Source organism: Mytilus galloprovincialis, chromosome 1, assembly GCF_965363235.1.
Source record: "Mytilus galloprovincialis chromosome 1, xbMytGall1.hap1.1, whole genome shotgun sequence".
Lineage (NCBI taxonomy): Eukaryota > Metazoa > Mollusca > Bivalvia > Mytilida > Mytilidae > Mytilus > Mytilus galloprovincialis.
In genome coordinates this window covers 52,784,990-52,857,078 of record NC_134838.1, presented here as the reverse complement: position 1 = coordinate 52,857,078, position 72,089 = coordinate 52,784,990, and the positions used below count along the sequence as shown (strand labels likewise).

The 72,089-nt window shown below is 32.7% G+C and overlaps 1 protein-coding gene and 2 long non-coding RNA genes across 4 annotated transcripts; 2 read left to right on the top strand and 1 right to left on the bottom strand.

Annotated features, from left to right (window-relative positions):
- Window positions 1–16,847: 16,847 nt before the first annotated feature.
- LOC143077977 (uncharacterized) lies at window positions 16,848–51,343 on the top strand. 2 transcript variants are annotated; one of them, XM_076253021.1, is made up of 7 exons: window positions 16,848–17,223; window positions 30,053–30,163; window positions 30,838–30,963; window positions 32,760–32,885; window positions 40,450–40,605; window positions 47,591–47,737; window positions 49,470–51,343. In XM_076253021.1, exons 1-7 carry the CDS (start codon window positions 16,893–16,895, stop codon window positions 49,856–49,858), a joined length of 1,386 nt encoding a protein of 461 aa, XP_076109136.1. In that variant the 5' UTR covers window positions 16,848–16,892; the 3' UTR covers window positions 49,859–51,343. The 2 variants fall into 2 exon arrangements, with proteins under 2 accessions (XP_076109136.1, XP_076109141.1); XM_076253026.1 differs by lacking the exon at window positions 30,053–30,163.
- Window positions 51,344–63,513: 12,170 nt separating this feature from the next.
- On the bottom strand, window positions 63,514–65,439 carry LOC143078036 (uncharacterized). The gene is made up of 3 exons (XR_012979014.1): window positions 65,154–65,439; window positions 64,486–64,551; window positions 63,514–64,195 (listed from the first exon to the last, which is right to left on the bottom strand). It is a non-coding gene; the product is annotated as an uncharacterized LOC143078036 (long non-coding RNA).
- Window positions 65,440–69,065: 3,626 nt separating this feature from the next.
- LOC143078027 (uncharacterized) lies at window positions 69,066–70,212 on the top strand. Its single transcript, XR_012979008.1, has 2 exons — window positions 69,066–69,223; window positions 69,456–70,212. It is a non-coding gene; the product is annotated as an uncharacterized LOC143078027 (long non-coding RNA).
- The last annotated feature ends 1,877 nt before the right edge of the window (window positions 70,213–72,089 follow it).

Here is a 72,089-nt window from a genome sequence, read left to right as displayed (position 1 = left end):
TGTATTGTAATTCACCAATATTAATTTTTCTCTAATTAATCAATTCATGAAAATCACTTACATTGTCAGATATTTAATTTTACAGTATATGCACCCTCGGATAATCATGCATTAGATAGACATGGAGTGGAGAAGGTTTTACTGGTCGAAAACACAGTTGGAAGAAACATAAACAGGCGTCGTGGTGATGGATCTCTTTCTGTACTGGATGTTATTGATGCAAATAGACGAGCAGGATCAAGAGGAGTTGGAACATCTCATGGAATAGGCAATGAATTTATAACGCACGGGTCATCTTCCGGTAGAAGATTGTCTGGGGATTCTGTTGGCGGCAGGACATCTGTATCTGGAATCATTAGAGGTTCTTCAATTGGTTTGTCCCGTGCTTTATCTGACGATGATGATCATTTCACCTCTGGTAGCCGAATTGGTTCATCTGGTCTAGCTAGAAATGTGGCCAGAAATTCTCATTTGGAAACTATTGGTATTGGCAGTGGAGTATCTGGTCATTCAGGTGCAGATATTCTTGACGCAATCAGTTCTGGACGAGGTGGGCGTGGGATACTAGACACTGTTTCTTCCAGACGTCGTGGATCAGCTCGTACTTCAGGTTTGGGGCTCGTTTCTCAGTCAGTGGTAGGAGGAAAAAATGATTGCAAAAACGATTGTTTTAGTGATGCAGATTGTCCAACAAACAGATACTGTGCCACTGTTAATTGTCATAGTATTTGTAGAAGAAGACAGTCTAAAGGATACTACCATGAAAAGCGTATTACCGAAATCCATACTATGAACAATATTTGATATCTTTTTTAAAATAAAATATTTTCTGATGGTATAGATTTTCCGTTATTTCTTCAAAAATATTGATAAGTCATTCGTCAAACCAAACTGATCAGAAAAAATATAACAACATGCAAACATAAAAACGGATATGAATAAAGATAATAAAATCATACAGCAATTGGAAACATGATTGGTGGTTTGTTTAAGTTACAGTAACCCGTAACTCACAAAAACATAACATAACGATAAAAAAAAAACTTTTTTCGGCAAAACAAAGACAATTCATTCTGAAATAACTACAAAAATTCTTCAATTTTTTATGCTGGCCACGTGCTGATAACTAGACAAAAAGGAAAACTAACGATTTTCCTTTACAAAAACAGATTAAGCGAAAGATATTTGCATAGAAGTTTAAAATAGATTATCAAAAGAGGTATACACGAAACCTGAATTAATAACATAAAAAATATGAAAATATATTTTAATCGTGATAACTGATTACCTCGGGAAATAATATGTTTATTTGTTAATTTTTATATGTATACATTCATATTTTCGGTCCTTTGTATAAAACGGTATATGAACTATTTTTAGCTTATGTGGTATGGGTTTCAATCATTGTTGAAGGTGATTCTGTGACCTATAGTTTTAAAATTCAACATTGTTTCGTGTGTGATGGATAATTGTCTTATTAGCAATCAATCCACATCTAATTTATATTTTCAATAGACAGGTAATAGGCTTCTAGATGCACTCTTCGAGGTCTAATGTTTGATAACTACCTTACCTGACCCGAACACTTTTTTGGTTGAAATTTCATTGTATCCATTATTGTATTTGTAAGAAAACATACATATAGTTTTTTGTTTCATGAAAATAAAATAACGCATCACAACTATTATTTTATCATGAAACATACGCTACCTTTTTTATTTTATTTCACTGTAGAACATATTTGAAACTGCAGTCTTGAAAACAAAAATTGATCAATATCTATAAATATGGCTTAGATTTTTTTTTTTTTTTATCATTGATTATAAGAAAAACTCGTCCATTAAAGGATTTAAGGATATACAAAAATGTTTTGTTTAATTGGGGTTTAGTCAAAGAACAACAAAACAATTTTTAAACAAGCTGAAAGAAATATATATATATCATGTAGATGTTATAGACACAGTTTCATCCAGACGAAGTGGATCAGCACGTTCTTCCGGTTCAGGATTCGTTTCTCAGTCAATGGTAGAAGCAAAAACTGATTGTAAAAACGACTGCTTTAGTGATGGCGATTGTCCAACGAACAAATACTGTGCTTCTGTTAATTGTCACATGATTTGTAGAAGGACACCGTCTAAAGGATACAAACCATGAATAGCATATTACAGACTTCACACTTACAGAATGCTTTTTTATAAATAAAATGTTGAATACAGTTTGTTTTCTTTATTTTATTCAGTTGTACTTCTCATCATTGAAACTTTATTAAAAAATGAAAAATAGAAAAGAAATAGCGTTTACTTTAAGGAAACAGCTACCAATTAGCACAAAAAAAAATGAAAAATATCCTCTAAACGTTTTGAGTGCAAACTTATTGATGTGTTTGATTTTTTTTTAAGTAATGACGACAAATTACAGACAAAATATAGAAAAAACATCCTGTGCATCCACATATGTTTCATTTTTTGTTTGTTTTTACATTTAGCTTGACAAAAATTGTTCTATTTTACATTAAAACACTTTAAAAAAAAATATCAAAAAATATCTATATTGATAATTAGTTGAACTTGTATAACGCAGGGTATTGTAATAAACCGTTAGAAAATATGTGGTTATTGAGTCCATTCCTTAAACTTTAAACAGATTTGAACAAGGAATTATCAAAGTTATGAACATTTTAAGACTATTTTTAGTTGTTGCATGTCGAATTATATAAAGCAATAATGAAAAATCATCGCACCTTCAAAAGTTCCTCATCAGTAACATGAGTAATGATTGCACTTAAAGTGATAATTCATCTCATCTATTGTTAAAATAAATCTCATCCATACAACAATATTAAGGATTCAGTTGCTTTAATTACACTTTTTGGGACTTTAATCCTGTTATTATACATTAGAAAGTCATATTCCAATGAAATTGTGTAAAACCATACATTGAAATCAATTATTTTGTATTTTCAAAAAGTAAACAAACGAAGTTTTCCCCGTCACCCTTTATTCTACAATAGAAATACTCGCATACGACAGTGAAAATGACCAATTGGATTCTCACTTTATATAAATTGATTTATAACTTGTATAATATTAATCACATTTAAACGGTTGGGGAGCTTATCTTGAAGGTCTTTCAGTGTCAGGAGTGTGGACTCCAGATTTTTTGAAGGAACACATCAACATAATAGAAATGAAGGCAGTTCTTCTTGCACTGTCTCATTTTCAGTCCCTACTGCAGAACAAATCTCTGGTTCTAGCAACGGACAACACGACTGTGGTGGATTATTTGCGAAACCAAGGGGCGACTCATTGTTACGAGCTGTATCTTTTAGCAAGAGAAATCCTCCTTCTTTGCAATTACCTTCATCTACAGATTGTAGTTCGTCATGTCCCAGGGAAACTCAATGTGTTAGCATATGTTCTGTCAAGAACACTTACCCCAGTCAATACAGAGTGGGAACTTCTCCAATCAGTATTTCAGGCAATAACACTTCAGTTTGGGTCTCCTCATGTAGACCTGTTTGCAACAAGTCTCAATTACAAAGTTCAAGTGTTCATGTCTCCTGTACCAGATCCGAAAGCTTACGCAGTAGACTGCATGAGTGTTCCTTGGGACGAGATGTTCGCTTACGCCTTCCCACCGTTCAGACTTCTGTCACAAGTTCTTCGGAAGATCTCAGCATAGCATGGGTTGTTCTATCTTATTGCTCCAGCTTGGTCCAAACAAGCCTGGTTTCCAGATCTTCTTCATCTGTCTTATGCTCGTCCACTGGTTCTACCAGTACGACACAATCTTCTGTCCCAGTTAAAGGGCGATACTTCATCCCAATCCAGAGAAGCTACATCTGTTCGCGTGGCTTCTCTCAGTGATAGCTTCAAGGAGCGAGGTTTTTCTGAATGCACAGCCAGACATCTCTCCAGAGCAGTTAGAGATTCCACTAACATAGTCTATGATGCCAAGTGGACTACCTTCAGTAGTTGGTGTAGTGAGAAGGAAATTGATCCTTCCCTGTACAACAACTAGCAGACTTTCCGATCCACCTTTTTGAAGAGAAAGGATTATCTCCCTTTACTATTAAAGGCTTTAGATCAGCTATTTCTAGGACGATTCAACTGTCGGGAGGTCCAGACTTTGGTAATAATGAATTCATTCCTCATTTAGTTAAGAATTTCACTCTTGAACGCCCTAGACAGAGTTTTAATCCCGTCTTTGAATTTGAGTCTTATTTTATCAGCTTTAAAAACCCATCCTCTTGAACCTGCTGAAAAGGTCGAAATCAAGTTTTTATCGTATAAGTGTTGTTTCCTTCTTGCCTTGGCCTCTGGTAGACGAAGAAGTTAAATTCATGCTTTTTCCACTGCTGATTACTGCCTTCGTTTTAATAGGGATAAGTCTTCTTTTACCCTATTAACGGATCCAGCTTGTTTAGCCAAAAATCAAATTCCGGGTAGAAGTTCAGAACCGATATTTATTCCAGCCCTTCCTGATGATTCAAGTTCTAAAGTACTCTGTCCTATCCGAGTCTTACTTTTATATCTTCGGAGAACTCAAAGTCTCTGCACTTCCTCAAATTCCAGGTTTTTTATTCCTATTAACAAAGGAAAACAAGATGTGTCTGCTAAAACCATTTCAACTTGGATCTGTAAAACTATTCAATTAGCTTACAGTTTTTCTAATGAAAAACTTCTGAATAGTATGCATGTTAAAGCTCATGATGTTGGAGCTATTTCTACCTCCTGGGCCCTGTTTAATAATGCTTCTTTAGAGGAAGTCTTATCTGCAGGTTTCTGGAGAACTGAAAATTCTTTCATTTCTCACTATCTGCAGTCTTTAGCTACTCAAGCTCAGAGGTTGTACTCCTTAGGACCTTTAGTTTCCGCATAAAGAGTTGTTTTTCCTCCTGCATCTTCTGGTTCAGGGGATTCAGCTTTGTGTTAGATTCTATATTTTACTCAGAATTTTTTATGGTAACGTATTTATTGACATAAAATTGTACATTTTTAAAGTAAAATGAGATTTTATTAAATAAATACTTACCATCATAAATTAAAGGTCTCCCCAACCTCCCCTTCACCCCCTGGTTTTTTCCTATGGCTTCTTGCTTAAGTTAGGAAATCAAATGGATGATATAAAGGCATGGTTATACGGGCACTGCTTGGTCATCCCTCTTCTCATTGGATGATATTTTTATTTGGGGTTTTCCGCCTGTCAGACTTGCGCAGATGGATGTACATAGAATTTATGATGGTAAGTATTTATTTAATAAAATCTCATTTTACTTTAAAAATGTACAAATTGCACGAGCTTATATAAGCGGGAAGAATTGTAACGGTAAATATGTGTGTAATTATGTGTCATTCGACGCTTGCATTTCGAACAGTTCAGTCTGGTCATTTGACCCCACTCACACACCCACTTTTTATTTTGTCAATATTGTAAATTGATGTATTCATGCTTATGATTGATGTGGATGTTTTTTAAGATTATACATGCTTGAAAAAATTGTTAACAAAGATATTTCTTTTGTAGATTGTGTATAATTGGAAAATGATATGTTGAAGCAGCGGCTACGGGCGTGCAGACAAATATTCATATATTGTAAATAAAATGAATAAACATGCTTAACTGTACTGTCCAGGCGAGCTGATATCCCAAAAATAATTGGTGAAACAAAATTCACAATCATATTTTTATTAATCGTTTATGATTTATTGATTGTTGGTTGCAGTGGCAAATATTTCATGCATTAATCGTTTATGTATGTAAATAAAAATATCGTTTAAAGCCTTCAACAGTATGCAAAATCACATTCTAGTTGATCATACAAATGTACACCTCTAGAGACGGCACCAAACACACATACCGAGACAATACAGTACAAATCAATGAAGGGCAATAAAACTTTGGATAACACACATGTATATAGCGAAAAGTGAATTCAAAGGATACTGCTAACTTTTTTTTCTTCTCCTTAAGAAGTTCTTGTTTGAAGTTAGCCTCGTATGTATAAAGGAAACAAGTCGACAAGAACGATTTATCCCTCCCTAAGACATGATACTTTGGCCATTCTTTTTTATGAAACAGAGCAGGACCAACTCATTCAATTTGTATTTTTTTTTTGGAATGGGGAATACTTGTGCAAAGTGTAGAAAATTAAATGTTTTAATTCAATTGCAAGATGAAAGAGTCTTAGATTGAATGTACTCTAAACATGCAGAAACTAATTGATCACTTGCAAAAACAGTCAGGACATCAGAAAAAAGGTTATTCACTTATTGCCAGATGTTGATTTTACGTTTGTACCAGTTTATTCTGAAGGTTCATGGTCTTTAATAACAATGACTTTACACAAACACATAAAACGGGCTTCTCTTAACAATAAATATCTTTAAATAAATCATATGAACATCACTTGTGATGTAGATAATTGTTTGATTAAAACCATGCAGCTAATTATATATATATATATCATTCATGTTCGAGACGAGAACAAATTAACAATAAATCTAGTACTGTAGAGTGGACCTGCTGTGATGATAGGCGGGGAATTCATTCATACCTTAAATAAAAATGAAGTAAACTTTTTTATTTGAAGATTTCCAATATTTGGTTGATAGAACAGAAAAACAAAGGATATATATAGTATCCATCCATGACACAAAAAGAGTTTGGTAAATTTGAAATACAGATATAATTATGATTATTTTGAATAACCTCGCATCATATTAATATAAAATCACATTCAGATTTATCTTGTTTGTTCACATTAATTAATTCTTCTTTATTATAGCAGCTCCACCAATGCATTCCTCGGGAATGTGTCCAATCGATCCTCCACCATATAGACCGTATGACGACCCTAATGGAACCCAACACGACCAGTCATCGAATCTGTTCAGCAGACAGTGGGTTTCTTCAGGTTCAATGTCTTCTGGATTTGAAAGACATCCTGCTCCTGTAATACCGTGTATATTGTTGCCTAATATTGAAAGACACCACAGGACATTCGATCCACCGCCTTACTCAGGCTGAAAATTAAACTAGCAGATTTATTATCATTCAATTGATAAACTAATAATAATATGATCTTTGCTAAATGGATGTTAATGAAAACTTATTTTATTGCACTACGGATGCAAAACCCCTATATGGCATGTATATAGATTTTAATAGAAACAGAACAAGAAAGTTGACTTTTTATTGTACAAAAAGTAATTCTTTATCAATTCAATTAACCTTCACCCCCCCCTCAAATTATGCCAAGGAGACCCCCCCAGCTGAAAAAAAAGTTACATGTTGAAGTGTACATGGGTCTGCTAATGTTATAGAAGTTTCTTATAATTTGAAACAGATTTCTATTTTTCACATTTTTGCTGTTTCCATGGCAATGGCAGCCATTTTTTTAATTCCAAAGTCAGGTGCACAACTACACATGGTGGTTAACATTATGTTATAGTTCCAACACAATTGGTCCATTTAATTCCAAGAACTAATCTGAACAAAAAGTGTGGAATAAGAATATTAAAAAAAAATTCGTACAATAACAATATGTCACCCGACCTCCGTCAGGGTGACATAATAATTCTCCACTGCAGATGGAAAAAAAACTTATCATAGTCGTGTACAAATTAATTAAAAGTGCTGATTTGAACTAGGTTTTTCACGACCTAACAAACTTCCAATTTTCAATTGAATTAAGTCTTGGAAGAATGCTCAGATATAGTTTTACAATTCAAATCAAATTGTGTATTTGCTTTCGATTAATCTTGCGAAACTTGAAGATCATGCCACAACCGATTAAAAGAAATTATAAACATTAAAAAAAAACTCACTTTTTTAACAACTGTTCAAGTTGAAACAAAACCGTTTTTTAAAATAGTCATATTTATTTTGATTCTGTATCCAATTTTACTCGCGACCTACCAACATTTCTTGTAGTTGTAATACATGTAGAAAGGGTCCCTTTATTTAATTACGAAAATCTGGGATCATATTATAGTGAAACGGTCAAGTAGGATGCTCATTTTTTCTCTCTTCTAATTTGAAGGATTTTGTTGAAGCTCGTTGCTCCGGATTTTTCCGATGTGTCTTCATCGTGAGAACTTCATCAAGTGTGTAATTTTAAAAAAAAGACAACAACTGTTACATTTCATTATACAAAATAGGATATCAAAAGGTAAGCTTTGTCTGACGGAGTTACAAGTAAATAAAGCGCAATGACATAATCTATAAATTAGTGTACTATGACCGGACAATTTGGACAGTGCAATGAAATTAGTTTTTAAACAACATTTTAATATTTCAATTGTTAAATGTATATTTAGGCTTTGAATTCATTTTATTATTCTAGACTTTGTCGTAAATTTAGGCATAAGTGTTTTACACGGATTACATGTATATGTCATAATCTTGGACAAAGGTCTTAAATGCATTTACTCTATTTATTTCATTATTTATTTTCTGTGACAGTTTGGACTATAATTTACAAGGAAGAGATCCGTTTGCGCCAAAAATGCGTCCTTTTGCGCCACAACTTTTTTTCTCCAATGCTACGTTTGCGGCACATGTTTTAAAATAACATGGTATCATTTGCGCCAAAAATAAAACATACGATTGCGCCAATTAGAAGAAAAATGACTTTCCTAATCCTTTATTCGGATTAGAACCGGCAGTTTACATGGCAAATGTTTCCTTTTCTGGAACATATCTTCTTCTTACTGCTGGTACATTGGTACTTCCCAATTAAATGTATGTAGTAGCTTGTAACTTCACTTCATTGTCCAAAAACACAAACATTGAAGGATGATAAATGCATAAAACAGTTCATATTAATTCCTAATAATAATAAAGCCCATACGCATGGTGGGAACAAAGCACTAAGTCATCAACATATGTGGCTAAATCATAATCAGCAAAAGCTTCTATTTTCTTCTCTATTGGCATATCTTTACTTATATTCAGCAAAGCAATAAGTTTTATTCTCTCTCTGTACATTGACTGTCTAATGCTTTTTAAGTCATTACTCTACAAATGCTCATCTTCATGGTGAAATGTCTCCAAACATATGATACTTTTTAAGACAAAAATAAGACTAAATATACATTAATCATTGATCTTTATACATGTAACAGATATGTGTACAGGTAAATTGGCGCAAATGAGTTCCGAATATTGGCGCAATTGATACATTTGGAAAACAAAATTTGGCGCAAATGATACCCCCGAAAAATAGTAATTGGCCCAAAAGGACTTCTGCCTGCTTATATATATTGTTATTGTTTGTATCTCCCTATAAGCACAAGTAATTAAAAGGATTAAGCAGATTAACAGATGACAAATTAGAAACAACAATAGATTAAAAGAGTAATTAGTGTCCGACACGTATTTGTAAATGGCAGAAGTCCTTTTGCGCCAATTACTATTTTGATGATTTGAATCTTCCCTTCTTTATCCTTTACCGAAAGCACTGGCTATTTGTCGAAATGTACCCATTGTAATAATCAGAAAATAATTAAGAACTACCGTTTTTAATTCTTAATTGTAGTATTATTTGTATGCATCATTATCTGAAAGTAAACCCTCCCCCAAACCCCTTTATACTGGTAACTTATTGACTCTTACTGTCCATTTTTATGAGACTTGGACTTGGTTATTATCGATATATAAAGGACTTTAAATTCCTTACCACAATTAGAATACTAACTACATTCCTTCTACTAAACAATCACATCGTCTGACTTTATAGAAATCTACATAGTTTTTCACCATTTGTTAACAGTTACATTATTTATGTTAAAGTTTTGACACAATATTTTAATACTTCATTAGAAAAAAGAAGTGGAAAGAGTTGAACAATTTAAATTAAAAAAAAAAAAACAACAACAAACAAATAGTAAGAAAAAAAATAAACAAGAGAATATTAAAAACAGGGTTTAAAGAATCTTCAGGAACGCCCACAGGAGAATATCCTATTAACTAATTGTCAATGAACATTTAACATTTCTTTCCTTTTCTTTTTATTATTATTTTGTCCATTATAAAAAAAAAAAACCGCCCGCAGGAGAATTTCCTACAACAGGACACATACTTCTTTACATATTTATCATAGCAGCAATGGTATCATCAACTGGTAACCTGCAGTAAAAGGTAGTCGAGAACAGCGTTTACTTGTGCGTCTTTTCTGTAGTCGTCGTAATTAATTAAATCTTTTCGAAGATTCGTTTTCTTATTAACTGGAGAGATTTAAAATGATGTTAGATAAAAAGGAAGTTTAAACTCTTAAAAGCGTTTCCTTTCAAACATGTGATGTGCAGGATTTCACCACTTGTTTGGTACCTGACACAGATATAAATATAGAAGAGATATGAATTTGTGAATTATACTTATCTTTGAAATATAAATCCCTATTGCACGTGGTACTTACATGGAGAAATTTCCGTTAAATCGGTTAATAGATGCAGTATTTAAACGTATATCAGAGTTATGTTGCCCAACATGCAAGACACGAAAAATGTTAAAAGGAGCACCATGCTTTACAGAATACAAGCAATCGTATATTTTCTGATGGTTAAATATATATCATGTGAAGACACCAATAGTTGCAAGGGTGAAATGTGTAGAAAGTCGTTAGCAATACCACTACTGGACAATTTAAACGCACCTCTTTTTGCAAAATTGGATATAACTCAGTTTAACAAGCAGCTTCAAAAGTACATAACAGAACAGATCAAGCAAGGAGTAGAACAGGCAAAAAACGAAATAGGGGGCGAAATGAAAGACCTCGTCGACACATTCCAAGATGCTAATGTAAACGGTAAATTGAAGAGATTTTTTAATTCAATGTCTAGAAATGGTTGCGAGGCACTATTAACTAATTGCTAATGAATATTCAACATTAATTTTCTTTAATTTTGTTTTGATTATTATTTTGTCAATTCTAAACAAGTCTGTCGTTTTACTTAAAATCGTTGAAGAAAAATATTGACAAAAAATCTTGTAGATACATTCATATTTTTTAAACAAGGTTTCTTTATAATCAGTATCATTATTATCTATGATTCTTAAATATGAACAGTTCACCTGTTTACATTGTTGTCAAACCTTTGAGCCTCAGCAAATACACATATTACCTCAACAAATACAAACGTAGTGAGTTCTACATGGGTATCAATACTGAGAACTGACACACCGTATTGTAATGTTCCCCGCTTGCTTACAATTCATAGTAGTAACCTCTATAGGTTGCACTTTGTAAATGCAGCTGTTTCACAAACCACGCCTCTTTTGAGGAGATATGTAATATTCATAGATATTTTGTTTTGTTTAAATATTTGGTTCCCAAATATGATCTCTATGTTTCATCTCATAGAGACATAACTTGTCACCAGTATAAATAAACATGAATAACGGCCAATTTAAATTCTGAGGAAGACCCAAAGTGAAGGGAAAGATAGTACAGAAGTTTAGTATAAGTTTGTACGACATTGCCCCCAGCAGAGGGGTGTTGCTAAACGGCGGAAACGGAAACCGGAACGGAAACGGAAAAACTGAAAAAGAAAGAATTAACATTTTGTTGTTGTTGTTTTTTTATCTACATACAGTCAGGAATCTACTTCGTCAAAATTATCTCCCCATTACGCCAGTTCATTTTCTCAATCGTAGAAATGGAACCCATTGTAGGGATGACGCGCTTCCAATTTTGCTCTTGAAAACCGATAAATTTATCCACATAGCACCATTACCATCCTTATATGTCAGTTGTATTTTAAAAGACAAATGTATCTATTAGCTAATGAGCACTAGTTAATTATCTTGTCTGCATTGATTCAACTTAAAACTATTGTCTGATCGGTTGTCAGGTGGAATTTTCGAAAATTCTTAAACATTTAAAAAAAAATCCAATTAAATATTTCGTGGAAGGGCAGACTAAAACTTTTCAGTGCTTGAAGATTATAAACCCTAGTTATCACACACAAAAAATAATATTTTTTCGAAGATATGCATTTTCATCATCCAACTTAAAAGACTGTCGTCAAGTACTTTTAGTAAAAATATAGCTATTCGAACACACCTACTCTGTTTTTGTGATTCATTAGATAGGTATTTCACTTGATCCATATATTTCTTCTTTTCGTACTGTGATTTTTTTTATGTTATAAAGTCAACCTAGAGCTTTGATATATAAAAATGATAGAATCTGAAGCGAGATGGTATATCAAATACTCTTGATTTGTACGTTTTAAAGACAAAATACACACCTCCAACACGCCCTAACATAAAAAGGTGCTTTCGATTTTCTCTTTTCGATACAATTGTTACCCATTTTTTGGATTTTTTTCTTGAGTCACATAATGGAAGGGCAGACACGAAAATTACTGAACTAATAGATTGATATGTTCTCCGTCCGTGGTAATTTTTTTTTAAATCGGAGGTTATGCATTTTCTACATCCAACTTGACAGATACCCGTGTCGTCGACTTGATATCTAAATGTTCTGCATTACTATGTAATAGATAAATTAAAAACGTATGCAAATGGTGTTTTTAAATTTTAATTGAGAAGAAAATTGTCGTTTTATTTGTTTCTATTAACTTTTAAAAATTTGGTTACTATAGTAAACATTACAGTAAGCATTTATCGCCTTCTCTAACAAAGAGCTTCGATTCTTTTATTCTATTTCAACTTGGTTTCCGCCTGCATAGGCCTATGTTGTCTTTTTTTCTTATAATATAATATATGTTTACAAAGAAAGATAAATTATAGATGAATGCATTTAAAATAAAATATTTTAAAGCATAAAGTATTAAAATAATTAGCAAGAGATGATGAGACTATGTTTTTTGGGGTTTTTTTTTAAATATTTGATAATGTCATGCGTACATCGTTTGTAACCGGAGAGCATGTATCTACTCTACAAATTTATATCGTCACCACCGGGATTCGAACCCCGGTCGCCTGCGTGACAGTCAGTGCGTTAACCCACTGAGCCAAAGAATCGATTCCCTTGCTCAGTTGATCAAGACTGGCTTTATATGTTCTACCTGTACTAAGGAGGGGAAGCAACCCCGCTACACGTTCATGCAATTCAATATTGTATGTTCGACTGTTCTTATTTGAAACAAGAACTATCTTTAAAAAAGATATCCGACGTATTTAAATTTGAGTATATGTTTAAAACTATCATTTCGATAACCTTCAGAAGCACAATGACTTAATGATGCAGGACCTCTTTAAATAAATCTCCATCTGAATGTAACTACAAGAAGGCGATTGCAGTGCACTGAAAACCTGCATAGTTTGACACAATTTGTCCTTGGTGGCAACGCCCGTTCACTACCTTCATCTTGTGAACAACAATGCTCTAACTATCTAAAAATCAATGAATTACCAACAAAAGAACGTTACAAATTGTTTTGTGAATATTCCGATTATATTCAAATAAGTGATTTATCATTTAAATAACGTTTTCTCTGTTTGTGTTCAGTATTCTCGGTCTTCGTATCTTTCTGTTTACATTCACCAAAACCCCGCGGAAATCTCACATGCGTAGGTGCGTTCTAAAAGTCATGTACGTTCGTACAACAAAGTTTACATTAAAAATTATTTAATTGTCCCGAATAAACAGCTGCTGTCATGGATGCAAAGAGCTATTGGAGAAACAATTATTTTAATAAAAATATAAATCTTTGTAAGATCTAGTTCAAATATTTATAGTTTTTCACTTGCTTTCCATCACGATATAATTAACGAGACGTTTTTTCAAACACAACCAAATCACCCACCATGACAGCATTTTGTCCAATCACAGAAAGGATTTTCGAGCATGCGTATTCTGTTGCCATAGTTAATATAGGACAATGCTGTTGATTAAAAAATACTCCATTCCAGGACCTTTTGTTTTCCAAATATTTAATATTACCAATAATTGATAAGTTCCAGTTCGACGGGTTCAACTTGGCCAGAAAGATTTGAAAGCAGAGAAAATTGTGTATCTTATAATCGGCATGACTTTATCAGATGACAGTACTAATACTAAGATAAGGCTTGCGCATAGTTATATACTTTAATTCAGTCACGGACCCGCGATATCACGGGTGTGTTCTAGTATTTATTAAATCTGTGTGTTTGTACAATTTAAAGTATAACGGAGGACATTTCTGAAACTCATATATGCAACAAACCTACCTTTTATTTTAGCAACATTTAAACATCCTTATATTTAATGTAGTAAGTCGAGTACACCCTATCAAGCTAAAACATGTTTCATAAGTTTTCAGGATAATATATTTGTGTTATTTAGAAAAAATGCCACCTTATAATGTGTCGTAAATAACTTTGAAATCACCACTAGAATACAGTGAAATAAAGACTGATCATACAGTTTCAAAATATACAAGCGAGACTGATCGTACAGTGAGAAATTCAAACAAGTGTTATTTTCTTATTTCTGGCTTCAAAGATATGGTTGAAACTTTTACCACCACTTGAAATATACTTCATTTAGTTAATTAAGTCTGGTATTTACGTTATTCGTACACTAAGAGGGTAAACAGATTGTTTTTAGGTCCACCGACTGATTTTCCTTAGTGATGCACTTGAAAATCTTTTGATTAAGGCAAATCTACGAATAATGAATGCGCTGAATTTAATTCTAAACCGTTTGAGAATATCGATGTCGGCTGAATTAATCATTAAGCAATGTACAGATGATCAACTGACCGTTTAATTTAGTATATCCATCAAATTTAAATTGTGATCCAAAAAGTTCTCGCTTCGAAAATCGCGACTTCCGGAAAGCGTACAGAATAGTATCTACACTGTGTAATTACTCTTTTAATCTATTGTTGTTTCTAATTTGTCATCTGTTAATCTGCTTAATCCTTTAATTACTTGTGCTTATATGTATTGTTATTGTTTGTATGTTACATTACATTTAGTTGGCAGAAGTCCTTTTGCGCCAATTACTATTTTTCGGGGGTATCATTTGCGCCAAATTTTGTTTTCCAAATGTATCAATTGCGCCAATATTATTATTATATACCTATACACATATCTGTTATAAAGATCAATGATTAATATATATTTAGTATTATTTTTGTCTTAAAAAGTATCATATGTTTGGAGACATTTCACCATGAAGATGAGCATTTGTAGAGTAATGACTTAAAAAGCATTAGACAGTCAATGTACAGGGAGAGAATAAAACTTATTGCTTTGCTGAATATAAGTAAAGATATGCCAATAGAGAAGAAAATAGAAGCTTTTGCTGATTATGATTTAGCCACATATGTTGATGACTTAGTGCTTTGTTCCCACCATGCGTATGGGCTTTATTATTATTAGGAATTATTATGAACTGTTTTATGCATTTATCATCCTTCAATGTTTGTGTTTTTGGACAATGAGTGAAGTTACAAGCTACTACATACATTTAATTGGGAAGTACCAATGTATCAGCAGTAAGAAGAAGATATGTTCCAGAAAAGGAAACATTTGCCATGTAAACTGCCGGTTCTAATCCGAATAAAGGAGTAGGAAAGTCATTTTTCTTCTAATTGGCGCAATCGTATGTTTTATTTTTGGCGCAAATGATACCATGTAATTTTAAAACATGTGGCGCAAACGTAGCATTGGAGAAAAAAAGTTGTGGCGCAAAAGGACGCATTTTTGGCGCAAACGGATCTCTCCAATTTAGTTTGGAGTTTGTTGTTCGGTCTTTCCGGACTGCTGAAATAAAAGTTTAAGGAGCGAAATCTTCCTTCTTGATTTACATTTAGCTGGAACGCCATTTCACCCGGCTATAGTATATAATAGTACAATCAAAATGTATGATGATTTGAATCTTCCCTTCTTTATCCTTTACCGAAAGCACTGGCTATTTGTCGAAATGTACCCATTGTAATAATCAGGAAATAAGTAAGAACTAGCGTTTTTAATTCTTAACTGTAGTATTATTTGTATGCATCATTATCTGAAAGTAAACCCTCCCCCAAACCCCTCTACTACTGGTAACTTATTGACTCTTACTGTCCATTTTTATGAGACTTGGACTTGGTTATTATCGATATATAAAGGACTTTAAATTCCTGACCACAATTAGAATACTAACTACATTCCTTCTACTAAACAATCACATCGTCTGACTTTATAGAAATCTACATAGTTTTTCACCATTTGTTAACAGTTACATTATTTATGTTAAAGTTTTGACACAATATTTTAATACTTCATTAGAAAAAAGAAGTGGAAAGAGTTGAACAATTTAAATTAAAAAAAAAAAAAAACAACAACAAACAAATAGTAAGAAAAAAAATAAACAAGAGAATATTAAAAACAGGGTTTAAAGAATCTTCAGGAACGCCCACAGGAGAATATCCTATTAACTAATTGTCAATGAACATTTAACATTTCTTTCCTTTTCTTTTTATTATTATTTTGTCCATTATAAAAAAAAAAAAAAAAAAACGCCCGCAGGAGAATTTCCTACAACAGGACACATACTTCTTTACATATTTATCATAGCAGCAATGGTATCATCAACTGGTAACCTGCAGTAAAAAGTAGTCGAGAACAGCGTTTACTTGTGCGTCTTTTCTGTAGTCGTCGTAATTAATTAAATCTTTTCGAAGATTCGTTTTCTTATTAACTGGAGAGATTTAAAATGATGTTAGATAAAAAGGAAGGTTAAACTCTTAAAAGCGTTTCCTTTCAAACATGTGATGTACAGGATTTCACCACTTGTTTGGTACCTGACACAGATATAAATATAGAAGAGATATGAATTTGTGAATTATACTTATCTTTGAAATATAAATCCCTATTGCACGTGGTACTTACATGGAGAAATTTCCGTTAAATCGGTTAATAGATGCAGTATTTAAACGTATATCAGAGTTATGTTGCCCAACATGCAAGACACGAAAAATGTTAAAAGGAGCACCATGCTTTACAGAATACAAGCAATCGTATATTTTCTGATGGTTAAATATATATCATGTGAAGACACCAATAGTTGCAAGGGTGAAATGTGTAGAAAGTCGTTAGCAATACCACTACTGGACAATTTAAACGCACCTCTTTTTGCAAAATTGGATATAACTCAGTTTAACAAGCAGCTTCAAAAGTACATAACAGAACAGATCAAGCAAGGAGTAGAACAGGCAAAAAACGAAATAGGGGGCGAAATGAAAGACCTCGTCGACACATTCCAAGATGCTAATGTAAACGGTAAATTGAAGAGATTTTTTAATTCAATGTCTAGAAATGGTTGCGAGGCACTATTAACTAATTGCTAATGAATATTCAACATTAATTTTCTTTAATTTTGTTTTGATTATTATTTTGTCAATTCTAAACAAGTCTGTCGTTTTACTTAAAATCGTTGAAGAAAAATATTGACAAAAAATCTTGTAGATACATTCATATTTTTTAAACAAGGTTTCTTTATAATCAGTATCATTATTATCTATGATTCTTAAATATGAACAGTTCACCTGTTTACATTGTTGTCAAACCTTTGAGCCTCAGCAAATACACATATTACCTCAACAAATACAAACGTAGTGAGTTCTACATGGGTATCAATACTGAGAACTGACACACCGTATTGTAATGTTCTCCGCTTGCTTACAATTCATAGTAGTAACCTCTATAGGTTGCACTTTGTAAATGCAGCTGTTTCACAAACCACGCCTCTTTTGAGGAGATATGTAATATTCATAGATATTTTGTTTTGTTTAAATATTTGGTTCCCAAATATGATCTGAGTCTATGTTTCATCTCATAGAGACATAACTTGTCACCAGTATAAATAAACATGAATAACGGCCAATTTAAATTCTGAGGAAGACCCAAAGTGAAGGGAAAGATAGTACAGAAGTTTAGTATAAGTTTGTACGACATTGCCCCCAGCAGAGGGGTGTTGCTAAACGGCGGAAACGGAAACCGGAACGGAAACGGAAAAACTGAAAAAGAAAGAATTAACATTTTGTTGTTGTTGTTTTTTTATCTACATACAGTCAGGAATCTACTTCGTCAAAATTATCTCCCCATTACGCCAGTTCATTTTCTCAATCGTAGAAATGGAACCCATTGTAGGGATGACGCGCTTCCAATTTTGCTCTTGAAAACCGATAAATTTATCCACATAGCACCATTACCATCCTTATATGTCAGTTGTATTTTAAAAGACAAATGTATCTATTAGCTAATGAGCACTAGTTAATTATCTTGTCTGCATTGATTCAACTTAAAACTATTGTCTGATCGGTTGTCAGGTGGAATTTTCGAAAATTCTTAAACATTTAAAAAATATCCAATTAAATATTTCGTGGAAGGACAGACTAAAACTTTTCAGTGCTTGAAGATTATAAACCCTAGTTATCACACACAAAAAATAATATTTTTTCGAAGATATGCATTTTCATCATCCAACTTAAAAGACTGTCGTCAAGTACTTTTAGTAAAAATATAGCTATTCGAACACACCTACTCTGTTTTTGTGCTTCATTAGATAGGTATTTCACTTGATCCATATATTTCTTCTTTTCGTACTGTGATTTTTTTTATGTTATAAAGTCAACCTAGAGCTTTGATATGTAAAAATGATAGAATCTGAAGCGAGATGGTATATCAAATACTCTTGATTTGTACGTTTTAAAGACAAAATACACACCTCCAACACGCCCTTACATAAAAAGGTGCTTTCGATTTTCTCTTTTCGATACAATTGTTACCCATTTTTTGGATTTTTTTCTTGAGTCACATAATGGAAGGGCAGACACGAAAATTACTGAACTAATAGATTGATATGTTCTCCGTCCGTGGTAATTTTTTTTTAAATCGGAGGTTATGCATTTTCTACATCCAACTTGACAGATACCCGTGTCGTCGACTTGATATCTAAATGTTCTGCATTACTATGTAATAGATAAATTAAAAACGTATGCAAATGGTGTTTTTAAATTTTAATTGAGAAGAAAATTGTCGTTTTATTTGTTTCTATTAACTTTTAAAAATTTGGTTACTATAGTAAACATTACAGTAAGCATTTATCGCCTTCTCTAACAAAGAGCTTCGATTCTTTTATTCTATTTCAACTTGGTTTCCGCCTGCATAGGCCTATGTTGTCTTTTTTTCTTATAATATAATATATGTTTACAAAGAAAGATAAATTATAGATGAATGCATTTAAAATAAAATATTTTAAAGCATAAAGTATTAAAATAATTAGCAAGAGATGATGAGACTATGTTTTTTGGGGTTTTTTTTTTAAATATTTGATAATGTCATGCGTACATCGTTTGTAACCGGAGAGCATGTATCTACTCTACAAATTTATATCGTCACCACCGGGATTCGAACCCCGGTCGCCTGCGTGACAGTCAGTGCGTTAACCCACTGAGCCAAAGAATCGATTCCCTTGCTCAGTTGATCAAGACTGGCTTTATATGTTCTACCTGTACTAAGGAGGGAAGCAACCCCGCTACACGTTCATGCAATTCAATATTGTATGTTCGACTGTTCTTATTTGAAACAAGAACTATCTTTAAAAAAGATATCCGACGTATTTAAATTTGAGTATATGTTTAAAACTATCATTTCGATAACCTTCAGAAGCACAATGACTTAATGATGCAGGACCTCTTTAAATAAATCTCCATCTGAATGTAACTACAAGAAGGCGATTGCAGTGCACTGAAAACCTGCATAGTTTGACACAATTTGTCCTTGGTGGCAACGCCCGTTCACTACCTTCATCTTGTGAACAACAATGCTCTAACTATCTAAAAATCAATGAATTACCAACAAAAGAACGTTACAAATTGTTTTGTGAATATTCCGATTATATTCAAATAAGTGATTTATCATTTAAATAACGTTTTCTCTGTTTGTGTTCAGTATTCTCGGTCTTCGTATCTTTCTGTTTACATTCACCAAAACCCCGCGGAAATCTCACATGCGTAGGTGCGTTCTAAAAGTCATGTACGTTCGTACAACAAAGTTTACATTAAAAATTATTTAATTGTCCCGAATAAACAGCTGCTGTCATGGATGCAAAGAGCTATTGGAGAAACAATTATTTTAATAAAAATATAAATCTTTGTAAGATCTAGTTCAAATATTTATAGTTTTTCACTTGCTTTCCATCACGATATAATTAACGAGACGTTTTTTCAAACACAACCAAATCACCCACCATGACAGCATTTTGTCCAATCACAGAAAGGATTTTCGAGCATGCGTATTCTGTTGCCATAGTTAAGCGTCCTTAGGTTCAAAGGGCACAAACCGAAACTATACCGACTACGTCGGAAAAAAGTAGGATAAGCGTCAATAAGATAGTAACTCAACAACAACAAACAAATCTACATACAGTCTAAAAAGATGGACATTGGCCTCGATTCTATAGATAGATTGTGAAGTGAACAAATTTTGGAAAAAGATTTTAATCGTTTTTTCTTTGTTTCTTTTTATGCCCCACCTACGATAGTAGAGGGGCATTATGTTTTCTGGTCTGTGCGTCCGTTCGTCCGTCCGTCCGTTCGTCCGTCCGTCCGTTCGTCCGTCCGTCCGTTCGTCCGTCCGTCCGTTCGTCCGTCCGTCCGTTCGTCCGTCCGTCCGTCTGTCCGTTCGTCCGTCTGTCCCGCTCCAGGTTAAAGTTTTTGGTCAAGGTAGTTTTTGATGAAGTTGAAGTCCAATCGACTTCAAACTTAGTACACATGTTCCCTATGATATGGTCTTTCTAATTTTAATGCCAAATTAAAGTTTTTACCCCAATTTCACGGTCCACTGAACATGGAAAATGATAGTGCGAGTGGGACATTCGTGTACTGAGGACACATTCTTGTTTTCAATTGCCTTAACTCAGAATGATTAATGTGGTGTATCTTGTTGCGTTGTTCTGCATTGGTGATTTTCGTTGTATCTTTTCTTGTATGATGCCAATGGAAAGAAAACATACAAGAAACCTAATGGGACAATGGTGTATGGACAACAACCGGTAAGCCGAAACCTGGGAAGTAGAATAGAAATTTGAATACACTTTATTTTAATGTAAAAATTGAGAAAATCACTCACTATACAAAGCCTTTCTTGCTCGATTACAATACAGAAGTACGGGTTTGTATTTTTTAACGGCGGAAACGCATAACACTCCTGAAATTTGAAATCAATAATAACGAATTGATGTGAAAAAGGGACGGAAAATTAGAATCCTACATGGATATACGATTTGCACAGTACTCTTATCTAGTTAGTTGTAGTCATGTCCTAGGGTTTTCAAACTCAAATTTTGCACACAGCTTTAAATGCATGCCGCTAATAATTCTCTGAAAATTCAATCCCTCAGGTTCTTCAATCCCTCTCAAGTAGCCATGAATTTTATTTCATAAGATTACAATTGAAAATCGTGTCACTCGTTCAGTATGCTGTTTTACTATATAATAGTTGAAAAACTTAAAAAGATAGATGAAAGATACTAAAGGGACATTCAAACTCACAAGTCGAAAATAAACTGACAACGCCATGATTAAAAAAAGACAAAAAAGACAGAAAGACTATAGACAAACAGACAAACAATACTTAGTCTACCCAAAACACAACATAAAAACTAAAGGCTGATCAACACGAATCCCACCAAAATTGGGGGCGATCTCAGTGGCTCCGGAAAGATGAACAGATCCAGCTTCACATGTGACGCCTGTCAACATAGACATGGATTTATATTCATTCACACTAGAGGAAAGTTGAAATTTGAAATTTACTTTTATTTATATTGGTAGTTTTTAAAGATTTGAATGCTATGTCAAGATAACTGAAAACCCATTCTTCTCTGGGTTTTTTTTTTACGGAAATAATACTTTAATTAACACTACGCATCTGAACGTTTGGATGTTTCTACTGGCCAAACGCCCGGTAATATTCAAGATATCACTGATATTATTTACTTAAGGTGGTATGGGAGTCTAAAATAAAAATGATAGACTGTGTTTATACTTTGCCAAAACGTAGTATCTATTGATACTAGAACACACCCGCGGGGAAATAGAGCGTATGTAAACTGTAAAAAAAAAATATACTGACTGAAGAATTTCAGGAGAGGTATCAAAAGTCAAAGGTACTTAGGGACTGGGCACACTTTTTTTGCCTTCCACCTATTTTGCAAATACCCCGATTTTTATACCTTCTGTTTTTGTAACAAAAACAGTTATTCATAGTAAATAAATGTATGTAAGTATACAGAAATATATCCGCAGTGACCGCCGTTGATATTAATCCATAAGCGGATCCCAAAGGGGGGGGGGGGGGCTGGGACCCTGCCCCCCATTTCGTTGAAAAAAAATTGTTGATTATATGGGGAATCACTGAAGCATGAGAGGAACGCCCCCCCCCCCCCCCCCCCCCCCCGTTTAGGTCAGTCAGCGCCCCCTCCCTCATGTTCTGGATCCGCCACTGTAAACTAATTGATAGTAAATAGCAAATATTATTCATTTTCGTTTTCCTCCCTAAACAACCCAAACTGAAACACGTTAAGCAAGGATGATACATGCTAGAACTCAAAATGATAGCACAAAGCAAATTTATATACTTTATTCATAGTCTTTGTATGTTCAAAGTACAGAAAAACACAAACCGGAAGACTAATCTGACTTAAAGTTTTGTCCAATGACGGGAAAATATCCGGACGCATTCTTTTTCGTTTTTATCCCAAAATAACCCAAACTGAATGATCATAAGAATGGATGACAAATGCGACTATACATGTTACCTATAGGACACAGAGGCATGATGATTTAATTTATTGTGGAAGGAGGAGAAGCGACACCCAAAATGAGGTCTTCTCGTTTAATAGTATAGAAGATAGTATAGATATGTTCAAAAATATAATAAAAAAGATAGGTCACCGCGCATTTTCTCAAGCTACAGGTTGTGACAAAATGACACTTTTTGTATGGATTATACAGGAAAAAACACCATTTTGTGATTAGAAACTAAACAAAATGATAGAATTGTAAAATAAATTAGGAAAAGGTAGCTTCCAGACAATGCTTTGAGAATATCAAAAGAAAAGATAGGGTCACCGTACGTTTTTTCCGGCTAAAATACAAAATAGGAAAAATCCATATAGATTCCTTCAGATAATTCACTTTTTTAGAGTTATCTCCCCTTAAAATGTCATTTTAATAAAACATTTAAAAACAAACAAAAATAATCTACACTTGTAAAACTATTATTATCTATAAGTTATATTCTTATAAATCTGTTCTTTTAAATGATTTTCACATTAAATATCTGCATTCCTGCATAAAATTTTGCTAACTTGATAGAAAATATTGACCTTAGGTTCTCTGTTTTTTACAATCCAAGATGGCGAAAAACACCCATACCACCTTAAAACACCGGACTCAGAACAGTTCCTTGAGAATCCACAGACGCAACGTCCTGTTGGACCTGTTTGATGTTGTCTAATTTACCACGACTCTTTGCTTGCGGAAGTTGCTTGCGGAGGCATAAGAATGAATAAATCCAACATTACGTTTTATCTGGTTTCCTGTAACTGTTTAATTTCAGTTTATATGGCGATTTTTCAAAACATAATATTGATATGTCTGTAACGTGTCCTTATCGATGTTTTGGCGCAATCATTAATGACGCCACATAATTGCAACTGGGATATTTAAGAAAAGCATTAATAATCTATCTGATTATGCATTATGTTGGATCATACTTTATGATCATCTTTCAGGTAATGCATGTTTGAGATAATTAGCGCAAATGCACAAATATCTGCTCAGGTATTACGCCGGTATTCATGACTGGTTTATGCCAATTATCTTGAAACCCGTATTTAAAAGATTGCTAAAACCTTTCAAAACAAAAATGATCAACAAGATAAGATCTACATACACGTCAAAGTTTCGTTATAGTAAGAAGACTTTTTCAAGTAATGATTGCCCTTAAATGTCGACTTTTTTAATCATCTCTTGTGTTTTGGGTTAAAAAGTAAAGATAGAGTGATTTTTTACATGGTTTATTCAACTTTCAAGTCTATAATGTTGGAGAGTTCCCATGATTGATAAGATGCATACAGACCTAGATGAAATGTCAACATATTTGTTGTGTGATTTTGTTAATTCAGTCGTTATTGATTTTCGTAGTTCTTTCCATTTCCCCCTTATATTCCGTCCATAGAAATATTTCTTTCCGTTTCTCTTTCCGTTCCGTTTTCCGTTTCCGCCGTTTAGCAACACCCGATTTGGTACCGGCATTTTCAAATGTAGAAAAAGACAGGAAAATATATGAAAAAAATCAAATCTAATCAAAAGGTAAAATCCCTATCAACTCACCAATGCACGATTGGGTTCATTCAACCTATGCCAACATTTTGATATTTAGGTATGAAATTGTGTGAAAAAATGTTGGCATAGGTTGAATAATTTGTTATAGATTAAGTGTTATAAAAACATAAATTAATTAGAGACTAATCAATCTACAACCAGTTTAAACCTGGCATTGAAGTATACTCAAGATACAATTTCTTTTACAAGTACTGGTGAAAATGTTGATAATTGTGTGTTTTGAGAATCTCTTTTTCATAAATTAATTAGTTTTAAAATAATGTAATGAAATAATGGGGGAAAAGAGATTTTATAATTTTAATTAAAGGAACAATCATCTAGTCATATCAAATATCTATCAATGTCATTCTCATTAATAATATAAATATATATGATCAAAATATTACATTTTATGTAAAATAGATTTCTTCAATGAAATACAATGGCATACAACACCTTGAAACTCGTGTGTATCCACATAAATACTTTTTTTTTTATAATTTTTTTTTATTCATCATGCATTAACAGACATTTACAAAAATTATCTATAGTGGCACATAATAAAGCAAGCAAGAAAAATAAGCATAATCAAGCAAATAAGAATAAACAAAAATAATATTAATTAAACAGTCAATTGTTCATGAACAATTGAAAGGTCTTTCCTTTTTTTCTTTTATTGATAGCCTTCTTAATTTAAAAATATATGGTTGCTAAGGACTTTTATGTTCATATCAAATGGCTGTTATGGACAAAAATCATTCCTAAGGATAAAAATATTACTTCCAGTATTAAAAATGTCATATGTACTACTCATAGTCTTTCAAGTTAAACAAATAAGTGATTGCTAAGGACTTATATGTCGTTGTTAGGGACAAAAATGTAATTTCCAGTATTAAAAATTTCATATTTATATTATTCATAGCCTTCTAAGTTCAAAAATTTATGGTTGCTAAGGTGTTTTATGTCGCTGCTAGGGATCTTGACCTCTGACCTTGACCTAATTTTATAGATTTTATTATGCTGAACATTATTTGCAATTCAAAGAATTTTTCTATCTCTAACCTCTTTTGAGTTATAAGCGAAAAATCATCATTTCGGACCCGAAAAATAGTTTTCGTGCCCTTGGTCCATAATTATAGTTGGTCCAATAATTTTGAACACAACATAACAAATGTAGATCTGGACAAGACACACATTTTCTCTGTTATATTTTATCAGCCATCTTTTACGGTTATTGAGTAAATTCGATAACAAGCTAAGGTCAAAATCTAGGTCATGACCTTGACCTTTGACCTTAGGTCAAATTTTTTTAGTCAAATCTAGGTCATGACCTTGACCTTTGACCTTAGGTCAATTTTTTTAGTCACGTAAATTGATGGTCATTGGTGAAGATCCTAGGTGGCTACAACTTACGGTTTCTGAGTTTTAGTGGCCAACCGACATCGGTTAATTTTCGAAGGGGCATAACCCTACCACTGAGTCGTTGAATCTTTTCGATCCATATGTAACGAAGAACCAGTGTCTGTCTGTTCCTGAACAAATTCCACCCTTTGTTTTTTTTCTTCTACCTATTACGGTTACGGAGTTGGAATGATAACAAGGTTTTCGGTGTTAGGGGAGATAACCCCTATAAAGGAAATGTTACGGGGTCGTGCCCTCACCACAAGAAAGCTTTCGGTCAACTGATACTAGATACCTAATATCATTTTAACATGTCGCGTACTTTTTTTGGGAAATGTCGTTAAAGTTTGGCGGAAAGAATAATAATAATAAATATAAATCAATTGCTTTTAAAAAGCAATTGTAAACGGTCTTTCACCCCTTTGAAACATGATTGTTTGTTATGTGTGTGTGTGTGTTTGTGTTTGTTTGTTGTTTGCTTGTTTATTTCTGTAAGGGATCTATATTATTCTGGGGAAGTTTCATGTTAAGTTCGGAAAGTTTTTATTTTATTTCAGGTCCAGCGCGCGACTCTCGCGCCAGATTGAGGAGACATCACGTGACGCGGGTTTATAATAACGAAAACTTAGTATATTTATTCCTTTTCAGGTGGGGACGTTAAACAGACTACATGTATAGAGACGGAATGTACACAATGTATTTCGTTTGTCATTGTAGGAAATTGACATTTTTGATCAAAGTTCACCAGCAGTGCATGATTTGGTTTTAATTGATCCGGTGTAACTTTAAAATACGTTTAATGATTATTTTCTTATAGTGTACATTTTTCAGCACCAGTTTGTAACACGGATGAGTATTTCAATCTAGGAGCGGACATTTTATTGTAGGATTTCACTGAGATTTACGGACCTAGCAAGCGATTTTTACGGCATTGCCATTTCATTTCTCTAGGAAAAATCTTGAGAGATATCTGCACCACGTTGTTTTATGAACTTTTAGTACATGTATGCCCTGCTGACTGCAAATTTTGGGGTCGATTGGACTTGTAGTTTCAGAGTACATGTGGATTTTTTTCCAGAAGAGATGTAAAGAACAATATTAAAATTCAATTCTTCTTGAATAATTGAGAGTTTATTCCTTTCAATATTGTTGTAAATAAACTGTCATACATATTGATTAATTGATTGATTGATTGATTGATTGATTGATTGATTGTTTGGTTGGTTGGTTGGTTGGTTGGTAGGTTGGTTGGTTTATTACTTATTTATTACTTAAACACTTGGGATAGGGTCTTTTGGAACAAGAGAAAAAAAAACAAATGAGACCTTGGACCCCGTAATAAACACACGAGACGGCAACATGATTGATTAGTTGGTTGGTTGGTTGGTTGATCAATTAAACACGTGGGATAGGGTCTCTTGAAACAGGCGAAAAAGAAACAAATGTTATCTAGGACCCCGTATTAAACACACGAGACGGAAACATGCATGCACTGATTGATTGATTGATTGATTGATTGATTGATTGATTGATTGATTGATTGATTATTTGATTGATTGATTGACAGCGAAAAAGAAACAAGATCTTGGACCCTACATTAAACACATGAGACGGAAACATGCATGCATGCATGCATGCATGCACCGATTGATTGATTGATTGATTGATTGATTGATTGGTTGGTTGGTTGGTTGGTTGGTTGGTTAGTTGGTTGGTTGGCATTCAAACACACAAAACTCTTGAAGTAGTGCCAAAATCACATAATCGTCCCTTTGTACATGACCTTGACCTTGTGAACTTTGTCAAGGTCATTGCTCCACAATGTCATTGCAAAAGACCCTATGGGTCAAGGACATTTTGTTTAAGAGTTTTGCCTAATAATGGCTTTATATAAATCATTATCCTATAAATAAAAAGTGTCCGTGTAACATAGTACATGTTCAAATATGCAGCAAATCTTTAAGAAAATCATTCAACTTATGTCATCAATTTTGGACGGAAAGCTGCGATTTGATCATATAGTGACACGTGTTTAATCCCGATCAACACTATCAGAGACCTATAAAAACATGAACATTTAAACAAAAATCCAAAATATATGCCTATATATATCTAATAACAAGACAAAATCCATTTTTTCCATAACATTTCATTCACTATTGAGATACAAATGTAGCAAATTCATTCTTTTGATACATTTATATTGTTATTGAATTCATATATATTGAATTCATTTATTTGACGGCAAACGTACGATTTTAACGACCTTTTTTATTTGGCGGCAAACGTACGATTTTAACGACCTTTTTTAAGGGGGAATGGGGGGTGGAATGGCACATCCTGCATTTTTCCAACAAAAAATTTTAATTTATTTTAACACACCCCCCCCCCCCCCCCCCCCACCCTTTACCGTTTTCCCAATATAAAAATCAAATGGTAGCTTGCTTACCTCTAAAATCTATTTTTATATACATTACTTACTTGCAAAGTTGCTTTTTAAAAAGTCTCAAATGTTTACAACATCCACCTTTTACTTGAAATGGTTCTTTTTGTAAAATGATAAGATTCTTGAATTTAAAAAAAAAGATCTCGGCTGAAGGGAAGTGAACAAAAAATGTGCTTAAACTGTAACTTACATTAACTGGTATATGGTATTTAAGTTTCTAATATGTTTAGTTTCGCTACCTCTTCTAAATGCAAAATGTACTACTTCTTTCTTGAAACGTCTTACAAGTCAGATACAAAACAAAGGTAACAAAAAACAGGCCGGAAACAACCTGCCGTATAGTTTTTCTGCACTTGTTGTCAGGTCTGTTTCTTTGTTACTTTTGTATTGTATCTAATAATTAAACTCTAAGAAGATCGGGGCATATACATGTTGAAAATATGCAGCACAGCCCTATGTTTTGACCTTTGAAAAACATAATAGTGCATATGAGCTATCCACTCTAGGATATTAATTTTCTTTTATGAAAATTTATAGTAAAAGTTGTACAGTTTTAGTCTTAAAAGGAGTTCTTATGGAAATGCATTGTCTATATTTACAAAATTCCAACCTCTAGATTGAATTTTTTGTCAACCTAACATATAACATTTTCATCCGAGTGATGAGCTTTAGTAGTTTTCCTTTTATTGTTACAATTTAAGTTTAAGGACTATTTTGTGGGTTATTATTGGACTACCAGCATTATAGTATGTAGTGTTGTAAACCTCTGAAAAACATGATACTTAATGTTACCCTCCCCACCGATTTCAACAGTTTGTTTTTATGTTGCGTGTAAGCACCATTTGTAGCCCGTTGCTCTCACAGTTCATTGTTGTATAAATCAGACCGTTGTCTTTTTATGCCCCACCTACGATAGTAGAGGGGCATTATGTTTTCTGGTCTGTGCCTCCGTTCGTCCGTCCGTCCGTTCGTTCGTTTGCCCCACTTCAGGTGAAAGTTTTTAGTCAAGGTAGTTTTTGATGAAGCTGAAGTCCAATCAACTTGAAACTTAGTACTCTTGTTGCTTATGATATGATATTTCTAATTTTAAAGCCAAATTAGACTTTTGACCCCAATTTCACGGTCCACTGAAAATAGAAAATGAAAGTGGGAGTTTCAGGTTAAAGTTTTTGATCAAGGTAGTTTTTGATGAAGCTGAAGTCCAATCAGCTTGAAACGTAGTACACTTGTTGCTCATGATATGATCTTTCTAATTTTAAAGCCAAATTAGACTTTTGACCCCAATTTCACGGTCCACTGAAAATAGAAAATGAAAGTGGGAGTTTCAGGTTAAAGTTTTTGATCAAGGTAGTTTTTGATGAAGCTGAAGTCCAATCAGCTTGAAACGTAGTACACTTGTTGCTCATGATATGATCTTTCTAATTTTAAAGCCAAATTAGACTTTTGACCCCAATTTCACGGTTCACTGAACATAGAAAATGAAAGTGGGAGTTTCAGGTTAAAGTTTTTGGTCAAGGTAGTTTTTGATGAAGTTAAAGACCAAACAAATAGAAACTTAGTACACATGTTCCCTATATGGTATGATCTTTCTAATTGTAATGCCAAATTAGATTTTTTACCCGATTGCACGGTCCATTGAACATGGAAAATGATAGTGCGAGTGGGGCGTCCGTGTACTAAGGACGCATTCTTGTTTTATATATTTTTTTCATATTTTTGTCATTATGGAAACTTTTAGGGTAAATAAATGGTATGGGTATTGCTCAATTAGTGGTAAGAGCTAATCATTCATTAGAGTTACATTTAACAAGATACTTATATAGTATTTCATGTGTTTTTGTTAAGTTTGAAAGAATTGTTTGTTTATTAGAAAGTTCAGTAACACAGAACAGAATTGATCAGCTCAGCAAATATATGAACAGGATAAGCATTCAACAAAAGCAGCTGGAGAAACGTGCAGTTAAGGAAAATGAAAGATCAGGTAGAAAAATATAATATATTTTCAGCAGAATATCTAAAAGAAACCAACAATAGAATTAAAAGAAAAAATGGAATTGGACAGTTTTCAATTATGCAGGCCAATGAAATATGCAAAATGTAAACTTATTAGATTGTCTACCTAGGTCCTTTTTTAAAACTTTTTTTTTTGCTATTCATATCAACGAAAATGTCGGAATTTGTACATCACGAAGTTAGATGGATAGTACATATCCTTCTTGTTTCTATGTAATTTAACTGCATCTTTTTATAAATCTTGTACATGCTATTTTATCTGAAAACACAAATCCGTCGTGTGTTTTAGAGTTTCTTTGACATTAAACTGCGTTTTATTGTCTTCAACTTGACGTACTGTTAATTTATAAGTACGTTTTAATGGTTTCAAATGTATCTGGTGACTTCTGTTATTCTCCCAAATATCTAATAAAACCACATAATTGATGTACCTTACATCCAAAATAATCCATTCCAGCTGTGAATGTGAAAAGAGAAATTAACGTTTTGAAAACGGTATGAACATCAATCCCCTGTTAAAGGAAGACTGAATGTAAAAAGTGAAGGAAACCAAATAAAAAACTAATGATCCAGCTGGTAAAAACTTAGTTAGTAATCGGACATTTGTTTTTGTAGAGTAATCGGTCATATCTATTTCCATAGGTAATTTCACTTCAAAACTTGCCAATGGGATAAAACAGATAGAAAGACATCAACAAAAAATTCTTACAGACGTGGAACAGTTGAAACTTTATAAGGAATCAGTAATATCTGCAGAGGAAGAAAAAGGTGAAATAGTTTTCATATTATTTAAATGCTGAATTAGTACATACTTTCCCAGTACATTTCATGACGAAGAAACGCGAAGGCCTATTTACTTAAACAGCAACTCGTCGACAAATGGAAAGGCAATAAAATAAGGGTTCACTGTTTAAAATAAGCTACATGTATAAAATTATCTCCACAAGCTTTCTTTATCAATAAACCGGATCGGGTTTCAACAAAAGTAAATTGAGGATTGAGCAGTTGAGGAAAATGTAATATAAGGTAGAAAAATATATTTTATTTTTGGTAGAATACCCCTGCCCCCCCCCCCCAAAAAAAAAACCCCCAACTTTACAGGAATTTTATTTTATTGAAAGAATTGGTGCGTTTTTCAATTCCACAGGCCAATAAAATAGACAAAAAGGGAACCAAATACATTTGTTCATCATATTGTGTACCTATTGAAAATGATATAAATTCAGTCCTGTCTTAAGGATGATTCAAGATAACCACACTTTTAAAAGACTGTTATATATTAACAGTATATATATAACGGAACTTAAAAAGTAGAAACCAGTGACGGGTCAGTGACCCTTTTTAATATATATTTAGTTGAAAATTTGGCGGGAAATGATTTTTTTTTAGTTTGTTATACATTCAACATTTTTCTTACAAAATTTTTGAAAAATTAACTAGAATTTATAAGATTTTCAAAAATAGATTATTAAACTTTTTATATATGTAATAAATTTATGAAAAAAAAGTACTGGTTGGTGGGCAAAAAATTGGAACTACATAGATACAACTAGAGGATCCAAATATCTTACAAAAAATTGAAAACAAGAGTAGCTAACATCCTTAACAATTTTCTCATTTAGAACGACAAAAATGTCGGAATATGTACATCAACAAGGGAAGTGGACATACATATCCCTTCTAGTTGCTGTGTAATTTTACTGCATCAAATAGATATACATAACCTTTCTAGTTGCTGTATAATTTTAACTGCATCTCTTAAAAAAACCTGTACGTCATATGTTTACACAAAAACAGAATATCTTGTGTTTCGGGTTTTTATCCGACATTCATTTGCTTTTAATTGTCTATGAATTGACTAAATGTAAATGAACAAGTCCAAAGTACAAACTAACAATAAGTTTTCACGGTGTCTAATATGTCTGGTGACTTCTGATATTTTCCCGCATATATTTTACAAAAGCACATGTAACTTACTCGAAAATAATTATTATACATTCCTGCTGTGAATGTACCTCAATAGTGGAATTCAACAAAGAAAACTTTATAAAAATCAGTCCCTTATTAAGGATATGTAGTTAGGTGAAATAAAAAAATCTAGAATTCAGAATTGACAGAAGGGCATTAGTTAAGGAACAAAATAAACTAAAAATATAAAAAAAAGATTATGGAACTCCTTTTTTGAGATATTTGATTTTTTTAAAATAAATTTAGCATTGGCATTATTTGGGTCTCAAATCGTAAAAAAAAATCTAGAATCTGCTTAAATTTTGGTAATGACCTTTTTATGACCTATGAAAATCTTCTGTGAATGTCTTCTATGAAAAGAAAAGTTGGTGATATGGGGAAAAATATTTGACCCTGTATCTTAGACAACATATCAATGTATCTTAGTCCGAACATTTGACAAAAAGACCTAAACCTGGCCTGATTACATCCTTAAAGGAAGATGGAATGTACAAAATTGAAGGGAAATAAATAAAAATGATAACGATTCAGTATTTCAAAATTATATTTAGTAATCGGACATTTTTTTAAGAGTAATCTGTCACTTTTTCTCATAGGTAATTATACGTCTGAACTTACCAATGGGTTGAAACAGATAGAAAGTCGACAAACAGAAATCCTTACAGACGTGGATCAGTTGAAACGTTATAAAGAATCAGTAATATCTGTAGAGGAAGAAAGAGGTGAAATAGTTTCATATCAATAAAATGTTTAAGTGCGAACTTCATACATTTCATGATGAAAACAGTGATTGCTCAATAACTAACGCAGCAATTGCACGACAAATGGAAAGGCAATTAAATAATTTGTTAATGTTTTTGATGACTTAGATAAGCTGTACAGACTGATCTGCACGTCAATTGCCTCTCCAAACGTACAAAATGAAGCTCTGTATCTGATTAGCCCCCACTCGATCTTGCACGACATAACACATTTGCATTCTTAGTTTCCACTCTATAGACATAAACATTGTGTAAATAAATAGCATCAATCGGAATAGACCGCAAGGGTTAATGGTCTACTGTCTCTTAATCATAATCGCAATGAACACAATCTTTATAATAAAGAATGGGATAATATTCCTTAAATCTTACCAAATGAGTCATGTAATTAAACATTTACGTGAACAGATGTAAAAATCTTTTTCGTTAAACTCGTTAACCTCATCAAAAGACAGTCTTCTAATTAAGTTTAACATGCGTGAGTTTCGTCAAACCAAATAGTTGAGCCAAATCTTCTTCAGGCTATATATGCATATGTGTAGAAAATCCTTAGTGTTTCAAATGCTTATAAAGTTTCACTATTACTTAATTTACCGAAATTGACCTTTATCAATGATATTTCAATGAAGTCAATGTGCTGCCTATTAGACTGGTGTTACACTCGGAACGAAAGGTTAATAGTACCATCGACCCAAGGGTTGTAAAAACTTATCGAAGATGTGCCATACTGCTTATAAGTATTTCCTTGATAATGGGTTGTCGCTTACAAGGAAAATGATATTAGGAAAATTTAAGTTGTAGTTGTTTCTTGAAACGTTTTACAAGAAATCATAATCTGGTTTACCGTGATTTAATTTCACTAGACCATGGATATGATTGTTAAAATCAGAATCCTTTCCTTGTTTATGCCATTTACTTTGAATCAACATTCCAGTAGCGTATATTGAGTATATATGTCTCAGTCACCACTTCGGTTTTATCAGGTATATCTATTATATAGTCATTTTATAAAATTTACTGTTTGCAAAGGTATGAATTATTTTTAATAATAAGGATGTTCTTATCACAGGCAGAAAACCCTAGCCATATTGGACACATCTTTTTGGAACTTTTGGTCCTCAGTGCTCTTCAACTTATTTGTTTTGGCTTTCGAACTTTTTTCATCTGGGCGTTGCTGGTTGGTCTTGTGTGGACGAGTCACGCGTCTGGCGTATTAAATTTTAAACCTGGTACCTTTTGTTAGCTATTATTCGTGTGTTTCTCTGTCCTATACGTTCTCCCATTTATTTGTTTTGTAGTCCTGTCATGTAATGTTGTCATTTTAATGTTACATTTAACATTGCCATAAAAGCGGGAGGTTTGGCATGCCACAAAACCAGGTTCAACCCACCATTTTTTCTTAAAATGTCCTGTACTAAGTCAGGAAAATGGCCATTGTTATGTTATAGTTCGTTGCTGTGTGTGTTACATTTTAATGTTGTGTTTCTGTTGTGTCGTAGTTCTCCTCTTATATTTGATGCGTTTCCCTCAGTTTTAGTTTGTAACCCGGATTTGTTTTTTTCTCTATCGATTTATGAATTTCGAACAGCGGTATACTACTGTTGCCTTTATTTATACGATATTCCAGGTTTCATATCAAGAATTATTTGATACAGGGTTGCTGTTTACAAAGAAGCTATAACAATAAGGGTTCCAAATTGTAAAGTTAAAGTAATCCCAAGCTATCATGATTTGGTTGACTGTTAAACAATATCTGTGTCAAAGATGACCACGGATAAGTTCAATTTGTCCTATAAATAACCAGAAGTCGTTTAGGTTTTCCTCGCTTATGACATTACCGAATGAGACTTAGTATGAGAAACACGACAGGCGCCACACGTAAAACAAATGAGTTATGCGGTTTCTTGGAACCGTTGGTTTTGCTCAATCTTTTTTCGTATGCAATGTTTTTTTCTTTTGATCATGGTGTTGACTGTTTTATTGAATTTATGGTTTTGGATTTCCCCCTTTTGTGTCTTCTCTCTTTTATATGGCATCGCCGATAGCGACTTATAATGTGTATTCTTCTAGAATATTTGCGTTCATCACCGGTTTAGGAAACATTTATTGCTGATTTTTGATGAATAAAAAAGAGAGGTATGGCTTTAACAACAAGTAGACAGCAACCAATTGCAAATAAATCATAAAACAAAAGCTATCTAAAGGTCGTTGAAAAGTATATATACAATATGTAGAGTATAATGGCCTTACAATCGCCCCTTAAATTAAAAGTTGTACAGAATTGTATCAGAATTTGTGAAAGATCTTGCATCAGCATCGAATTCTCGAAATGATTTGCAATAAATAGAGGACCACTCGGTCATTCTGTACAAAGTTTCCAGCTTTTTTCCAGTCAAGTGAACAAGAAGCGGTAATTAATTTAATGACATCTCGATCTTATGAATCCGTCTTTTTTAATTGGTTCAGTAAACTAACAAAAGAAACATAGAAAACATACACTATGAATAATTTCCAGTAATGGTATATAACAACGTTTTATTAGATAAAGAGAAAAATTGAACACAAACCAATAATAAATAGTATGTACATTTGTCTCAACGAATGGTCGCAGTAGGTAAACGCCAGCTGAACGTACTTCACTTTTATAATAAGCTTGCATATATAAAGTCATTTCGTCATCAGCATCATCAACTTGCTGCTTGTATAGTTTGTGTATAAAAAGTATAGGAAGACAATGGGCACTGCCAATTGTACACACCTTTACAGAATGCAATAGTTGAAATTTGATCTTGCCTTAAACTATAAATTAGTATTTTGATGTTCATTCTTACAAATACCAGCCGCAAAGATTGATCGAACAGTAACAGTATGATTATAACTTTGCTCAATAAGTCTATCAACAATTATTAAGAGGTGTTTTGTAGATTGTAAAGTCCTGTTTAGCTGACTTTTGTTTTTAGTTTTTACCTATTGCCTTGAAAACTACAATAGATAGAGAAAAACTCTAAAGAGCAAAAATAATCAGCAAGACCAGATGTAAAAATATGCCATCAAAATCGTCAATCGACTCGTTATTGATGGTTTGTCATTTAGTGATGATTTTAACAAATTATTTATTGTTTTGCTTTATATCTTAAAAAGTATATCAAAACCTCACAAGGCTTGATCTGAAAATACGTCATATGGCCGAAATCAACCCCATATTCGAGTTATTGCTCTTCCATGACGATTTTTTACTAAAAACAAATTAATAGCTTTTGTCTTTTATCTTGAAACCTATAATAGAAAGCATAAAAAGCAATATGAATCAGCAAGACAATATCTGCAGATAGTTGAACATAGATGAAATGTCAGTTGTTCTCTTAGAGGAGACGTAACCCTATAAGGGTCCATTATTGATGACGCACCTAGACCAGGATAGCGACACAGAATCTGTAGAAACTCTCAATGGTGTCGTTGTCTTTCTCACACACGTGTTTTATTTACACCCAAGGGGTATCTTTTTACTTTTTGACTATAATGACTTATGGTATCCAAACATAACCAATTAGAGTCCTTTCCTATTCAGGATTATTTTAATCTTAATTTCGGTATGTCACGAGGTAACACGTGCTAAGGGGACGCATAACATAACAGTTGATATATTCCATATTACTAGATGGTCCAAAATTGGGAAAGCATTATTTTTTATGTGTACGTAAAAATAGCATTTTAAAAATATTTATTATCACTGCCCAAATACATATAAAAACCATAAACTTTATAAATAATATAACAACTTGAATTTGAATTTTATTAATGGAGTTGATAAAAATTAATAATAGCTGATAGCCAATGAAAAAAAATAAACAATTGGTTCCATTTGCATGATAGTATGTGTAATACAAACAAAACAATTACATTATGTACGTCACTAGTGGTTGTTCATTGGAAATACATACATTGAAATACATATATTGCTATGTGTTTCTTGATTCTACATTGGCTAGAGGTATAGGGGGATGATTCAGATCTCATAAAACATGTTTAACCCCGCCGCATTTTGCGCCTGTCCCAAGTCAGGAGCCTCTGGCCTTTGTTTGTCTTGTATGCTTTTTAATTTTAGTTCATTTATATGTTTTGGAGCTTAGTGTGATGTCCATTTTCACTGAACCAGCACACAATTTTATTTAGGGGCCAGCCGAGGACCACCTCCGGCTGCGAGATGTTCTCGCTGCGTTGAAGACCCATTGGTGGCCTTCGGCTGTTGTCTGCTCTTTGGTCGGGTTGTTGTCTCTTTGACATATTCCCCATTTCCATTCTCAATTTTATTGATTTGCATAGATAATTTATTAATTATTATAAATAGTACAAGTCATATATCAAATTTTTTAAGTCTAAAAATTTGTCTTGCCCACGCATTGACAAATGCCTGAAATTAAAATCAAAGAACAGTTAGTAGTTTATTTGGTATAAAAGACGAAACACAGTTTTTTCAGTTCAAAACAACGTAGTGTTTATGAAGATATATATATTTTTTTATTTATCCAAATATAAACTCTAATGTATTCTTCTCAACAACATACGTTGTTGTAAATAGAAGTTTTGTACATACATATAATGTAATTATACTTATAAGACAAATGTCATATCACCAAAATAAGGTCTTTGTTCAATTCTTGGACTATTTTGGATCACTGAAGAAAAAGTATGGCCACTATTCGATGATATCTCATTAAAATTGATATTTTTACCCCATATAACTTAAAGCAGTTATCTCCTAATTAATAACAGTACCGGTGCCTATACATACTACCACTTGTCATTATGAGGATGAACGAAATTCCGAAGCCTGTAATTGATTGACATATTTTCTAGGTTTAAAGAGTGTTGATGGAACTTCTGTCAAGCTCTTATGAACATACATTGTAGAATGTTGCAATTGTATAATTGCACCTTGCAAAATGGCAATATATTCATTTTAACATACAAATGTTGATAGATATAAGAAAATGTGATATGAGTGCCAATGATACAACTCTCCATCCAAGTCACAATTTGTAAAAGTAAACCATTTAATGTCAAAGTAAGGTCTTCAACACGGAGCCTCGGCTCACACCGAACAGCATGCTATAAACACTACAAAAGTCTAAAAGTCTGAAAAGACCAGTTTTTGTCTTGATTTGCATGAACTTTTACTCGACATTCTCCAAAAGTATGACTTGAGTCTTAATTTTTCTTGACAAATTCTCATTTATATCAAGTTTGTATGAAAATTACTTGACATATTCTTGACATTCTGAATATGGTCTTAAAATTTCTTGACAAATTCTTGACATTTAAATACTGTCTTGAAATTTCTCAACATGTTCTCGACATTCTTATTTTTTCTCAGTATGTCTTGACATATTCTGAACATTTTGAATTGTGTCTTAAATTTACTTGACAGTTCTGAGTTTAAATCTAATGTTTAAAATAATTTAAATTTGGATGTGTTGATATAAAACAATTTAAAATTGAGTTTTTAAATAATTACAAATTTTGATTCCTAAATTTTACAAATTAAATGATTAAAACCAATCATACTGTAGACATATTTCATTCTACATTCATAATATTAAAGATTTATATGGTAAGAAATTATTGAACCAAAATGTGGTTTATATATTAATAGCAAATTATGATGATATACAAATCATTCATTTAACAGAAGAAAAATTGTGTAATGTCATCTGTTGGAATATATTTTAAGTATTACACATGGACAGGATGTTCCCCATAAAATTAAGCTATTCCACACCCCCAGAGTACACACAACTGTCAAATAGAAATTACTGCTTTACCTGTAATAAGCCATACAAATTATCAATTGACCGACCATGCCACTACAATTTAAAAAGTTTGTTCATAGACAAAAATGAAACTCATCATTTTGATGAAAAAAAATGAATTTAAAATTGAATATTTCCCAAAGATTAAAAGAAAAGTATTATCTTCCCCAGGAATAATAAAAAATGTATTTATAATGGGTCCATTTTCTATAAAAATCATTGGTCTTATGAAATGGATCCCAAACAAACATGCATAATATAGATCTTAACATTTTTTTTTCTTTTTCGGAAGGTCAGTTATCAAAAATATTTATTTTTGTTAAAAAGTTACAAAATTCAACACTCAAATTGAAATAAAAAATGTTTTTTTGGTTGTCCTAAAATATGAACAAGGTTTTTATTCAAGATGGGAACTAAGTCTTTGACCTTCACGAAAGCCCCCCCCCCCCCTCTTATTTCAGGCACACAAACCCAAAAGATGAATTTTGGGGTCCAAAAGAGACGCATGGTCACATTTTAAAACTGCCTTATAGACACCTATTTTAGTAAAGCAAATTTGACTGGCAGTTTTGCGAATGGCAAAAATCTAAATGCTGTTTGTCAGCAACTTCAACTTATATTCCAAGTGAAAACAATTAATTAAACGTTTAATCAAAATTAATCAAAATCAAAGTACATGGGGGATTATTCAGGGTATTCCAACTAAGTTGCACCAAAAGGGTATCTTACTACACAAAATTAATCCTTGATTCTTAGTTTAGTTTAGCCATAATAAGTTTATAACAGCAAAAGAATGTCACAAACAGTGCAGAATAAGTCTGTTCACATTTTTAGGCGAAATTTATACTGTTGAGATAGTGTCAAGACATATTTAAGACTGTCAAGAATGTGTCGAGACATATTCAGACATTATTTAGAATGTCAAGAATATGTCAAGACATATCGAGACAAATTTAAGACAGTCAAGAATTGGTCGAGACTAATCCAGACTCTTATCAGATGAGACAGGAAGTGTCGAGAAATTTTAAGACAATGTTCATACTGTCAAGACACTTGTCAAGAAAAATCAAGAACCTTATGAGAAAAATTCATACAATGTCAAGATTTTTTTAAAATTATTAAGACAAATCAAGAATGTCGAGTAAAAATTCATGCAAATTCAGACAAAAACTGGTCTTTTCAGACTTTTTGACTTTTGTAGTGAAAGGGCCCCAAAAATGACTTGTGTAAAACCATTTAAATCGGAAATCCAACGGTCTAATCTATTTTAAAAAATGAGAAACACTTATAAACCACATCAACAAACTACAACCACTGAACATCAGGTTCCTGACTTAGGACAGGTGCAAACAAATGCAGCGGGTTTAAACGTTTTAATAGGTAACAACCTTCACCCTTACCTGAAATAATAGTGTAACATCACAGCATAGAAATATCACTATAAAATATCAATTGAAATGGCTTAACTAAATCAAAAGACATATTAACAAAAACAAGTGAACATAAACTGAACGAATAAATTTGATCTATGACACAATGTAAATACAAAATCAATAAAATAAGGGGTGAGATGTTCACCACATATTAAACTGTAAATTGTATTTTTCTTGAAACCATTTACGATTTCTCTAGTTTTACATAGGATTAACAGATCAATATTCTTAACTAACATAATTTTATTTGATTTTTAAAGTTCTTCTTTCTATATTTTAAAGACAATTTCACATCAAACTTTAAAGACGGATTAAAAAATATGGAACAACAATTAATGGTCACTCAAAAGGAAATCCAGCACTTGAAAAATGTTCAGACATCATTGACATCGCAAGTTGATTCCGTTCTGCAGATGATATCTGCAAATGAACAAACAGGTGAAGTCACTTAAACATTTAAGATTAAAAAAAAAACCATTTCATTCGACTTCTTCGTACATATAAGCTAATACTCGGTATTTTTCATTAAATTGGATATAATGTATAGTACTGTATATCAAATCAGAATGTTGATTTTTTTTTTAAAATATATGGGATAATTTTAAGTACTTTTCATTTGCTATTTAAAATATTTTACATACTAAATTAAACATGTTGTTTCTTAACAACGGTCACTTTGGGGGAGCTTTTTAAAATTTTCTACTGTTACAGTAATAACCTTTTTGTCAGGTTATTAGGATACCTGAGTATAGCAATGCTAATCACCATGCGTTTAATGGTAATATCATTTAAAAAGCTATCAATTATCGATGTTTAGAAGAAATTTTGTATCTCTTTAAAAAAGAAAAACAATATAACAGCACAAGTTAGAGGTGAATCGATTAATTTGAACAAACAATTCGCCGGCACGCATAAAGAAATCCGGCATCTCATATCAAATAGAATGATCCCGCTGTCCAGAGGATATCTCAAATGAAATAAAAAATGAGGTATCTAAACCATGCACGTACTATGGAACAAAATACGAAAGCAAGATACATTTCAAAACCAGTTACTAGTAATAGTACTTAATAAATTATCTCTAGATATCTGGAATGCCTGATATTTCCAGGACAAAATGCGTTAAGATTAAATAAACATGGTGCTTTTAAAGGCATTTACAATACACATTTCAATCCGATTTTTATTAAGTTTAAAAATCTGAGATCAACATAGTATCCGCTGATTAAAACGAATATCAGAGATTCTAACTGTTTGTGCATACATATGACATTAAAATGTTCTAAACGACCCATATTGCATATTATTTAGTTCGTATAAACACAAACGTAACAAGCACTTAGGAATAAAGTTTATTCTTAGACCAATGCACGATTATCTGTAGCAGAAGAAATGGTGGTCAACACTTAGGAGTAAGCACAACACAACCGCTTTAACACGTAAATACATGAATGTTTTATGCAGGAAGGAAAATATTGTTCCGAAAATTTAAAAAAAGCAATACAGTTCCGCAAAGAAAGATTAGTGTCATCCTGGTCCTTACACTTTTAATAACATGTATATAAAATTACAAGGAGTCTTTTTGATTTAACAATTTAAGTTAAACTTTTTCTTAAGAAAATCAGAAAATAATTAAAATGTTGGTTAACTTATCAGCAATATGAAAGAAGATGCATGACACTTTCAAATTATTTTGCATATCTTGTTTATGAAAACAATCGTTTTTTGGAACGGCTGACTAAAGAACTCGGAGTCCGCAGCAAAACTGGGATTCATGCTTATACCTCTACATCCTATACGAAAAGGAGATATTTGAAAATCACAAACCTGTCCATCTATCCTTTGGTAACAACATAAAAACGTTAATGTCTTCATACTACTCTTTCTACAGTAAAGATTTAATTTGGATAATATTTGTTGAGTTTCGTGGATTGGTATTTCAACAGACATCCGTTATTCCAAAGGCTTATCATTGCGCACCCATACTGACCGGCTTGTTTTTTGTAATTCAAATTTTGTAATGAGAATTCATATTAAACCTTCTTTAAGACAAAAAGCAAAGAGAAACGTTCTTCTGAAAAAAAATCTCTCAAATTTCACTTTCGAATACATTGATAATGTCTTCTCACTTAGTATTCCACATTTAAGTGAGTGTTTTGCATCTTATTTTTGTCACAGTGAACATGAAATAAAGGACACTACCGACAGTAAAAGATTCGCCTCTAATCGTGATTTTGTTCTTGATATTTACACTGCAGATGGACGACTTAAAAAAAAGAATCTATGACAAACGACGTGATGATTTCAACTTTCGATTGTCATCTTCGCATTTCTCAGCAGTAACATGCACTCTTTTTAATTGGATGACGTTTATAAATGTCAATTGACACGTTACGCACGTACATATTCATCATGTACGGACTTCATTACGATAGATGTGCTCCTTACGCAATCATTTATTTGACGAGGAAGAATGACTACAATCAACACTACATAAAGTTCACAGCTATCGTAATACATTGGTTGACAGATACGATATGTCTGTCTCTCAACGCACTAATAACATGTTTTGTAATCTTAGATCTTTAATTAACAGTAAAATTGACACATAGCAGGAGACGCTTACCCGTAATCTTTTTGAGTTCATGAGATATACTCAGTAACTGTTTTAACTTGATTTCTTTGATTTGTCTTAATCAGTTGATAAGATTTTAACGTCGATAAACAAGTGTTATTAAAATCTATGATTTCCCTTTGAGCATAACTAATATGTCATAAGTTTATCCGTTTTACGTTTTGTTTAATCGGTTTCTGTAAGTTACTGGTTACATGAAGCACAACAAATTTAGCAATAAATCATATAGTAAATAAGTGTTTATCTTTTTAGTGCAGAGCTAGTCCGCTTAGTTGATTGATTATATACTTTTAATGACAAAAACTGATGGAATTGAAAAAAAACTGCACGCACGTCGGTAAAAAAATGAAATACAATTTTCTTTTGAAATGCCAACAGTATGTGCACCATAAGTTTGGCAGAGATACTTTGGTCGGCGGTCACATTATTTTGTTTAAACATACGAAACAACATAGTTTATCGGCTTTGAATATCCAAGCATGTCCAGTAACAGTTTCAAACATGAGGCTTTATATGTATCCTCTAGTGTTTGTGTTGGCAAGAAATAGTTAGGTAGTGAACAATCGCTTCTTCGGCCTAATGCGGTATATGTTAGTTTATTTTGCTTTGTGAATGAAAGTATTTAAAAGTGTTGTATGAAATCATCATTGTTGATAGAGTGCTTCATTTGTTTATTTTTGTTGGCAATAAATCCTTCATACTGTCATTTATTTGTGTGAAATTATAGTGTTGAAAATCAGTCATAATGTTATTTGTGTCAGTAGTTGAATGATTTAAATGTTTACTGTTCTTATTTATTTACTAAAAAAGGAACTACACAATGAAAAGAAGATTAGCGAAAGATACCAAAGGGATATTCAACGTAATAAGTAGAAAATTAACGGCAACGTCATAGCAAAAGAAGAAAAGATCACAATATAAACAACAGCACAAAAAACACAACATCCAAAAACTAAAGACTGAGCAACACGAGCCCTATCGAAAATCGGGATGGTCTTGGTTGCTCCGGAAAGGGAAAGCAGATCTTGCTACACATATGACACCCATCGTGTTTATCATTTTAATACAAACACGTGATAAGTCGAATACGGCAGGTCTGGATCGGGAAAAAGAAGGACGAGATTGTGGTTTCGCCTATTAGAACATATACGTCGTCATATATGAAACAGATAATCCATGGCGTGCGTAACATTTCGAAGAGATGATTTCAACTTCACCTCTTTGAACTCTTGACATTTTAGCTCCCTCGTGAGCAGTAACCCTCAAAGAAGGCAGGAAATGCAGGCCATGGAATATGGTATCAACTGGGAGATCTATACTCCTTACACTGGCGTTATTCCAATATTTAAGCTAGACTTAACTAGAATATAATTCTCGACTCGAACAGTTCTCTTTGTTATCAACTGGAAGAGGACATATTAATGATCTAAAAATTGTAGTAATCCTAGGCTTGCCAGGCTAGTAACAAGGCAGGTGCTTGCTTGTTCTGTTTAGTGATTATTTTGGTGATGCGATTAAACAAGCAACCACAACAATATGCATGTATGACAACGATACTTGTAAAGGCTACACATGCAGGTAGTTCAAAAAGACAGGATGTAAGCAAAAGTCTTTTTCAAAAGTCATTAAAAATATTAGTTTGTTAGTCGTTTGGCCAAATATTGAGATGCGGTCGAGTTATTCCATATGCATAGAGCAAATACGACGCTATTCATTTCAAAGTTACCTCTGTTTTATTTCTGTTTTCTTCTTTAACATTACATTCATCTGAACTAAAAACCATTTCATAATGTTTATATGCCGTCTACTGGAAGCAAGGATCAGGAAAGAAGGTCATAAAATTAATGACAAAATGTACAGTTTACGTTTGTCGTATATGAATGATCTAATTATCCATATATCTACAATACCAGAACATTCCTTTTATGAAACATTCCAAATTGTGGTTTCTCTCACGAAACCTTGTTGTTTTTACAACAGCAGCCGTGGACAATATCGACAACAGAAAGAGTTCAACTATGGCGGAAGAATGGCTACATAGTACAACAATTTTAACATTTCAGCATTTTCTTAGTCTTACTTATCAAATTCATTAGAACTTTTTGTTTTGAAATATATGCATTTTCCGTATAATCTCTGGTACTTTTCCAATATATTATGCGCTAGCACAACTTTTTCATGCATATTATTGCTATAACTTAGTATACATTTCATTTTAGAATAAGATATATCCTTAATACTAACCAATTATAACTATGCGTTTCATACTTACATTTAATGGTAATCGTTATATAGAAATGCACTCTGTCAATTGTCTAACCAGAAATACTTGTATGCCAACCTGGTATAATTAGTCAAGTATACAACTCTATCCTGGCATGGTATGAATAAGTTAACAAAATGATAACACAGATGGGTTAAAGCAGATGATATTTAAAAAATTAAATATGTCTGGACAGCATTCCACGCATGTAGAGCCAAGACAATGGTCATTCTATATCAGTCCGCGTTGCCCAATGTTTCAAGACGAGATTAAATCTGTTACAACGATTCGACACTCCATGAATATTATCCAGCAATGTGTTAATTATTTTCCGAGACATGTATCAATTATCATTTGTGATCAATCGTTTTTTTTTTTGTTTTTTTTTTGGTGCAAAATCGGAACAGTGGAGCTGGACAAACTATTTCAAGCAGAACAAAGAATAGTTTTGTTTAGGTCTTCATATAGAAATGACATCGTTGAGAACCGCATGTGCTTGGTTAAAAAAAAAACTTGAGGTTGACCAAGTGTTCAATCAAGGAAACAAAGTACATAATAAATAGCAGATTCCTTTCAGAGGCTCTCATGCAACACGAACAAGTCATTTCCATTAGGTTACAGTAGGTGTACTTCTCATTCTTATGCAAAGATACTGACATATTTTTTACTGAAGACGAGACCATGATGTGTAGACCCTATGTAACATTCAAAGAATGGAGTAATAAGAGGGAAAGTGTGAAGCCACTTAACCACAACTTGTCTGTAACATTAAAGATTGAACTGGACATTTTAATGTGAGATCACTAAGAGAATGTTTCTTCTAGGTGTATACAGATTCCATCATTCTGCTTATTCATTGCTTCTTTAGATTTGTCCATTTACATTATTTATGGCTTCCGGTATCCGTGTGATATATCATGCCATTTAAATATACAGTTTAAGTGTTGCAAACTATTTCAGAAAGTGGTAAATGTAGATCAAGCCTTTGAGATGATGCAATGATATAGAGTCAGACTCAAGGAACAAGTCGACAAATAGAATTGACGAGGGTCAGGTTTTGGTGGGGTTTGTGTTGCTAAGTCTTTAGTTTTCTATGTTATGTCTTTTTCTTTTTTTAGCCATGGCGTAGTCAGTTCATTTTCGATCTATGAGTTTGAATGTCCCTCTTGTATCGTTTGCCCCTCTTTGGAAAAAAATTCTTTTAAATGTAACAAAAACTTCCTTTTCAAATTCAAAAAATTGTGTTGTTTTGTGTACTGAAAATTTATATTAATAATTTATTTTAGATTCTTCAACAGGTCATATTTTTTGGTTTATTTTTAAATTTTTAAATTTTTTTTTATTTTCTGTTAAATCTCAAACAGATTAAATAACTGTCATGTGTCATGCTTTAGATTGCATTGGATTATTGACACAATTGAACATGAAATTGCAATTCCATCCTTCCCTTTTCCATTTGGGGTCCCTTATCACATCTCTGCATTAGCGATTTATTATCAAAACTGGGAATAGTTTTAAAGAATCAATCGATTTGTTTTTTATGGCACCCTCACCGGAGTTTGGGTGACGTATTGTTATTCATCGATTCCCTTTTTCCTTATTCTTCTTCCACACATTTTGTCCACGCAGTTTCTTGGAATTTAATTGACCAATGTTGATGGAACTATACCACAATGTGCACCAGCATGTGAAGTTGTGCACCTAACTTTTGAATGGTCAAAATGGCTGCCGTTTCCATGGAAACAGCAAAAATCCGAAAATATTCAAAGTGTTCCAAACTGGACATAACTTCTCTTAAATAGTAACAGGCATGACCTGGGCTGTATTTTGATCTTGGAATTTTCAAAATGGCTACCGTTACCATGGAAACAGCTAAAATATAAAAAATTCGAACTCTGTCTTTATAAGACCCAACTGGATGAAACTTAATGAAAATGTTACCCAGTATGCCAAGATGCCAAGACGATATTTGGAAACTCCAAAATGGCCGCCGTTGTCATGGCAACTGGGGACAAGTTTAACATTGACCCTATGGAAAAATGCATAAAATCAGCATTTTCTCAGAGAGTATAGCACCAAAGTAATTCATACTGTATTGATATATAACATGACATGTGGCAATGAGATGTCTGCTTTTAGAATTTTGGAATCATCTACTGTAACAATGGTTGCAGCACAAATGGTCAAAATTTCCCCAAAAAAAATAAAGTGCTGCAAACTTCATGAAACTTTAAAGGAATAGTAACTGACATGTACACAGTTTCATTTTGAAGTTGAAACTTCCAAAATGGGCGCCGTAACCATGGAAACAGCAAAAATGTCAAAAATTTCAAAATGCTCCAAATTAATGAAATTTTACAAAAATGATAACTTGCATGTGTAGATGCACTCTTTGACTTTGGAATTTTCAAAATGGCTGCCGCTAGCCTGGCAATGGGGGGACGAGGGTGCCATCCGTTATTGCTAAACAAATTACAAATCTAGTTGTTGTTGTTTTTTTTTAAATATCTCAAAATTTTTTTCAGTGCCAAAAATCAAAGAAAGATTACAAAATTTAGAGGGAGAGCATAAACCAATTCGTTCCGATATTAGTGATTTGGAAAGTCGTCAGTATTCGTTGTCATCTGACATCAGCGCAGCTGTCAGTCGTCTTGATGCAAATGAGAAAAAAGGTAATGGTTTTGCTTTCGAAAATAAACAAAAAATTTTATTGATTTCATAGATTAAAAACTTATATTCTTTTCCTTTCCCAAACCATGGTCTTTTCTCTATGGAGTCAAAAAACTATTTCAAAAATAGGAAAGCATGGTTATAAGTCTATAATTTTTATATGATTTGCACATCTGCAAATAGTTGAATTGGATTGCCGAAACTACTTTCACTGTGATCTATAATTCATGTGATATACCCATGCATGTGATCCAAGGGTACTAAGCAAATTGAGTTTGAAAAACAAGTTACATAATTTGTCTATGCATAGAAAAAAGAAATAATGCATTTAAGCTTGGAAAATGTATGAAATTTAGATAAAATAAAATTCCTCGAAATATCATGAAAGATCTTACCGCGTTAAGATAATGGCAAACGAATCATACGAATGAAAACTCTCAATCTGAAGATTATGCCGTTACTTGTACGCTTCAAATGCGGATGAAATATCACTAAAAGATTTTATTTTAGGTACAAAATGTATGTGACATTTCACTTTAGATTTGATTGCATTAATTGCACATTTATCGATTTCAGAAAGTCAATATGGCGGCAAACTCCTTGTCTATTGTGCATTTGATGGTAAATAGAAGCCAATGAATAAAAAATGTTTATTAAAAATTGCGAATGTCTGCTAAGAATTTTAAGGATTAAAAACATTTTTTCCATTGGTTATTGATTTGTAAACTAGGTCGCTTACTCACAAACTTTACATAAAAATCTGACGTTTATAGACTTTTATTCAGTGTGTGAGTTAATCGCCCCAGTTTAAATATCAATAACCTCTAGAAATTGTATTTAAGAATTCACTGACTAAATGGTTTACCATCATAAACAAATAACATCAATTGAAATATAAAACGTGACTATAGACATGGGCATAAAGAACAAATAGTGAAATATATACATCGTAGGAAGAGACAAAAGGGACATCACCTTCCAAAATAAGACAATTAACAAAAGGGCATGAACAGCGTATCTTTTATCGTAATTTCTTTTATCTGGTTTCCCGTGCGTTAAAAAGAGAGATGGAAGATACCAAAAACGGATATTCAGAATCATAAGTCGAAAACGAACAGACAAATGTCATGACAAGAAACTAACAACGACCAAAAGACAAAGAACAGTATACAAGACACGACTTAGAACCACATCAAAGCGGAGGTAATCTCAGGTTCTCCAAAAGAGTGGGAACATCCTACAATGTGGCAACCGTGGATCATGAAAGTACAAAGCCGGTGATAATTATAATTTGGTAGGTCAACTTGAAGTAAAAGACGACGAAATTGTAGAACTTACTACAATTAGAACATACAATTAACTGTCATTATTTGTATAACAGATATTCCATTCGTGTCTTCCAACTTGTGACGGCGTCTATAAAATTTGCGAAGGGATTTTTTCAACTTCTTGAAAATCTTGGTTTATAATTTCCCAATATACAAAATGACACACTGTACGCAATCAACCCTTTGATGCAGTTGTTATTTTGATGCAGATGTGTTTGGGTGGAGCTTAAGTATATTTGAGGTCGAAGGTTGGAATTGACCATTGACAACAACCGTTCATTTACGAGTTGATCCAATAAAGACTTTGGACTGATCATGTCGTACGATTTGTCGCTACTTTAGCTGCAGTTCAGTATATCAATATTAATAATGGTTATAGTATATCTAAATATTTTTACTTTTTCAGTTGGTTTTACTGCTTGTGTTAATGATGGAGACGAAGCAACAAAAACTGGAGGTCAACCAATACCATTCACCCTTAAGCGAACTAGCTATAATGTTGATATGTCGAGTGTTACAAGTAATGGAAAGTTCTCAGTTGTCACCAGTGGTTTGTACCTTATATCCGCAACGATAAGAAGTAAAACAGATCATGGATACTTTGCATTATATGATAATGCGTACGTATTGGCATATGGATACACTGCTGAGCATAATGGAGAAGATACATATGTTCACAGTGGTACAGTAGATGCGGTGCGCTATTTTGTGTACGGTGATATCATAACCGTGAAGCCATGGAAAACAATGGAAATCGGTGCTTGGTCTTGCTTAACTGTTGTCAAACTAAAATAAGAACAACAAGATATATAGCAAGATTAAAACAAAATGTTTGCCATTAAATTAAATGCTTTTATATAATTTTGCTAAATAAGATATTCTCGTTTTCAAATACTAGTGATACTACAAAGGTGTTAGTCAAGTAATTGCAAGTAGTAAGTGCAGAACATACCGCTATTACTATTCTATTTCAATGCTGTTTCAGGACATAACCTACAAATATAACTTGATATGTATTGTATTTCTATCCATTTGGGCGTTTTCTTGTTTATCAATCACTCATTTCCAACAGTCGTGAGACATTTAGCTTAATTTCATTTTTCAATTAATTCATATTTTATTTTATTAATGTTTCAAACATTTAACCCTGAACACTTTAAAGGGGCACTAGCTGTCAAATTCATGGTGACCGATTTGACTCAAATTCTCATATTTGATTTATAACAATGTAAAACATTTATCCAAACTATCAAAAGTCTAAAATAAACAGTTTACAGAGCATGGGGTATATAATATATAGGTTCGTTTAGTGTGTATTTTAGTCCAGACGCCATCTAAATAACTATCGATTTGACCTCAGACCATATAAGCGATGTAAACATAAATAAAGATATGAATAGATTAAACCAACACGTGCAATGGGATTTTTATAGGTTTGTTTGATTTGATTTTATAGATTAAAGATAGATGTTTCTCATTGCTTTTAACCGTATAAGAATGATTTTATGTGCTGGTGGACGTTTCGTCCCCGAGGGTATCAGCATTATATGGTCATTTTTATAAATTTTCTGTTTACATTTTCGAAAAACTAAGGATTTTCTTACCCCAGGAGTAGATCAGCTTAGCCGTATTTGGCACAACTTTTTGGAATTTTGGGTCTTCAATGCTCTTCAACTTTGTATTTGTTTGGCTTTTTAACTATTTTGATCTGAGCGTCACTGATGAGTCTTATGTAGACGAAACGCGCGTCTGGCGTATAAAATTATAATCCTGGTACTTTTGATAACTATTTACACCACTGGGTCGATGCCACTGCTGGTGGACGTTTCGTCCCCGAGGGTATCACCAGCCCAGTAGTCAGCACTTCGGTGTTGACATGAATATCAATTATATGGTCATTTTTATAAATTTTCTGTTTACAAAAATGTGAATATTTCGAAAAACTAAGGATTTTCTTACCCCAGGAGTAGATTACCTTAGCCGTATTTGGCACATTTTTTTGGAATTTTGGGTCTTCAATGCTCTTCAACTTTGTATTTGTTTGGCTTTTTAACTATTTTGATCTGAGCGTCACTGATGAGTCTTATGTAGACGAAACGCGCGTCTGGCGTATAAAATTATAATCCTGGTACTTTTGATAACTATTATGTGCATCGAATTAGTAATCAAATGATTTACCGTAGTTTCACTTTCATTGTTGACACTCTTTTTCTTTAAATAACCAGTACACGTACAATGAATGCGTTGTCAATCTCTAGCTAGGGGTTAAATTGAAGTTAAATTGAAGTTCACATGAATACGGATTTAAAGGGGTCGACTCATTCACTTGCAAGTGAATAACTAATTATCAATGTTTCTTAAATTTATCAGAAATTGTATGAAAATATAGAAAGATTATTTTTTCATTAGTTTATAAATGCTACTTTTTAATAAATGTGTCTTGTCTTTCCTGTGATGCAGCATTGTTTGTTGGTAATATATAATCCCTTTCTTCGTTGATTCTTTTCTTAGGGCTATACAGCATAGAACATTATCTTAATTATGGTTTCCATTATTTTTCATGTCTATTGATATTTCAAACTTCAATTCATTGACTGATGAAATTAAGAATTGATCGGACTTTTGTCTTCGAATTTATTTTGGTCACTTTGACCTGACTTTTGTCTTCGAATCTATTTTGATCATGCATGTTTCTGTGTTTTTCTTCGTTTCTTTAAGTGATGCATTTCAATCTTTCCGAAAATAACCAATACAATCCAAAGTTATGGAAAATAAAAACATTTTTGCAGGTAGAAGCAACATAATTCAACATAATTGTGTGCAGTGTTCTAAATTTGCCGATATGTAGCACTTGCTTAAACAAAGGTTCATCAACAGAGTATTGCCTATATAAGCAGATATGTTATGATTGCCAGTTATATAACTCTCCATCAAAGCAAAAATAACGTAAAGTTTACATTTATAGTTCCCGGTCCTCACCAATGTGCAAAATCCTTACCGCATAATAAGCTATAAAGGCCCCAAAAGGACAAGTTAATGTAAAACAAAAACAGATATGATATACAGCAACAAACTACACTCACTGAACCACAGAATCCTGACTTTGGACAGGCACATACAAAATGTGGCGGGGTTGAACATGCTTGCTTGCGCCAAACACTCCCATAACCTGTGACCGTGGTGTAACAGTACAACCTAAGAACAAACTATAAAAATTCATTTATATCGCTCTATTTAATCAAAATATGCAGAGAAAGATGTTTACAGAACAAATATCAAAAGGTTTTCCTCAAATAATTGAATGAACTATATGTCTAGTGGAAGGAATAATTACACACTGGACTCCTATAAAGTGGATTGAAAATTGTACACAGCAAGAAGAAACACGAGAAAACTTAACATAACATAAAACGTGCCTATAGAAAGAAAAATTACATTTTATTAGCAAATAATTAATATCTTTTCTCAAAAACATTGAATCCGTAGACCAGAAAAGCAAAATACACAATTGTGTCCGCCCACTCCATTACTAATCGTCTAGTTGGCAAACTGTTTCAATAGGGTGATGAGCGATTGTTATTGAACGCCGTAACTGTCTTATAGTGTAAATATTTAATGTGTTTTGTCATTTTGTCTTTACGTCCTGTCATTTCTTCTGTATGTTCTGTGTAAGTGCCTTTATTTCCTGACACTGCATCTCTGTGTTATGTCAAATTAATTATTTGTTTTGTCAAACAATTGTATGATATGTCATTGCTATTCTTTGTTATGAGCAAAATGCATTGCATCATGTTGTAACGACTGAATATTCTGTGAATACCTCTAAACTTTATGATCAACTACTTTTACGTTCTTTCACGTTTCCTCTATGTTGTGTCTATTCTTTCTTTAAGTAAGTCAGTTATTAACTGCGTCCTGTCTCAAATATGATTGTTATGTTAAATGTTCTAAACGTTTTGTTTTGATACGTCTTTGTTCTATGAAAACCTCATTATATTATATTGTAATGGCTTTATGTTGTGTTTATACATATGTATCTTCTGTGAAATATATAATATATCATGGTATAGCTTATATGCGTTTTTCCAAACAATTGATACTTTCTGTTAACATTCAAGATGTCAACGTTATGTACAAACACGTCTTACATTATGTACAAACACCTATTACGTTATGTGCAAATGCCTATTACATTATGTGCAAACACCTACTACGTTATGTACAAATACCTATTACGTTATGTGCAAACACCTATTACATTATGTGCAAACACCTTATTACATTATGTGCAACCACTGATTACGTTACGTGCAAACACCTATTACGTTAAACGCTTTTTTAACACATTAAACAGATTTAAACAAAACGCATTAATGATGTATACATTTACAGTAATCGATAATTATGGAAATGAAAATAACGTAATATGTTAAAAAAACAATCCAACCGCATTTCATTAATGTAAACGGAGAATCAATCATGCTCTCTTTCACGTCCTCCAACCGGGTCATTATTATATAGGTCGTTATAGTTTACATACATACATTGTTTCTTCCGATTGCACCCGATATGATCCGTAAATCACCCTCCCGGTAGGCTATTCTAGCGAGAAACGTGCTACCAATGCAAAGACGTATCCCTCGATTTATGTAGCAGAAATAATTTACATTTTATTGTCGTTCAATTCCAATAACAGTCGTGTATATTATTCAGAACAATATTCAAAAGACATACTGATATTTAGTGATTCCTCCGTCCCTGACGATCGAGAGAATAAAAATCTGTAATCTGAGGCGTATTAAGACGGGGGTCAGGTAGCCCACCTCCTCTTATCTAGGACTTTTTTTTTAATTAACAGGGATTTTTTGGCAACATTTGGTCCTATTCTTGATTAGAAATATGAAAGACAGGCAAAAGGGTATATCAAAAAGATGCATTTTCTTTAAAAACTTTTGTCTCATTGAAAACTGCCTTATCTTAAATCCACAAAAATGACACATACAAATAGTCATCCAGGTCTCTTCAGGTAAAAGGTTGCCTTTACTTTGAATGGGCAACCGGGAGGAGAAAAATTTAAAACAAATTTGTACTATAGTAATATATGTATAGTATATGGTATGTAGTAGACAACATCTTTTTTTTAAGGATAACAACTTTGATGTCGGACATTGAAGTGGTAGTCTCCCTTATAATAGACAATGATAAAAAAAATCTGGGCAACTCTCCGTAATTACGAGCAGGATCTGCATTCATCATAATTGGAACTAGCGTGTCTCTATATATAGCTAGTGTGTGTGCAATGTGCATTTTGTCTTATTTTGTATGCATTTTTAGACAAGTTTATTGAAGTTTGTTTACATTCTGGACAAATGACATAAACAATATGGAATTTTCAAACATTTTATTATCAAGAAGCACATGTTTATCAAAACATTAGTATATATATATTATTATTTACAATACATAGATATACAGTATATGGTTAAATCATTTCTTAATATCCATATGGTAATGTCTTATAATCGGACACACTCACTCTCTTAACAAACACAATTCTATAATCTTTGCTCTGTTGGCCAGTTATAACCCTACTACTTTTTGAATCTCTTATGATTTTATGCTCATCTACTACAGTTATTGTTGTCTTCTCAGAAGTTTTTACCATATCCTTGACAGCATCAAAATTTATACTAAGTGCATTTATATAATTGAGGGTAATACCTCTTACTTTGCAAACAGTCTGATTTCCATCACCATAGGGTTTCGGCAATTTGTAAGCGTAGTTTTCAGGGCCGCCTGTCACAAAATGCGTAATATTATTAGCTGGAACCTCATCCGTAAGTTCTCATAATAATCACCTAAAGGTGGTTCCCATTCGACCTGTTTAGCTGTAAATATCACAGAATCTGTATCAGCATATAATACGCGATCTCCTAGCTTGTCCAAATAACTGTACAGCTTAAGTCTGGCTTGAGCTGTTGTATAGGCTGCTATTACAACGTTAGTTCTTCCTGAGACTTCTATAAATTCTTCTTTGTTCCTCCAACGCATTTCAATCATTTCATCCGTAACAAAGTTGACACAAATTACTTCTTGTTGATCACTGGTCAACATGTCAAAATAAACGTATGTATCAGCTACGTACTCCACTTGAGGTAAATTTGTCCGTTGCCCGAGTTTACCCCAGAAGCTATTCAACATAAGTTTAGCAAGGGAAGACCCGGATTCTTTTTTATTTTGTTATAATCTAATTGGATACCTTTTTTCTCTAAATAATCTTGAATATATCTTTGTTTGTCGGCTTCGGTTTCACACCAGGAAGGCCATCCACTTGCCTCTTGTTTCATTTTTAGAAAAGTGTTAATATATTCCGTAAATATTCCTCCTGATTTTGATTTCGGTTCGTATTGCTCGACATCATTGAAATGCCAGACTTCGTATATTTTTTCCACTATGTACCCCTTATTTACTGCCATCTTCAGTTCTTCTGTTACCCATGTGCCAGTTATAGCTCTTTCAGTGTTAGTATGGAGTCTGGTTGTTGTCTGTTGTAATTCAGTACATGTTCTTCATAACGAAAACATCAGTTTGTTATTGATTTTTGCAGGGAACACAGGAATATGAAGTCCACGAGGTGGCTGAACACAGCATTTGATAAGACCCTCATACTTTGAAATATCATCAAAATTCTCTGTTATTATAGCAGGATGTCCCAATACAACTTTCCCAGTTTTATTGATAAAGGGATACAAGGATGTTACGTCATAATATTTGATTTGTTCACCATCTTTAGCTTCATGGTATAGTTTAAAGGCTTCTGTTCTACCACCGGAAAATGCATTTCTAGGTTCAAGTGAATTGACGTAGTTCACACTGTCTACAAAAGTTTTAATATCAATATTTTCAATTATTTCCTTGTCAAACTCACATTCCAATTTAGATATGTATTTATAACCTTGATTTTCTAGATAATTCTTTTTTTCAAGCGTTCGTTGATGGAGATCAGGCATTGTCATTTTATTAACCATGTTTACTGTTTGTTTACTGTAGCACTTTGAACACCCATGCCAGAAACATCCATGATATTCAAAAACAATTTCTTCTCCATTCTCACTCTTTACCATCTTGTGATAGCCATCAACTCTGTAGTCGACAATGTACTTTTCTCCGCCATTGCGTGCATGTTGTATATGGATTCCTTTTGATTTGGATACATATATCAGCCATTTCAGTGCCTTAATAGAGTGTTTTCCTCTGGATTGTAGCCTTCCGCTGGAATTATTCCAATTGTTTCTGGACGAAGAAAGTTTTTCCTGTCGTTCATCACACTTTAAAATTGTTTGATATCTTCAAGATCACAAGCTCTAAGAGGAATATTTGCCTTCTCGTGCAACTCGATAGCCATGTCTAATTGTATCTTACATCCTTTCCGAATACTCTCCCACTTCTAATGTTTGTCAATATTGGCTTTAGCAGTGACTAGGGCTCTGGCACAACAAAGCTCATCATTATTTTGAATCTGAATAATGCACTTTTTGTCTTTCAGAAACCTTCCTACGTCTACAAATTTACACGACTTTCGCCTACTACCTTTCGGCATATCTACATAGGTAATCTCTATTTCCAGTGAACTATCGAGAACAAATTGTTCATATGACTGTAACACTCTTTCAATTTTTCTTAGCATTGTTTCTGCTGACAATTGTGCAACTTTCATAAATGATATTGTTATAGGGAAGTCCAATTCTGGGCACTGTATTGACATTCGTATAAGATCATCGGATTTCATGAATTCTGTCATGTCCTTGATAAGAGATTGAAATAATAATTGAAGCATCTTTAAAATTTGTGGTAAACCACGTACTTCTAGTTCCTTGAATGTAACTTTATATGCTGTTGATTTTGTCCTAAAAGGTTAATTACGCCCTGACACAACTCGTAGATCGTAAAAACGATCCGGTTTATCCTTTTGGGTCAGACGACGTTTCTTAGTAGCGCTATTTTCGGTAGAAACTTTTCTCTTTAAGCCTCCCCCTGTTTGGTTATGAACTTGTTCGAGGTGACGTTGAAAGTATCCTTTCTTGAAAAAAAGACACCGCATTCATTACACTGAAATAGGTCATCGTCTCTATGTCGCAATAGGTGAATTTCAAGATTGTATTTTCGTCCAAACTTTTTCCCACAAATGTCACATTTATACATCTCATGCGGTTTGGAATGTCGATTATGTTTTGAAACTTTTTTTCCATCTTTCCTCGTTGGTGGTTCAAAAGTGAATGAGTATCTTCGAAAAAAGAAAATAATTTATAGGCTAAAATATAACCCATCATGCAACATAAAAATGATACCAGAGTTTACTAGAATAATCTAGAATATACATTTCATACTTTAATAAATTAAAAAATCCCAGAATGCATTTCGAAGGCTATATAAAATTTCGAATTATCGGTTCATTTCATATTTACAACAATCTTGCATGTGTAAAGATGGATACACAAAATTGTCCTATTTGTGAGTTGAGATTTTCAAGGAAAGATAATATGTTGCGACATCATAGAAATAAACATGGAATAAGTCAACCATATCTACAGAGCCATGATGTGTATCCGCCGCCTCCTCCGCCATAGGAAGATAGCCTACTGCCTCATCCTCCTCCGCAAAAGGAAGATGACCTACTGCCTACTCCTCCTCCTCCTCCTCCGTCCTCCAAAGGAAGATAGTCTACCGCCGCCGCAGCTGAGGGACGAGAATGCTGAACACTTTACGTTTGAACATCTTTTCACAATGACAGTGAGCGGACCAACTTCTTGTGGGAAGACATTTTTTCTAAAACAATTGCTCCAAAATTTAGACACTATTTCACCCAAACCACAGAGAATTATATGGTTGTATAGAAGATGGCAGCCTTTGTAAGAGGAAATAAAAAAAAACAGTTCTTCCAGGAGTGCAATTCATTCAAGGGATAGCTTCAGATTTGGAAAATGATAGCTTTCTTGACCCAACAGAGCGAAACTTGATTATTTTGGACGACTTGATGTGTACTGCAGCCAAAGACCCGAGAATTACCGATTTGTTTACTGAAGGAAGGCACCATAGGAATTTATCCGTAGTAGTTCTTAACCAAAATTTGTATTACAGTAAGGACCCTACCCAGAGGAGAAACTGTCATTATTTAGTTATGTTTGATAATCCTATAGATAAGCAACAAGTGATGACATTAGCTAAACAAATGTATCCAGGAAAAGTCAGCTATTTTATGAATAAGTTTCAGGAAGCTATAAAACAACCCTTTGGATATTTATTAATAGATTTAAAATCAACAACTCTCGAAACTTTACGATTAAGAGCAAATATTTTAGAAGAAAACTTTCGTGACGTCACACATACGCAAATGATTACAAATACAACAGTCAGAGAAGATTTACAACATTATACCGAAAAGATTCGAAGTGAACAGACGTTAAATAGAGATCTCTCAAAAATGAATTCATGTGACGATTGTGGTGTCTTGTTTGAAACTATGCATGATCTACAGAGACACATTAAAACATGGTGCCCGGAAAAAAAAGAATCCAAAGGAAAATTGCCTGAAGATATAGAAGAAAATAATTCAACAAAAAGGTTAAGACCTGACAACCAATCAGATAACGAGTGCGTTTTAAATGACAACAAGCAAGAACATAAAGCTTTTCTGAAGATAGGCAAAATATCTAGAGACTATACTGAAGAAGCAAGAGAGTCGAAAATAAAGAAATATTTGAAAAGGGGGCTTTCAAAAAAAGAAGCCAAACAGAGAGCAAATAACAAGCTAAAAAATGAGGACTGGAATATACTTATAAATAGATATGTACAGGTAATTGAATACATCATGATATTAAAATATGAAAAAGTGCATTTAAATGTTATAAACAAAGTCGAAGCATATTTACCTATATTTATATATTATGATCAAAGAGCTATCCAGATGGCGATTAGAAAATATAGACACCAGCTTGAGAACTTCATAGAAGACAGCCAAATTTCCGGTAAAGATGACGACACTGAATCGGAAGACAATGAAAGTGATAATGGAAATGAAAACCAAAGCGGTAGTGAAGATGAAAGCAACACTGATGACGAAACTGAAAATGAAAGCGAGGCTGGTGAATAGAAATATAAGTAACTGAAAATATTTCAAAAACAATATTTAACGTTAGAACGCAGAACAACGAGCATGTCTTGGAAAGACTATCTCAGGAATATTTATTTCAATCCATCTAACCCTGCCAGCTTTTCCGGACCTGAAACGATTTTTGCTTTTGCCAAAAAGGATGGAAAATATACGTTAAGCAAATACAAAATACGGAAATGGTTACACAATCAGGAATCATACAGTATTCAAAGACAGACAAAGAGACCCCACAAAAGAACTCATATAATAGTTGGCAGTATTGATGACCAATGGTCTGCTGACCTCATGGATATGATAAAGTTTTCAAAGTACAACGATGGATTTTCATACATTTTAGTAGTTTTAGATACATTTTCCAAATATTTATGGTTACGAAAGTTAAAAGACAAGAAAGGTTCTTCCGTAGCTAAGGCATTTGAAGATGTATTGAAAAATCGCTCTCCAAGGCGAATTCAAACAGACAAAGGACAGGAGTTTAGATCGAGACTCGTTCAAGATGTTTTTTCAAAAAAGGGGGATACATCATTTTTATGCATTGAATGAAGTAAAAGCATCGGTATCGGAAAGAGCAATAAAAACGATTAAAACTCAAATTTATACATATTTTATTTACAAACAAACATATAGGTATATAGAAAAGTTGCAAAGTTTTGCAGATGCATACAATCACTCTTTTCATCGTACAATAGATATGCCACCAGCTGAAGTGACCAATGCAAATGGGGAGATCGCCCGCCTATCAACCTATTTTTCAAATTCATCGACGAAACCCGTGAAACGTCTACAATTTCGATACAAGAAAGGAGATAAAGTAAGAATAACACACATGAGAAATGTGTTTTCAATGGAATATGACCAAAAATAGACAGGTGAAATTTTCACAGTATTCAGAAGATACTGGAGGGGTCAAACTAAGATATATCGAATCAATGATTATAATAACGAGGAAATAACAGACTCATTTTATCAGTCAGAATTACAGAAGGTGGATTTAAGGTGGTACCCAACACTTTCACTAAAATTAATTTGGCTCGTTGAATTTTCATAAAATTTTGACAAAGTATTTACTTTGACCCTTTAACAAAAATATAAAAATTTCAAAAATTTTGAACCAACCATTTTATCAGCAAAACTACACTGGTTATATAGCAGTTTGACAAACACCAATTTTGATCTCCCTGTAGTGTTAGGTACCACCTTAAGTGACAATGAACAATGGAAAATTGAGAAAATTATAAAAGGAAAAGGAACTGGTCGAAATAAACAATATTTTGTAAAATGGTTGAATTGGCCTGTAAAATTCAATTTTTGGGTGAAAGCTAGTGACGTTAAAGATTTATGATTGTTTATACATTATGTTGTTCATATTTAATACAATGTATCTTTAATCAATAAATTCTGTTTGAAACTGATGCTAGTTTGTTTTGATAATCTGATTAAGAAACTGGCGTTTCGAGATTTTCCACTCCCCATTCAAATTTCTGTAACCAGAAACAGAGCTGGCACCCCAAAGGGTCCACATGAACTGTTAGTCGGAAAGGATTTCCCAGTCATAGCGGGGACATATCATATTGCTTTCCTTTCCGTTATAGCTATGATATCGCCCTAAACTGGTACTTCTACTTCATGCGTAGGAACTAGAAGTACCAGTTTAGGGCGATAGAAAAATCCCCATTCGTCTTGAAAGATGTGAAGTAGATACTGGAAATATTTGGAAGTATTCTTCTGGCAAGGACGACTGTGTCGATTTTCAAACGTCAAGTGATACTGTCCTTATTTCTGTTCTTCTATTTGGATCAAACACCTACTCAGGATCCAATGACTTAACGGTAAACATTTTACAAGGTGCTACTGTTCTCAGTACAACACAGACAACATTAAACTCGACAAAAGGCAAGCAAATTTATGAAATTCTTGTTGCATATCCAGTCGAAATAGTTGCAGAAAAACGATACACTGTCCAACTTAGTGTGAAAGGAGAAAATATAAATATAAATACAGATCTAGATCTTCAAATTTAGTAAGTTTATTAAGTAATTTTAGCAGTTGAAAACTAAAATTAACTCCTACTTTTTTCATGTTATGTGGTATTTCAAAATATTAAATTTTTTTTTTTAAAAGTAAGTGTATCCACTTGAAAAAGAGGAAAATTCTATAGAATAATTACAATATGTATTTGAAAATTTTTACACTTTCCTAGTCGAGCTGGTTTGGACTGGTCAAAGGGAGACAAAATTAAAATATGATTTGTTTGCTCAGAATATTTTCAAATTATTTTATTGAATAAGTAAATTTTTTCTTTGTTAAAATTTTCACCACTTAATAAAGTGATAATAAAATGATTTTAAAACAAATTTCTATCATTTTTTTTTTCTTATTTCTAAATTATTATTTGATGCGTTTTGATATAAATAAACATATTGTATTAGTGATTTTATTTCCGGTCTCTTGTGGAGAGTTGTCTCATTGGAAATCATATCACATCTTCTTTTTGATATTAAGAGTGAAACTGGGCCCTGTAGATTTGTATAAGTAAAACTCGAATTTCTTCTCTTGCTCATATTCACCCGTGTGTTATTTGCAGGAATAAAATAAAATAGTTGAATAACTCAGTATTTATATGAAAGATGCAAGAGATTAGCCTTTGAACTTTTAAGTATGAAACCATGACACTTCGATTTCAGCTCCCTGAAACATATACTGAGCCAAAAAAGTTTAGCAACAAAAATATGAAATTTTATTTGATTACCAAATCATAACAAGTTATAATTTTGATAATATAAAAATGGAATTATGACTATCAGAAGCAACATGAATGGTTAACACTCACATTCATTAGGATATTTTTGTATGGAGCCCGGGAGGGTCAAAATGCGGAAATGAGTATAGTGTTATTCAAAATCCGTTACCCGGCCATGTTCTAAGTGCATCAATGCAGAACTGGAAGGCATACCAGCAGCTGCTCTTAGTCAATGCACTACTCTTGTGGCCGGGAACAAATTGTTACGTGTTGACGTAAAGCGAAGGTAACGCTCCTCCCTCGTCGATGGTTGTTTTTGGTTTACGACATATCGACCTATCCTGTGCTGTTGCAATTTGTTGATATCTGTTTGTTAGTCTCTAAACTGTTGAGTTATGCACATTAAATTGAGCACGACGTCAGCAACACTCATGCTTGCATCAACAATTCCAAGAGCCATCTGACGGGGGTTTCGGAGAGGCCTGGTTGATGCAACATGCATTTTTTCAAACTTTTATGTGTTTTTCTTACAAATGGTGTGTTTCTGAACAAGGGTGCCAAAAAAATTTAAACTTCGTTTTAAAAATACAGGTACAGAAGGTAAAACATCAATTACACGTGCAAAGCTGAAATGGCGCAAAATCAATCACCAGGAAAAAATTACTACTGTTTAAAATTACAGGTAAAACTAAGGATTATATCAAGGATGTTTAATAAAAAAAAATCCAGAAACAACGTAAAAAAAATTTGAAAAAAAGTGTTGTTAAACTTTTTTTGCTCAGTATATATTGTTTTTACCGAACATATATTTAATTTTAAGTGTTTACAATTAGTTTGTACTAAAATACAAAATGTAGTTATATTTTTGACTTATGTTTTGTTTCAAAGAGTTTAAATGTACAATTATTCATTACCTTTAATTTAAAACTAATAATTATTTTGTAATAATTAATCGGTTTTTAAATTAAGTTGTTGGTTAAATTTGATACAATATTTCAAGTTTTTCATTTGCTTTTTTTTTTTACGCCAGCAATAACTAACAAATAAACAAGTTATTTCCCGAAATAAACAGTCTTCGCTATTAAAATATATCCTTATACTTTTTATGTTATAATTCAGGTTTTATGTATACATCTTTTTATAATCAAAGATGTATATGCTAATATGTTTCGATTAATCTGTTTTTGTAAAAAAAAATCGTTAGTTTTCCGTTTTGTCGTATCCATCATAAACATTCTGACGATTTGTTCCAGTTATTTTTAGAATTCAAATAAATGTAGAACTTAACAAGGAATTGTCTTTTCTTTGGCGAAAAAAAGTGTTTTATTATTGTTTATGTTATATTTTTTATGTGTTACGAGTTACTGTAATTTAAACAAATCACCGCACATTTTTGTCAATGCTGTATGCTTTTGTTATCTTTATTCATATCTGTATTTATGTCTGTATGTTGCTATATTCTTTCTGATTAGTTTGATTTAACGAATGACTTATCAATTTTGTTGATGAAATAACGAAAAATCTATACAATAACAAAAACTGAATGCAATATTTTATTTTAAAAAAGATATCAAAAAGTGTTCAAAGTATGGATTTCGGTGATAGGCTTTTCATGGTGAGTATCCATTAGACAGTCTTCTTCTACAAATCCTGTGACAATTAACAGTGACACAATATCTGTTTGTTGGACAATCCCCATCACTAAAACAGTCGCTTTTGCAATTAGTTTTTCCTCCTACCACAGACTGAGAAACAAATCCTGAACCAGAAGTACGGGGTGATCCACTTCGTCTGACAGAAACAGTGTCCAGGACAACACGCCCACCTCGTCTAGAACTGATTGCGTCAATAACATCTACACCTGAATGATCAGACACTCCACGGCCACTACCAATAGTTTCCAAATGAGAATTTCTAGTCAGATCCACATTTCTAACTAGACCAGATGAACCAATTCGGCTACCAGAGTTCCTGCCTCCAACAGAAGACCCAGACAATCCTCTACCGGAAGATGACCCGTGAGTAATAAATTCACTGCCTATTCCATGAGATGTTCCAACTCCTCTTGATCCTGCTCGTCTATTTGCATCAATAACATCCATTACAGAAAGAGATCCCTCACCACGACGCCTGTTAATGTTTCTTCCAACTGTGTTTTCGACCAGTAAAACCTTCTCCTCTCCATGTCTATCTAATGCATGCTTATCCGAGGGTGCATATACTGTAAAATTGAATATGAGAAATTCATGAATTGATTAATTGGAGAAAAAAATACTGGTGAATTATTTTTTATTTAACAATACAATTATATCAGGTATTGTCGTTATTTAAAACAATTACACACTCTAGGCAAAGGGACGTTGTTGTAAGCAATTGCAGAGAATGTTTGGTTTTGGAAATAACAGCTGTTTTAAAGAACATTCTGTGGTAGGATATTCAAAAGTGTGAAAACATTTTTATTTGATACAGTTTATAAATTTTCTAGAAAAACACATTGAACATTTTTCTTACCGGCTACTGTTATTGTGGTCAATGCCATCAAAACGAAAATGGTCTGGAATCTCATCATTTCTAAGTCTGAAAATTAGAGGAAAAATATCATTACTTACAAAATAGCAGTTCAAGTAATTTAATACGAATTATATAAATAGTGAAAATAAATTGTCAATCTATCAATGCAATATGATTTTACAAAGATATTAGGTTCACGTTACAAATTAGAAAGATACATAGGATGTTTATTCACGATTTAAAAAATACAGAAAACGAAACTTGCATATCTTACATTGATTGTCAAGAATAAGAAAAAGATATACATTTACTTTTACAGTATTTAAACATAGGAAATAAACATTACTTAGAATGATTAATAACTTGAATATCTCAAATAATTATTTCATTCCGCTTAAACTTCCGATGGATTTTAAATATCAGTAAACATCAGTTATAAAAAAAAATATATTCTGAAGCAGTATGTTGCTACTGTATTTACCTTATAATTACTAAAACAAATACCTAAAAGAATGCACAACGCTTTAAACTTTGTAAATTCTTTTTTTTTTTTTAAATTCTGATCGACATATTTATTATCTTTGTTACTATTGAAATATTTATGATTTGTATGTCTTTCATATTCGTTTGTACGAATTAGCTATGATTACTCTTTAATCATTTCTTACCTTTGTTTGAAGTTATTGGAACTAATTCTAATGAATAATGTTTTACTTCATCGTTCTTTTATACTGTTTTCAATTATATTATTGACACTACACATGTACACAAGAAAAGTTTAAAGTTAACCGCAAATGATGAATTCGTTGAATAAAGTTGCACTTTAAATGTCACACTGTCGTAGTACTAAGGAACTGTAATATATGTTAATATAAAGAAATGTTCTCAAGGTCAATGACATACTTTGTTTCCTCCTACACTACACATAGTTTTCGTTACGTCATAATACATGTACCTGTTATGAAATATTGTTTTGACCTATTATTAATGTTTTCAAATAAATTCATGGTATATTTGGTAGTAACCAGAGAATTGCACAATATGAAAAAATAATAAACTGAAGTCTTTTATTTCCTTTTAGACGATCTTATTTTTTTATGAATTGCTTGGAAAACCACTGCTTAAAGGTTATCTAGTTGACTTTGGATCATTCTTCTAAGTTGTTTTTAGGACTTTAGAATTATACGCAATACTAGCGGTTTGTCTAAATATGGTTTACTAGTATTAAATAAACTGGACTCTATTAAATACAAGTTACAAATTTTATAAAATGGAAAACTAAGAATTCAAACAAAGTTAAGTCAAATGTTGGCACCGTCAGCTTTATCTTGGAATAATAATAAAAAAAAAAAAAAGAATATTTATTGTTTCGTTGCCTGTCGACATTTGTGCTGAATGTAAAATTTCAGACACTTATCTTTCATCTTGACTTAAATTTTGAGATTTAAAATACCTTGATCTTTCGTACCATATTAATATTTTTGTGTTAAATTTATTTTTTCAGGCGGACAAAACGCCTCTTAAATTCCTAATCCCATGAAAAAATCAAAAGCTCATACATGTACACATCAAACAAATGGATATCAAATGGTTTATTCCTGACTTGATACAAGCATTTTCTTATGCAGAAAATGATGGATTTAACTTTATCGCATAGCTAGCTAAACCTTTCACTTGTATTAATGTTACAGTTGCATCAAATTCTATTATATTGACAACGATGTGTGAACAATTCAAAGAGATATAGGTAAAATTTTCAGAAACAAGGAGTACAGCAGTAAAAACTGTTATAATATTAATCACTATAGAAGCAAGCAAATATGTTATATATATAAGCACAAAATGTGATATAACAAAGCAAATTAGCAAAAATGAAAGAAAAGAAAACAAAAATTTACATTATCGAATCTGAAGATAAAGGTAGTACTTATATCTTTACAATTTTCTTGAGAAGCTACTGTTTGAAGTCTGCTTAATAGGAATAAAGACAAAACCCAGCCAGAAAAAGTTAAGCACTCATTCGATTGGCAAACACTTATTAAAAAGGGGAGATGGCAATTATTTTGAAAAAGCCAAAAGAATAGAAAATAGAAAATAGTCAAAATGAAAAAAAAAATCTTTGTTTCAAATAAAGAAATACTTGGCAAAAGTAAAGTTGTATCCTGTCCAGTACTATAGAAAAAAACTCACATAACATTTTATTTGCATATAAGAAAAGTACCATCACTGGAAGTTATCCAATTAAATTTCTTCACTTATCTAACCTGTTTACAAGGTTAAAGACAATGTAACATCAAGTTTACAAAATATTCTATAGAAACCCCAATTAAAAAAAAATAATACCCAAGATATATGGTTATGACACAGAAATGTTTTACTGCAATAAAATGTAGGATTAATTCATTGTAATTACCTACCATTGTCAAATTCGAGGGAATATTTTTTTCGACCTATTTTCGTTTACAACCGGATGTGGCATACCATGATCTGGTGGTATTACACATTTACCTACCTGTATGATTATTGATTTAAAATTTCTTTTGAATTAACATTAAAAACATGGAATGCACTATAAATCTTTTATGCAACAGTTTTGTGTATTCCATAATTGTTAGTATGGCGTTCTTTTTAAATCAGTGTAAAGCAGACAGTTTGCATACTAAAGATATATAAGGTGTTTTAAACAGTTATTTGTAGTACTAAACAAGAAAGTTGAACCAGGTCTAAAGTAATTTCATAATCGTAGATATATAATATAGATATAGAAATGTAATTATAGTTATTTATTATTTCAAATCGACGTTTATTTAGGAGTATCTATATTTTAACTATTTTTAGTTTCATTTTCTTATATAACCTATATTTGTTTGTATTTTTTCTATATTAAAAAAAAAGTCAATGATCTTTCAATACATGCAATAGAACAACTTGAATCAAGTGCAAGCATTTTTTTGTCATAATTTAGTTTATTTTTAATCTACTAAGATTAGTTTTCACCTGAGATTATTATCCTAGCAATCAGTGTTACTAATGTATCGGACAAATTTCACAATACTATATTCGAGGTATGACAGGGTTGCTGTTACAATTTGCATAGTTTTCTAGATTTTGTTTTGTATACTGTTCTTCTTTCGGTGTTTTTTTTTTAATTTTTGCCGCGATACCCTTTGGTATTTTTCTCTCTCTGTAGATAAAAAAACATTAAAAGAAGTGACCATTCTATCAAGTAATCAAAAGTTATCCAACAGCCGTAAGTAATCCAAAAGCCAAAGGTTATCCAACAGCCAAAAGATATTGCGAAATGCAACAAATTTAAGAGTTGATTTATATGTAGATTATATATAAACAACACTTATGAGTATCAGTGTTTTGTAACTTAGAGCCTAACACTGTGATGATAATTCCTTTTCAATTTTAAGGTGGTACCCAACACCTGCACTAAAATTAATTTGGCTCGTTAAATTTTCATAAAATTTTGACAAAGTATTTTCTTTGACCCTTTGACAAAAATATAAAAATTTCAAAAAAATTGAACCAACCAATTAATCAGAAAAATTACACAGGTTATATAGCTGGTTGACAAACACTAATTTTAGCTGATTTTACAGAGTTATCTCCCTGTATTGTTAGGTACCACCTTAATATTGACAATATCAATCATAATGTAAAATGACCATTGATGATAGAGTATGAACAGAAGATATACAAGATATATGTGAATTCATTTTTAAAAATAGTTCTATAGTTTGGTTTTTAATGAGGATGGTTCTCGTCCTTTTTGTAAGCAGATGATCAAGCTTTGTAAAATCAGATACGTCTAAATAATTGTTGTGTTTCCAACAATATTTGAACGGTGGTGTTCAAGTTATTTCAATTAAACGGGGGAAAAAACGTCCAAGCCATGACATTATATAATGCGCTCGGTTAATTTAAAGACAGTGCAAGTCTTTGATTACAACTAAATTAATAACATGAATATTTAACCATATTGTTAGTAAGTCAGAATGATATTTCGTAATAACTAGATGTAGTATGACATAATGACAAATGTGTTTGTTGTAGGGAGAAAACAAAATGACCCTGAGCACACCTTTTTCTTAAGATCAGCATAATCCAAAACTACACAAAATATGACAGAGTGACATTTAAATTTAAAAACAAAAATTAATTCATCATTTGCGGTTCAGTTACACACTTCCTTGTGTGTATGTCAATTAAAAGAAAAATAACCAAAATGGTATAAAAGAACGATTCTGAAGCAGTATTTATCATATACTATCACGACTGCTTTTAAGAAAGGTAAGAAATTATTTAAACAAACGTAAATATTATAAAAATATTTTAAATTAACAAAACATTAATTATGCAACTTTGACAAAAATAAACCAGAAATAATTCATTGAAGAAATAGAAAAGAATAATTAAAGTTCTACATACTAAAAGGTACAAATTATCAAATACTATTGAATATTTCTGTATGGTAAAACATGTAATTTCAGTGATAGCAAAGCAAACATGGAAGTTGTAAGAAAGAATCATTCTTCAATAACTTAATTAAGAATGGTTTATCAAAAAGTGTGATTGCATTGCACAACAATTGAAACACAAGAGACACATACAAATCTTTATTCCAGTAACATATAATATTAATTCTGTTGTTTTCTTTCAGAATTTCTAAAGATGATGATACTCCAGACCTTTTTCTTTTTGGTGTCATTGTCCACAATAACAGTAGCCGGTAAGTAAACTATTCAATTTGCTTTCTGCAAGTTTACAGACTGTTTTAATAGAAGTGTTTAGGGTGTTAATATACAAAAATCTAAATGCCTTACTATAACAAATCATCAAAAAGGAATAATTTGAGTACTGATGAAGGTTATTTACTTACATCAACATATTTTTAATTTTCATTGTTTTTGTATTACTTGATTTGTGAAAGTTATATAAAATGTGCGATATTCATATTACAGTATATGCACCAAAGGAAAAACATGCATTAGATAGACATGGAGTGGAGAAGGTTTTGCTTGTCGAAAACACAGTTGGGAGAAACATAAACGGACGTCGTGGTGGCGGTTCTCTTTCTGTATTGGATGTTCTTGATGTAAATAGACGAGCAGGATCAAGAGGAGTTGGAACATCTCATGGAATAGGCAGTGAATTTATTACTCACGGGTCATCTTCCGGTAGAGGATTGTCTGGGTCTTCTGTTGGAGGCAGGAACTCTGTATCTGGAATCATTAGAGGCTCTTCAACTGGTTTGTCCCGTGGTTTATCTGGTGATGATGATCATTTCACCTCTGGCAGTCGAATTAGTTCATCTGGTCTAGTTAGAAATGTGGATCTGTCTAGAAATTCTCATTTGAAAACTATTGGTAGTGGCCGTGGAGTGTCTGGTCATTCAGGTGCAGATATTATTGACGCAATCAGCTCTAGGCGAGGTGGGCGTGTTGTCCTGGACACTGTTTCTGCCAGACGAAGTGAATCAGCCCGTACTTCTGGTTCAGGATTTGTTTCTCAGTCTGTGCTAGGAGGAAAAACTAATTGCAAAAGCGACTGTTTTAGTGATGGAGATTGTCCAACAAACAAATACTGTGTCACTGTTAATTGTCACAGGATTTGTAGAAGAAGACTGTCTAAAGGATACTCACCATGAAAAGCCTATCACCGAAATCAATACTATGAACACTTTTTGATATTTTTTTTTAAATAAAATATTGCATTCTGTTTTTTGTTATTGTATAGATTTTTCGTTATTTCATCAATAATATTGATAAGTCATTCGTCAAATCAAACTAATCAGAAAAAATATAGCAACATACAGACATAAATACGGATATGAATAAAGATAACAAAAACATACAGCAATTGACAAAGAAGAAACGATAATAAAACACATACAATAATTGACAACAAAACATTTAAAGAAAGAAAATTGTCCGTTGAACCCTCCTAGCCAAATTTTCTGTATACATGTATATAACAATGTTTACAATGCCGCTAAAATGTCTACGTCGCATAAATAAAGTACAAACAAAACGTAAGAAACACCGGTACAGAGAAATACTTAAATATATTTTATTATTACACATTACAAGTTGTAAACCAAAGATTACCAACGGCCGATTCTCATGAAACATCGACAACAGTTATGAAAGAATGTAGAGTGATGCCTGAAATCGTTATTTGCAAATATAAACACAATGCCTTATCAAGTTTTACATTGATCTGCATTCTAAAATAACTACTTAAAGTATTCATATTCTCAAAGAAGTGTTTGAAACTGTTTTATATTAGATACGTGCTGATAGCAAGTTTAATCGGAAAACTAAAGAATCTTTAAAAAAAAGAACCAGCGAAAGACATTACCCAAAGTAAAATCACAAAAATATTGAACTCCAACGAAAGCTCAAAACGGAAAATCCCTTATCAAATGGCAAAATCAAATTATAAAACAAATCACACAAATGGACAAACTGTCATATTCCTGACTTGGTATAGGTATTTTCAAATTTAGAAAATGGAGGACTGAACCTGGTTTTATAGCACTAAACCTCCAACTTGTATGCAAGTCTTATCAAATTCCATTACATTGAAAACGATGCGTGAACAAAACAGACACAATAGTAAAAAATGTCACTAATAGAGGTACAACAGCAACACGAACCCAACCAAAAACTTGATGATTTCAGGTGCTCCGGAATTGTAAGCAGATCCTGCTCCACGTCGTGTTGCTTATTATATTACAAAGCCGATACATAGTCTAATCCTGTAGGTCACATTCGTGAAAAGGAAACGGGATTGTAGTTACGACATAAGGAACATATCCGATAGCATCTGTATAACAGATATTCAATAGCGGTCAACCAACTCATGATGGCGTCCGTAAAATGTAAGAAGTGATGATTTCAACTTCACCATTTAAATCTCGTGATTTAAAAATGAAAAGGATACAATTGGGAAGCTGAAATCATCTCCTTTGTCGTAAAGTTTTGTTTTCAACCGACTCTCATTCTCAGTTTCTAGATATAACATGTACACCAAACCAAATGACAAAATCAATAGCTCAAACACATCAAACGAATGGATGTTAACTATCGTATTCCTGACTTCGTACAGGCATATTTTTATGTAGAAAATGGTGGACTGAACCTTGTTTTATAGCGGTAAACCTCTTACATGTCGTACTTGTATGACAGCCAAATGATCTTTGTTTATAAAAAGAGATATACATGAAACCTGAAAAAAATGTCATAAAAAGAAGTTTAATTTATCCTATAAGCGAAAATGGCTTACCACTGCGGGGTTTTAGTTTGAAATATTATAAACTTTGAGAATTGTGTAGAAGCATTTAATATGATATCGAACATAACAGCTTTATACAGAAAATAATGACGTACAAAGAAAGACACCAGGTGAACGATTGAGCATCGACCCTTTGGTTACTCATCATAGATACAAAAATTGTAAATTGGTAAACAAAATAAGGCGTGCGTTTCTTTTACAACGATTCATGTCACCATCAGATATTCCGACAAAAAGAACTCAGAGAGGTTAAACTAATTATCATTATAATACAAGAATTCAGTAATGGCAATGTATTA

Excerpts from the sequence above, each read along its gene's own strand:
- LOC143077977 (XM_076253021.1), top strand. The coding sequence starts at position 16,893 with ATGTTGCCCAACATGCAAGACACGAAAAATGTTAAAAGGAGCACCATG. Across the intron at positions 30,964-32,759 it reads ATCTGCAGAGGAAGAAAAAG|GTAATTATACGTCTGAACTT; the intron begins GTGAAATAGTTT and ends TTTTTCTCATAG. Across the intron at positions 40,606-47,590 it reads ATCTGCAAATGAACAAACAG|TGCCAAAAATCAAAGAAAGA; the intron begins GTGAAGTCACTT and ends AATTTTTTTCAG.